The following is a 58,490-nucleotide window of genomic DNA, read 5'->3' as shown; positions in this document are numbered from 1 at the left end:
GGAACAAGAGAAAAAGGATTAAAAAAAAAAAAGGTTAAAATGAATCTCCTTGCGGTTTGGCGAAACCGCGAGGAAGCTCCCCTCCCGCCCCCAGGAGCGTCTTCACAGACAGGAGGGCACCGGCCAGCAGGAAGCCCGCTGTCCTGCATGGATCCCAGCAGGCTCTGCAGCGGGAGGGTCGCCCCTGCTGACACAGGGCCGGGCTTCCTTCTCAGCGTGCAAAGAGAGACGGCTGGAGGCTGGCGGGGGACCCCACCTGTAAGCAGGCCGGTGGGGACGGCACCGCGGCCAAGGTCTGAGCAGCCCCTCACGAGAAGGCCCTCAGGAGTGGACCCTGGCGCTTCCTGCCCTCAAAGAAATGTACAGAATGTCCGTGTCCTCAAGCAGACGCAGGAGCTAAGGACGGTGGAGCCTGCCAGACACAGCTTCACGGGGACAGGGTCCCGGCTCCAGCTGTGACGGCAGTGCCCTGCCACTGTCCCCAGGGGCTCCCCCTTTCTGCCTGTCAATAGTGCCCAAGGAAGGCTCCCTCAGGACCAGCGCTGGCACCTGGTCCAGGCCTGGTGAGACTCCTTGGCACCCTTGGAGGAGTAGAGTTTTAGCCATTTTGCAGGGCAGGCAGCTGAGGCTGAGGGAAGGAAGTTGTTCTCCCAGGCAGGAGGCCGAGGCAGGGAGGCCCGAGCTGTGCTGAGGCTGGAGGATAGCTCACGGAGGAGTCAGGCTTTGGGGACCCCCACCTCCTCATCCTGGAGCACCCAGCAAGAAGCCACCCAGAGCCTCCTGCTGGGCACCCACCCCAGGGTCTGGCCCGCCTGGCGTCTAGGCGCGGCCCAGCCTGTCGTCTGCAGCTGCCAAAACATCCCCGGAGGCAACGGTTTGTTATCCTTGAACCCAGGAGAGAAGTGACGGCATCCAAATTCCTGCCCAGGTGTCGCCGGGGCTTGCCTTGCTCAGCCTGCCGCCCGGCCAGGCTCTAGACTTGCCACCCTGCCTGCTGCCTCCTTCCCCGCCCTATGCTCAGGGCCCTGAGTGTCCTGCAGGCCTGGAGGACAAGCTGAAGGACAGGGCCCAGCCAGAGGGCACCTGGGCCTCCCCTGTTGGCCCTCCTGCAGGCGCCTACTGTGGGGTCAGAGCTACCCTGGGCTTTGGCACAGTGCACTGAGTGAGGACCACGTGTCCCCTGCCAGCACCTGTGCCAGGGTCTACCAGGGGCCAGACTGGACAGCAGGGGAGGGAAAGCAGGGACCCTGGAGGAGACAGGGCTGTACCCAGGGCCAAGCCACTGCCATGCCACCTGGCAGTGCTGCCGGGGACCCAGGGGCCACACCAAGTCCACAAGGATGTCCACCCTGCCCTCACACCTCCACTGCAGGTGCCCCTGGCGCCAGGGTTTCCTGTGATACTTTGCCTACCCCTATGGGGGCCTCAGTGGCTATGCAGCCAGCGGGCACCAAGGTTCCCTCTTGATGGCTGACACCCCAAGACTTCCCCAGGCCTATCCAGGAAGGGCCTGAGCTGAGCCTGGGTTCCTGCCCTTCACCTGCCTGGTCAGGACCCTGTGCAGCCCCTGCTGCCTGGCCACTGTCCCCAGCTCCAGAGAGGACTTCACCAGGGTTGGAACCCCTCTGGACGTTCACAAGTGCTGCCTGAGCACCTACTGTGTCTAGGCCCTGGGTGGGCGCGGGTGCCCTGCGGCTGTAGGACCGACAGCATCTCCGGGGGCCCTCGAGTGGGATCTCATGGGGCCAGTTGTGCTTGGCATAGCAAGGGGCAAGTGCTACTGACCTCCGGCCAGTGGAGGTCAGGGTGCGGGTCAGCCGGCTCCAGGCTTGTCTGGCTGAGATGGCCAGCAGTGCCCACTGGAAGTTTCTAGTTTGTGTTCTTATGCAGTCCTGGGATCTAACCCAGAGCCTCATGCGACTGAGGCAAGCGCTCTGCCACTGAGTTGCACCCAGCCCGGGTGGAGGCTTTGAAGGTTGACGGCCACCTGAAGGGACTATGTGGGCGAGTGGTCAGGGAAGGCCTTTCTGAGGAGGTACTAAGTGAGAGAACTGAGATGGCCCCATCGCTCCCCACAGGTCACCCAAGAGAGACCGGGACCTGAGCCGACTGGCCACGTGATGGCACAGGCAGCGGAGCCTGGCACCAGGTCTGGGGATTCCAGGACAGAGGCCTCCCCCACCTGGGTGGGCAAGCGTGCTCAGCACCCTGGCAGAGATGGAGACCAGAGGACCCAGATAGCCTCCCTCCAGGGCCTTCCTGGGCTCGATTTCATGGAAGTGGAGTTGGGACCTTGCTGAGGACACCCAGGTCAGCCTTGCTGGAGACTCGGGCATGTGCCCCTCCTGGAGGACGTGGATTGGGATTGTTGGCCAGCCAGGTCAAGGACTTCTCAGCCCCATGAGGAGGCAGGCAGGGCCCTCCTGGCCAGGGGTGTTACCTGGTGGGGACGGAGCCGTGCCACCCAGTGCAGCTGGCCTCTCTGACCCTCAGCCTCTGGTCCATGAGGCCGGGGTGGTTCAGAGCCCTCCTCCAAGGGTGCTGACCGTCACATCAGGAAGTGCATGCAGAGGGCTCTGGAGTCCGCTCTCACATCACACAGCAGACCCAGGTGGAACTAGGAGCAGGGGCCAGGAGGCAGCTAGGTATCCCAGCCCTGACCTTGCTGCTGGGGGACACCTGACCGCCTGTGAGGAGAAGCCTGGGCTCCTAATGGACCCCATCACCCTGCGCAGCTGGCAGGAACCTTCCCTGTCTACATGTGTTTACATTCCCTGGAAATATTTCCCCAGAAGAGCCATAGGACAAATATTTTGTTAATGTTGAAACTTGGGGCAAACAGAGGCCTGGAGCTGAGCCCTCCCTGCACCCGGGCGGGGTCCAGCTGAGCTACAGGGAGACCACCTCAGCGACGACCCTTTTATTCCCAGCCTGCCACAGCTGAGCTGGAGCAAGCACTCAGGCCTGAGGCCAGGGGCCTGGCACATTCCCCAAGCTGATCTCCCTGCCTCTGGCTCCTTGAGCATCCCTTCATGAGGCTGGGTCAGGGAAGGGACTGGGGTGTCTCTGGGAGGTCTGCACACTGGGACCCTCGGCGAGCCCGTCAGGCCCTCTGTGGCGTGGGATGAGGGAGGGGTGTTCACAGGCAGGCCCGGGCCCACAGGGCAACAGGGCCTGCGGGCCAGCTGAAGACGGGCAGGAGGGACCGGACACACGTTCCTCCTGACCCTGTGGCCTGCTCCAGGCTGAGTCAGCCTTCTGCTTGGGGTTGGGTGTCCTGGGTTCACTGTGACCCTGAACACGGGCGCATGTCTCTCCGTGTACAGGGACAGGGTCCAGCTGGTCTCAGCAGGCTGTGTGGGTGGCCCACGGGCGCCAGGAGGTTGCCCTGCTTCTACTGACCGCCTGATGGCCTCTTGGGCACCCACACCCCTAGGGCAGCTTCCATGCCCCTCGCTTGGCGCCAAGACCCAGCCTGGGCACTGCTGCAGGCCCAGCCGAATCTCCCTGACACCTGAGAGGGCCGGTGGTCACAGTGCCCTGAGCTGCTCACCCTCAGTCCCAGCAGCCAGCACATAGCGCTGGCCTGCCGCTCTTCCGCTGGGCAGGCGTGGCGCACTGGCAGCTGCCCTGACCCCTGCCTGGGTGCTTTGCTGCGGTAAGCATCATCTCTCAGGCAGCCCACAGGATGGGCCGGGGGCCTGCAGGACGGCTCGCTGCTGGAGCAGCTTACCCACCAGCTGTGCCCAGGCCCTGGTCCTCCACGTCCCCGCCACGCTGGCTCCAGTCTGACTCTGATTCTGCTCGGTGGTCCCCGAGGGCTGGCCTCCTGTGGGCCTCAGGCAGCCAAAAGGGAGGCTGGAGCTGGGCACCCAGTCCTCGCCCACAGGCCCACCCCATCTCGGGCCTCCAGAACTGGACTTCAGGTCAGTGTAAAGGAGTGAGGACAGGTGTTGGGTCACTTGGCCCCTAGGACCCAGCAGCTGCTCAGCACTGGGCTAGGGATGCTCAGACCCATTCCTGCCTCATGGTGCTAATGTGAGTCAGGGCATCTCACCCTGACCCCCAAGGCCAGGCCATGGAGCTGGGCGCAGTGGCAGGCCCTTACTGGTCAGGGATGAAGGTAGGAGGGCCGTGGTGCAGCACAAGGACTCAGAGTGTGGGGAACTCAGTCAGGAGCCCTGATCCAGTGGTCATTGTACCTCGAGGGCAGGGAGTTTGGTATCCCTGCCATGGTACCAGCCCTGGGGTAGGCCTCCTGCCACCAGCAATAAAATGACATTACATTGCTGAATAAAGGAACATGTGGGGGCACTGGAGACCCTGGAGCAGGACCCAAAGCAGGGGTGGAACATTCTTGCTAGAGAGTGCAGCAGGTACAAAGGCCCTGTGGTACTGGGGTTGTGAGGCAGGTGAGACTCCCGGGAAGCAGATGTGGGCTTTGGGCAAGGGCAGGCCACATGGGCCTGGAGGTCCCACGGAGCACTTGAACACTGGGGCAAAGGAGCAAGCTATGCCAGCCAGGCAACAGCACAACTTGCCTCAAAACACTAGCTATGCCAGACGTGGGCACTTGGGCAGAGACAAGCCAGAGGGACCCCAGCTGGGGGCCCAGAGCAGGACTCTCGCCTGCCCGCCATCAGTCACTGAAATGGCGGGTAGGCCCCTGCCGCTGCCTCCTGTCTCCTGCTGCCTTGACTGGGGGCATCTGGCCACGTCCAGGGCCAGGGCAGGGCACAGAGGGCTGGCAGGGGGAGGTCAGCAGGCCCCTGCCAGCTCAGGGGACCTGCCGGTCTGAAGCACAGAGCCAGGGCAGGGCCTGAGGGCCAGGGCAGGGCCTGAGGGCCCGGCCAGCCTGCAGCCACCCTTCCCTCCCGCCAACCAGAGCTCTCCCGTGAGCGCACTCTCCAGCCCCTTCCTGGCCTGCTTCCTCCCTGTAAAACGGGACAGATTCCCTGCTGTCACCTGAGGCCACAGCCCCCACCCTCAGCCTCCTCTGCTGAGGGAGGGAAGGGAGCTCCCTGCTCAGGCCCACTGGTAGCAGCACAGCAGGCGGCACGTGGACACACTCCTTCACCTCCTGGTTGTGTCCCAGGGCCATGTGGCAGCAGCAGAGCTGGGGCCTGTCACTTTGGGGGCCCAGGCAAGCCCTGCAGGGGCCATCCAGGACCCAGGACCCTGTCACTAAGCTTGGCAGCTCTGGGGCAGTGGGCAGAGGAACAGAGAAGGATAGAGACCGAAAGGGAGACAGACGGGACAGAGGAGCCCCAGTGAGGACCCCAGAGAACGAGCAGTGGAGAGCGCAGTGGGGGCACAGGCGGGGGCCACTGGGCCCGGGCAGAGGGTGAAGCCCCTGTGGGGCGTTGGCGTGGCGCAGAGCCATCTGGTACGGGGAGGAGAGGCTGACCTAGGAGGCTGCTCTTGCTGCTGTGGGGGTGTCTGCTCCCCACTGTGACGAGGGCCCTGGGGAGCGGCTGGTGTCCCCCAACCTTCCTTCCTAAATTTGGCGAGGGGAACTGCTAGGCCAGCTATCGTCCAGTGACTGTTGGTCCAGGAGGCCAGGGTTTGTGGGACGTTGGAAGCCATCAGTTCTCAAGCCCTGGCCCTGCGTGGCTGGGCTCAGGCTCTGCCCGCTGGGCCTGGCTGGGGGGTGACATTCCTCTGGGCTTGGGGCCTCCTGGCCATATAAGGCTGCCTATGGGCACCTCTTGGAGACGCAGAGTCCTCCCCGCCAACCCCTGTGGGAACCAGATTTGGCCAGGCCCCCAGGATGGGGGAGGGGCCTGCTGCAGCCTGGGTCCTGTGGGAGGAATGCACCGGCCAATGGCCCCCTGGGGCTGGACACAGGTCCCTGGGTGCCACTGGTCTCCCACTGTGCTGGGAGCCCCCTCCCTATCCCTGTCCCCTACAGGTCCACCTAAGCTGGAGCAGGCAGGTGGTGGGGGGTGGGGACCAAAGGTTAAACAGGATTAAAAACCAAGCAGAACTGTGGGTGAGGGGCACGGAGGGGCCGCTGCAGTGTGCTGGGAGGGCTAAACAGGGTGTTGCCCTTTCTGGGGGGCTGGAGGGAAGAGATCCGCCCCAACCTGGAGCTGGGTCCTAGGAGCAGCCTCCTCCTGGGAGGAACAGTGTCTTCTGTGCTGGAGCTCAGGGTTCCCAGGCCCTCTCACGGCTGACGGGTGTGTCCCTCAGGCCCAGGGCTGGTCCAGGGAGGGGCAGGTCAGAAGTGGGGGTGTAGGGCTCCCTGGTGAGGGCCCTGCTGGGAATCTGAGGCTCGCTCTCAGCCCTCCCGAGAACAGGCCCTGTGCAGCCTGCCTGGCTGGAGCAGATGTGCCCAGGGGCCAGGCCTCCATTCCCAGGATCCCTGGGCAGAGAGCCCACTGCCTGCCACCACACAGGGGCCTGAGCTAGGAGCCCCGGGTCCCTCCACTGTAAGCACTGAAATGGTAGCCAAGCTGTGTACAGGGGTCTCGGTACAGTGTCTGTTCCAAAGGTTCTGAAGGGTCACATGCCCTGTGAGCTGGACACAGCCTGCAGGCAGAGGCAGGAGGACAGCTCGAGGCCCCAAGAGGGTAGCCCCAGGTCAGGTGGCTGGCGGGTCAAATCCTCCATTCCCCGTGAGCTCCTAGATTGGGCCAGCTGGGAGAGACGGCACACTCCTCAGGGCCCAGGAAGGGTGTAGACCCCTGATGAGACCCCCCAGCTGAGAGTCCTCCTCTCAGAGGACAATGCTGGACCCACACCTGCCTGCTGCCCTCTCCTGGCTTCTCGGCCCCATGGACGGGGACAGAAGTCCTCACCAGTGGCTCCCTGGACGGGCATCAGGGAGCCCTGAGAAAGGGGATGTGGCCTCTAACATCCCAAGGTTCCTGCTGGCCTGCTCCCAAGCCCTCTTCCCACGGAAGCAAACAGTCCCAGTCCTGCAGCCAGTCTGCACCTCCCGGGAAGCCCGGCTGGAGAGGTTTGCCACAGGGTCTGCAATCTTCCTTTGCGCTCCGCACCTGGCCATGCTGTCGCACACCTGGTGTGTGTGGGGAGGATGCCCCCTGTCCCCAGAGGTTAAGGGTTGAGCCAGATGGCCTGTGCCCTGACTGATCCCCACAGCTGCCCCAGGTGGGGCCACAGGGGGTTGGGGGGTGCTTCCAGGAGCACCCTTGGAGTGGGAGGGGGGCTCAGGGGAGGATCTGCCCAGGAAGGTTCACCTGGCCCAGGGGCCCCAATCCCAGGGCTCAGGGAGGATCTGCCAGATCCCTTTCCCTCCAGGCTGCCACTGACCTCTGCCTCCCCCCAGGTCCCTTGCCACCCTGGGGTTGGTAGGACAGGGGTGAGCTGCCTCCACACCCTTTCCAAGCCCCCTCTCCTTGCCCTAACTCAAATGGCACGATATCTCCTGTGGAGCTGGAGCTGAGACAGAGCACAGGGCCCTGGGCACTGACTGAGTTGCAGGGAGGAAGGGCACTACACTGGGCACGGGTGGAGGGACAGGTGGCTGACCCACTCCCTCTTTAGTAACTCTGTGCTTCTGACCCAGCTGGTCCTTCTGGCCAGGTTCATTTGTTAGGAGGAAGCTGGCAGGTGCCCATGAGCAGGAAGGAGACAGGAGCGTCAGGATCCTGACCAGGTCAATGGAGGGGACAAGACCCCGCCCCTCCCCCCAGCCTGGGCCTGCCCCTGCCCCTCCGAGCCCAGGGACACCGGCGGGCACAGGGTGGGGACAGAGCATGCTGCCTCACCGGCCCTCGGATCACACTGCCCTCTGCCCACTCACTCACCCCTGCCTGCCACCAGCTGCTTGGGGCAGCTGTCTGCCGGGAAGCAGGGCTGGGGCTAACCCTCCAGGTGCCGGCGGGGCAGGCTGACTCAGCGCATTCCCAGGCAGCCCGCCTCCCTCCTGTTGGCCAGTGCCCTGGGATGGCAGAGGCCTGGCTCAGAGGGCTCTGGGCCAATCTCTGCCCGTCCATATCTCTGGAGATGGTTGGAAAGAATGCAGGTTCTCAGGAGCCTAGTCAGATCTTGGTCTGTGGGGGAGGGGGACCCTCAGTCTGTAGAGCCCAAGGCTGTCAGAGCCCCAGCTGTCAAGAGGGGCAGGCAGGGCCAGAGAACACTGGCAGTGTGTGTGATAGGGAGGACCGCAGGGCAGTACTGAGGGTGGGGCCAGCCAACCTCCCATCTGGGGACCAGCTACTGCCCCAGCTGTCCCTTGCTGGGGATCAGAAATCAGTTCCTCAGTCAGACTGCCAGGACTCCAGATTCCTGCCGGGCTCTGCCCCCTCCGGCTGGCCCCTCCTCCACTCCCAGCTTGGCAAAGAGGATCCGCCTCCCCCCAATCCCCCAGGTGGAGAACTAGCAGGTTAGGGAGGAGCCCAGGAAGGGAAAGTGGAAGGCTCCCTGCCGCCCATTTTGCAGAGAAGAGAAGGGGCCACCCAGCTCCTTGGGATTTGAGATTTGCAGGTGGCCAGGATAATGTGGACGGTGGTAAAACCTTCCAATAACAGCTACCAGCTCAGGATCCTCACCAGGGCCTGCTGGCCAGCACCCCACATACTCGCCAGTGTCCCGGGATCGTCCAGGGAACCCTAACGCCCATGAGGGGCCAGGGCCAGCTGGCCTGGCTCAGAGACTTGGGAGCTGCCAGCTCAGCAGCTGCATCCCCACCCCCATCCCCTAGGGGCTTCCCTCAAGGCCATTTTGGCCCAGGAACCCAAGGGGAGGAGACCCAGTAGCCACAGCCACCCAAAGGCAGAAATCAGGGGTGCAGCCCTGAGCCGTTGGCCTGGTGTCCTTCAGTTGCTTGTGTGAGCAGGGTAATGGCCCAGAGTGTGGGTTCAGGGCTCCCAGAGCTGAGTCCACAGGGCCCTGAAGCACAGGTGCTCCCCGGCACACAGCCACACTCAAGCGAGCCACGGCCTAAGCACCCCCTGGGCCCTCCCCTCCATCGCCGATCCCCTATTTGAGTATTAAGCTCAGCAGGGCGGACAGAAGCCAGGGACTTAACCTGAACTGGCTGCCCCTGGCGCAAGGAGGTTTCCAACTGGACTCTCACTGTCCCTCCGCAGATGAGGACACTACCAGGAGGCAACTCACAGGTAGCAGAATGCACCTTCCCCACACTCCAGCAGAATGGGGTGACTCGGCAGGGCCGGGTCCCTGGCGGCTGAGGTGACTGAAGTTAGGGAAACAAAGGGGAGATGCCGGGCCGGAGAGGCAGGCCCCGCGCGCAGGGGGCTGGGGCACCCCGGAGGGTCCCATCTGGGATCCGGAACCAGGACCTAGGGGAGCAGGGAGGCGCTGCGGCACCAGCTCCTAGGGCCTGGCCCCGGGCCAGCAGGTGCCCCTTCCGGTAGGCGGGCAGGGCCGGGGTCTGAAGGGTTAAGGCCGCCCGGCCGCCCCTCCCCCTGCCCTCTCTCCCCCCTGCCCTCTCCCGGGGCTCGGGGCTCGGGCTCCCGGGCGGGCCGGGGCGGGGCCTGACGTCTGCGGGCGGAGCGAGCCGGGCGGGCCACCGCGCTCCAGACCCGCCGGGCTCCCGCCGGGTGCGCTGTCCGTGGAGCACCGAGGCGCTGCCCGGGGCCGGAAGATGGCTCCGCGGGACGCACCGCTCCGCACCGGGAGCGCACTGCGCGCTGGCGGCCGCCCGGGTCCCGCGCCTCTGCTGCTGGCGGGATTGGCGCTGCTGGGTGCGGCGCGCGCACGGGCCCCGGCGGACGGCGACTTCAGCCTGCACCCGCCCTACTTCAACCTGGCCGAGGGCGCCCGCATCGCCGCGTCCGCGACCTGCGGCGAGGAGGCCCCGGCGCGCGGGCCCCCGCGCCCCACCGAGGACCTCTACTGCAAGCTCGTGGGCGGACCCGTGGCCGGCGGGGACCCCAACCAGACCATCCAAGTGAGCGCGGGGCGGGGGCGTGGGACACCTCCCGAGGCATTCGGGACCGGGACGCGCCGGGCTCGGATCCGGAACTCAGCCCGCGTCCTCGGGGAGCGCCATGGGCGGGGGAGAGTCCAGGTACAGACTCTCCTGCCCGGACTCCCTGGTTTAGCATCTCGGGCGACCAAGAGAGACCCCAACCCAGCCACTCAGGCTCGGCCGGGAAACGGCGCGTCCCTCCGGAAAGACCAATGAAGAGTCCCTGTGAACTCAGGGCAGCGGGCGACGGTTCAGTTCGGTGGCGGTGACCCGGGAGGGAGGGTGCTGGTGCCCAGACCCTGGCGGCCCTAAGTCCGGAATCCCGGCGAGGGCGGGACTTGGCCTCAGCGCTGGCTGCCTGTGGGGAGGGGGCGGGCGGCTCCGCCTTCCCCCGGGACAGGCTGGAACCTGCTGGCCTCCGGATGGGGACGGATGAGGGCGGGAGGCACCCGCCGCCTGGCGCCCTGCTCTTCGTGTTGGGGCCCTCGCTGCCATCAGCCAAGGGTTGAAGCCTCCCCCGCCGTGGGTCCGAGGACCTGGGTGGGACATCCAGGTGGGGGAAGGCAAGTAGCCCAAGCTTTCACTGGGAGGGGAACAGTGTGGCCAGTGCCAGCAGCCTCTCTGCCCAGCAGGTGGTGGGTCAGTCCCTGAAGAGTTCTGGAGTTGCCTCTAGGCCATGAGCCTTTGGTGTCTTCAGTGGTTCAGTTTCTGGCCCTGCCGTTGAACCCCAACCAGGACAGTAGGGTTGCATGGGTCTTCTGGATTGGGGTTGGAACTGGGGTCGGTCCCCAGGGTGGGCAAAATCTACTCCAGGAACTCTTTGACAGCCCACCCTGAATCAGATTCCTGAAGAAACCTTAGCCTCATCCTTTCTGGAAGGAGAGGCTGGGAAGGGGAGAGTAGCTGGGAGTGGATTAGCTGAGGTGGGGAAGAGGGCCCAGGAGCTAGGTAGTCGGGAGAGCGAGGGACCCCACCCTTGAGGAGGAAGGAGCTGAGAGGTAGCCAGCCTCCCCTGGGCTCCTGGGAGCACATGCATTCTCCTCAAGGCTAGCACAGCCCTGCGTTAGCAGGTGGTGAGCCCACCTTTCAGGTGGGGAGAGTGAGGCCTGGAAGGGTGTAGTCGCTTCCTGAAGCTCCAAGGCCAGACCTGGTCCAGCTGGAGAGAGCTGTAGTCGGCCTCCTGCCTCCTGCCTGGGGACCCAGACTGCATCTGGTTGACATCAAGGGGGTCAAGATGGAGATCCTGTGGGTCCCTCCGGACCTGCCCCAGTGCCTGCCAAGCTCCCAGGGACCCCCTTCTGCTCAGCTGAGAGTTTGCTACTCTACTAGGGAGGACCCAGTCACTTCCAGGTGCCAGACCACCTGCGTTGCTGCCACCAGTGCTGTCGGGCTGGGGACCACCTGCTTGTATCTGTCCCCTTGCAGCTGCTGTTACCTCTGTAGAGTGCTTACAAACCTATTTGTCTGGGGTCAAAGCCCTCCCCTTGCCTCTCAGCTGTGTCTCCTCCCTGAGCTTCAAGTCCCTGTATGTGGGAGATGACACCTCACCTGAGACTGTGAGCCTGGCCTAGGATCCTGGAAAACAGGCACACGGTGACCACCCAACAAACTTGGGTCTGCGTCTGTGCTGGGGAGCGGGCTGTGCCTCACCCAGTCTGTGGCAAGCAGAGGTGGAAGCTCCCTTTGGAAGTCTGCAGCTCTGAGTGACTAGCGACCCTGTTCCAAGCTGCGTGGCTGACAGGACTCCTATGACCTCAGACACCTTCTCTGAGCACAGAGGTCTCTGAGGTTCACTGCCTCTGACTGGTCAGTGATGGGGCTTTGCCCACAGGACCTGCCTGGGCTTTCGAGGCAGGTGGGCATAGTAGGTGTGGAGGACGTGAAGCCATAGCTGCTCTCCATCCTAAGAGGCCACCCTGCCCCAGTGTGGGTGGGGTCCCGGGACCAGGCAGCACAGTGCCATGGTGGCAGGGGTGGTGGGACCTGAGGCCTGGGCGTTCCAGGTGGGAGTCTCTGAACACGGCCGTGTGGGCGTGGGGACTCCCACCCTCATCTCAGGTCGAGGGCCTGGCCTGGGCCAGGCTGCGGTGACTCCAGGACGGGGAAGTCTTTAGCAGCCCCTTACTGCTTCCTAGTGCTGTTCCCAGCAGGGCCCTCTGAGGCACAGGGACTGAGGGAGCCTGGTTTCCCAGCCCTGTCCCCTGTGAGCCAGCCTAGCAGAGGCCATTAGGGAGGGAGGCCCTGGCTACCCAGAGCGACTGCTGTGGATTGATGCTAAGTGGACCAGGCCTAGTCCCTAGTCCTTCCTAGTCTCCCTAGTCCTCCAGACCATCTCTGTTGCCTGGCAGGGGCTGATCTTGTGCTTCCTGGGCTCCTGGAAGACCCTCAACCTTCAACCTTTGACCCTGGATCCAGCCTCCCTGGGCTGGCCTAGCAGGCAGGCTTGGCCAGCTGTGTCGCATGGTACTATCAGTGAGGACCTGGGCCCCTCTCTGCTTAGCCCCGAGCTCAGCAGGCCAGGGAGCCCTGGCTTCAGTTTGGGGGTCACCGGTAAGGTGGGCCGGCCCATGCAGGCCCTCCACTGCCCTAGCTCCTCTGTGTGGCAGCTCCAGGGGTGGACTGGGACATAGCTAGGAGTGAGGTCCAGGACTCTGGACCTCAAGGGAGTGGGTAGAAAGCCCTACAGTAGGGACTAACCAGAGAAGCCACAGGGTGGAGTAAAGCAGGGTGATGCCCGGCAGGGGGTGGGTCAGCACCTTGGGTGGTCCAGAATTCAGGCCAGGCTTCCAACAGGGTCAGTCTGCCTCCTCCCCCGGCCCCAACCTGAAGCTTGGGAGGAGCGAGGGGTCCAGTTTCCCCACTAGGCCTCAATCAGGGCAGGATCTCAGGGCTGCCTTTGTGTGCAGAGGGACAGCAGGTCTGGTTCCTTGTGGGGGTGGGTTCCACTGGCCTGCAGCCAGGGCCCTCCCCCCCACCAGGGACAGCAGACCAGGCTCCTGCTGGAGCTTCCTCTGTCCCTACAGAGAACAGGCACCCAGTGGGTGGTGCGACTGTGACCGGAGCAGTGGCCAGCCCTGTATGTGAGCTGTGGATCCTCGCTGCAGCCAGGGGCAGCCTCACTGCGGATGGGGACACAGGCCCCGCGGTGTGGCAGCTTCACCTGCTGCAGCCCACACCTGCACTCTGAGGCCTGTCTCCTTGGGCCACCCTGCAGCTGGAGGGTCCCGAGTCCAGAGTGCTCTGCGAGCTGGGGCAGGGGTGTGGGGACAGGTTGCTGGAGTCGGGAGGTGCCTCTTCATCCTTCTGGCCACCAGACTCCCTGCTGGGTGATCTTTCTGTCTGTGGCTCTCTTCTTCACTCCCGGGGCTCCATCCACCCTGCCCAAGCCCTTCCCAAGCTTTCAAGGTGGGAGATGGGCTGCAATGGGCTGCCCCTCGCTCCTCCGCCCCTGGGCTCCAGGGCCTTTGCACTGGCAGGCCACCTGCCTGGAGCACATTCCCCTTACCCTTGAGGTCTTTCGTGATGCTGCCTCTTCAGTCTCAACCTCCATGCTCCCTGAGCGCTGCCCCTCCCTCCCTGGCCTTCCTGGCGTGCTGTGACCGTCATACGGGAACTGCACCCCTGAATCAGGAGTATCGGGCACCCCCGCCCAACGGACATGGGGGAGGCTCTCGTGATGGGACCAGGGGTTGTACCACAGCAGGAGGGGACACAGGTGCCGGCCGTCTGACCATCCCCTCTCCCTGTAGGGCCAGTACTGCGACATCTGCACAGCTGCCCACAGCAACAAGGCGCACCCTGTGAGCAATGCCATCGATGGAACAGAGCGCTGGTGGCAGAGCCCACCACTGTCCCGTGGTCTGGAGTACAACGAGGTCAACGTCACCCTGGACTTGGGCCAGGTAGGTCACTTCTGTGCCTGTGCAGCTCCCACCCTGCACCTCTGGCCGCAGGCTTACCTTGGAAACAGGACTTGACAGTGAGGTCATCACCCCAGGGGCTGGTGGCTAGGCCCAGACAGGCCAACTGGGGAGGCCAGCCCTTTGAAGGCCGGTAGTGCACCTTTTGGCTCTTCAGTGTCCCTGGGCATGGGGAGGAAGGGCGGTGGGGGAGGTGTGCTGCGGGAGGCGGGCAGAAGTACTAGAGCCTGCTGCCAGCTCAGGGCACCCTGGTGTTTACTCTGAGGAATTCCTGGCGACTGGGAGGGGCTGCAGGAAGGCCAGGAGGCCTGGCTGAGGTGGACATTCCTGGAATACCTGCGCCCTGGCTGGTGGTGCTGGGGTGAGGGGTGAGCACACAGCCTCTAGCTCTAGAGCTGATCCATCCTCGGCCCCAGGCCCCTGTGCAGGCAGGTGGGTGGGGCCTGGTACTTCCTGGAGGTGAGCCAGCCCCACAGGGGGACAGGGCCTGGGGGCCATGATTTGCTCCTGGGTTGAGTCGGACGCACGTGGTTGTGTCCTACTCTGTGGCTTTTTCCGGCGCTTGCCCTGGGGTCCTGGCCCGTGAAATGGGCCAGCAGCACTGTTGTTCCCTAGGCGTAGGAGTGGGAGGTGGTGATGGAGCCCCCAGATCCCACCCTGCACCACAGAGTCTTGCTCTTTTCTGAGCCTGTGTTGGGGAGGTGACAGACGTCTCTTGCATGCTAGCTGAAAGAACATGCCCCGGGGCAGGCGCCCGCTGCCTGCTCCTGGCAGCCCTGGGGCCCAGCCCAACAGGGCAAGTGCCCAGACTCCTAGCAAGTGGCTCGGAGTTTCCAGAGGGACGTGGTTTTGCTGTTGTGTCAAGCTACCAGCATGGGGAAGGAGGACGGGGAGGGGGCTCGCCATCAGGTCCTGGCCTGGTCCGGTTTCCCTCATCCCGCTGGTTTTCACTGTCTGGTGTCCCTGTCCCCTTGAGCTCAGGGGGCTTCTGGAGCTTCCTGCACCTCACAGGCCAGGGGAGGTGGGACCCTGGGGTTCCCTAGTCTCTGGCACAATACTTAGGCAGTCCAGTATGTGAACTCTCACCTGCAGGGGCTGAGGGTTCTTCCTTCCCTTCCTCCCAGGGACCAGCCTGGCTAGGCTGGGGGAGGGGAGAGGACCCGTCTCCATGGCAACCTGGGTGGGGCAGCTGGGCCCCTTTCTGAAGAGCTTGGGTGGAACTGATGCCTGCTGGCCTGAGGCCCACTCTGAGCCTCAGTCTTCCGTTCTGTGACTTGAGCCTAGAGATCTGCCTTCAGAATTTTCCTGGCAGGGAGAGGGTTTCACTGCATGGATATCTTCCTTTCTGGGCCTCGGTTTCCCCAAGCGTAGGGTGGTAGGGTAGGAGCTACCATCGTCCTCCCTCCCACTTCCTTCCCCCATCCAGCCTTCTGTCCCCGCTTCTCTGTCTGGGTAGATGTATTCACCAAGGCCTCTGTCCTGTCTGGCCTGGGGGCTATGAGTCTTGGTGGGGACATGGAGCCCTGGCCTGTCCCCAGCCATCTCCGAGGTTGGTGTGGCTGTAGACTCGAGTCCAGCTCTGTCACAGGGAATGTTCTTCCTGGGGTTTGGCGCCGTGGGTTGGGCCAGTCCTTGGAGATGCTGCTGGCCCTGGGCTAGGGCTCGGGCTGCATCAGGAAGCTGGGCTCGGCCAGCTGCCTTTGTTCTGGGATTGGAGCGGATGCCCTGGGAAGGGGTGGGGGCAGCTGGCACTGGCACCGGAGAGCTTCCTGCACCTCACAGGCCTGTGGAGGGTGGGCTGGGCTGCCTGGTCACTCACAGTGACCAGTCTCACACCCTGGTGGGTGGGGCAATAGGGTGGTCCCTGCAGCCTCTGGGAGCAGCCTGGGTCTCCGGAAAGGACTCCTGGAGGGCCTGGGGCTTTGGTGACTCAGGAGCAGTTTCCTGAGACCGGCCTGGTCTGCCTGGGGCACCACGGGCTTCTTGTTCTGGGAGCTTCTAGGGCTGAGTGGTCAGATGACTGGCCCAGAGCCTCCTGCAGCCCTGTACCCAAGGAATGGCAAGCTTGCTCTTGACTGCTGGAGCTCAGGCCAGGAGGCAAAGGGTCCTGGCTTGAGGGTCCCTACCACAGACAGTCCTTGTCCTCCACCTGCCCAGCTCAGTAGGCCCAGTTCCTGTAGAGTGGGCAGAGGTGAGCTGGGCTGGCTCTGGACTGTGCCCCCGCCCTCTCCAGATACCCTCCTGGGCGACCAGGCCAGCAGGGGCTCTCCCTGGCAGTCCCTCCCTTTCCTCGGGTGGGGTCAGATAAAGAATGGAAAGAGTGCTGGGCCCCTTCCTGGCAGGCAGCCCTGGCTTTATTCCCCACAGAACAGACTGGGGGGCTGGGGGCCAGTAAAGAGGGGTCAGCATACAGAGGGGCCTGAAGGCTGGCCCTTGGGATATGGGCTGGGGTGGTTGGATGTGAGGCCCAGGTGCCAGCTTTGCCCCAGAATGGTGGGACCTGCTGGAAGAGGAGGAGGAGGCCAGGAGGTGGAGGGTCAGCTGTGCCCCAACCAAACAGGGTTGCTGAGGAGAAAAGCTCTGGCAAAACCCCCAACCATGGAGCACGAGCCTCCTCCCTAGGTACTGGGGGAAACTGAGGCACGGCACCAGTGTGGAGGGACTCAGACCCCAGGGCTGTTGCCTGAAGGAGACCTTGGGCTTGGCAGTGGCTGGTCCATCTGGGTCCATACCTCCCAGGCTGTTTTCTCTTCCAGAGACCAGGCAGTGAGAACGTGGGGGCTTAGTGGCAGGGGCTGCCCTGGCTGTAGGGATGTGCCCAGCCTGTCCTGCCCATTTTCAGGACGAGTGGCTTGGGCTCCTGGTCCCAGGTGCTGCTGGCCTGGTGGCCAGGTGGAGGCCACTGACATGGCTTCCCAAACTCGGCAGGGTGCTTGGCCATGTGGCCAGTGTCCTGAGACCATTAGTTGGCTTGTCGGGGCAATGACAGAAGCGTAACTGTGACTGGACTTCAGTTTCAGAGCCCAGCAGTCTGGACAGTGCCCAGCTGGGCTGACCCTGGCCCTTTCTGCTGGGTTCCCTGTGGGGGATCCCTGGCTAGCCTGAGGCAACAGCCCGCCCTCTGCCTGTTCCCTCAGGAGTCTTTCTTCCCCCTTCCTGACCCATCCCTCTGCCTGTCACCCAAAGGGACCCTTGTGGCCTTTCTCTCCAGCCTGTGTTTCCTGCTGCTACCTCAGTGACCCTCAGTAGCCCATGCCGCTATTCCCCGTCCAGCCATCCCGCACGCGGGTGCTTTGCTGGTTCTGTGCAGGCTTCCTGTTTTCTGCATTTTTAAACAAACCCCAGGGTGCTGGCCTCACCATACCTCTCAGTGCAGACTAAACTGTTTGGTCTCAGCCACAGGGACCCTTGGGGTAAACTCCACTTCCTGTGGCCCTGGGCTCACCATCTGGCCTGACCTGCCCAGGCTATGGAGCAGGGCAGGAACCTTGCCTTGGCTGGGTTGGTGGGTTGCTGGTCCACCCCAGGTCCAGCCCTGCTGAGGTACAAGTGCCACGTGGACCATTTGCCTGTCTGGGACCCCACACGTTTCCTTGTCTCCTGCCAGGCCTGTAGGTTGACTTTCTGCCCTGTGACTAAGTACCCAAAATGGCCAAATTGAGAGGATGAGAAGTTTACGTGGGCTTGTGGTTCCAGAGTCTGTGCAGTGGCTTGGCTCCGGCGTGGCTTGGCTCTGTGGCAGCACGGGGCTTCACGGCAGGAGCACGTGGCAGAGGAGGCTACTCCCACGGCAGTGGGGCACAGAGAGGGACTACTGGGCCGTGCTGGACCCCTCGAGGGCACGCCCCCAAGGACTTACCTCCTCCTTATGGCCCATCCCAAAGGTCCCCCCACCTCCTGATAACCAGCTGGGGATCTTCACCACCTAAGCCGTTGGGCAACATTCCCGATCCAAACTCCAGCAGGCCCTTACAGCCCTGCCGGTTCCCTGACAGTCTGTCCAGCCTGCTCTGGACACCAGTAGATTTGGGGCTCCTGGGCCTGCGTCTGCCCTCAGTGTGCTCCATGTCTTCATCTTTTTCCTTGGCGGTGGGCTTGCTGGGCAGCACCCCTGACTGTTCCATTCCACTTTCTCTCTCAGGGTGGTATCCACATGTGGCCTGTTTTGAGGGTCCCTGAAAAGGGCAGGGGATGACCATGCTTCTTCACCTGGTTGGGGACCTGGCCTAGCAGTCTGGCCCTGTCTCTGCCTTTTCCAGGTTTTTAGACAGCTCTCTGCTGAGGGGGTGGCCAGGGCGTTAACCTGGAGGCTTGGGGCTAGGAGGGGCTTCCTGCCTCCACCCAGCACTGCCTGGGACCTGGGACTGTCCCTGGGAATCGGTCGGGGCCTTCTTCCTTCAGGGTTGAGTCACAGACTGCCTGCTGAGTCACACCACAGTGGGTGGGACCAGGCCCCCTCAGTTCAGGACCTGTTGCAGCCAGCTCCTGTGCCCTGCCTTGGTCTCCACAGCCCCACATGGGCCAGGGAAGATATGGACTGGAGGCCGGATGGAGTCCCATCCCCTTCCCCAGGGGTTCTAGCCACAGCCTACCTCTTGGTGACATGGTGTCTGAGCCCTGGAGACTGCTAGCCAGCATGATCATCACCCTCCACCCTCCTGTGTCCCCAAGGCCTGTGGAGACCCCATTCACTCTCACTGTGTGACATCCAGACCCATCCCTCTGTGTCCCTGCCCTGTGGCTGCTGGCTGCTGCCCACCCACCCAGGAGCAGGCGTCACCTCCCTCCTGAGGCCCTGGGAACCTTCACACCATCACTAAGACTCACCCTGATCCCTCCTCTCTGCACCTCCTCCCACTGCCTGTGCCCTGGGAGGGGCAGCACCTCCCCCAGGGCCACTAGGCCCTGGACTCCTGCCTGGTTCTAACCCTGGGCTCTCACAGACCCTGCCAGGTGGGGGTCACCAGGACAAGTCCTCCTTCAGGAGCCTTGCCCCTCTGAGGTCTGGATGGGTGCAGGGCCGGGGGCGCAGTGGCCAAGAGGCTGTGCTGCTGCCTGGAGATGTGCCTGCCCCAAAATAGCAAAATTTTTAAAAATAACCGGCAGCCTTTGTTTGGCTTTTGCTTTAAAAGACATTTTTTCCCTTCTGCACAGAACTGTGCAACAGCAGAAAGGTCAGCCGGCGTTGGCAGCAGAGTGGAGCCCGCGAGGAGGGGAGGGCTGTGTCCCGGGAGGCCAGGGGTCGGCACTCCTCCCAGGGTCACACCAAGGGTGCTGCCACGGCCCTGGGAGCAGGGACCAGGTTGGGGACAGACGGCCGCACTTAGGCACAGCCTTTCCTGCCTTCCGCCGGCAGGGAAGGAGGACAGCTGTCCAGGCCCCCATCTGACAGCCTGGATGGGTGGATCTTTAGGCACATCCCAGCATGGGGCAGGAGTTTCCATGCCCCCGCCTGCTTATCTGGCGTCTTGGAGCCCAGTTTGTGAAAGTGCGCTCAGCTGGGAAAGTGCGGGCCAGCTGACAGTGCTGGGGCCAGCCAGGTGCCCGGGAGCGGTGGGGTGGACCCTTCCTGGGGCTGGCTGTGGCTCCCCAGAGCAGCTCGTTTCTGTTGCTGACATGCCCGCGTGTGCACCCTCCCCTTCTTCCTGCAGACCCCTCCCTGCCCTGGCACACCTCAGTCTCTCTGGACCCAGGGAGCACGAGGTTGAGCCCACGGGTGCTGAGGTGGAGGTGTGGGACTGGGGGTGGGGTTCCCGACAGGCTAGAGCCTCCCCTCAAGGAAGGGAAGGACGACCTCGGAACTTGGCAGGGGTCTGTCCCTGCCACACTAGGCCTCCTGGCAGGGCGGCACCCAACCCCCTCCTGGGGTCCTGGGGGCTTGCCCCACCTGGAGTCGGTGCTGCCTGAAGGCTGGCTGCGGGCCCCCCTCCCTCAAGGTTACCTGCTGCAGTAAGAGGCGGGTGCCGGGGTGCTGCCCCATGTTGCGGGGTCTCCATGGCCCCCCTCTCTGCTCCAGCTTCCCAGGCTGGGGTGCTAAGGAGGGAGAAGATGGATAGCTCAGCTGCAGCCATGGAGGGCTTCCCTGAGGCACGGAGAGCTCTATGAGGGCCGTTGCCAGGTGGGGCTGAGGCCCAGGACCTGCCAGGGTGCTGAGGAGGGGCCCCGCCAAGTCCTGAGTGCATGCACACACGGGGATGCTCTGTGATGCTGTGCCCTGGCCAGGAAGAGCAAGCCAAGGCTGTGGGCACCTCCCTCCCACCACTGAGAGAGAGCAGGGAGCAACCGGGCTCGCTGGGCATGACTCGGGATTCCTGTGCCTCTGGAGAGGCAGCCCTCTTGCTCTTGGCTGGCATCTACCCTGATGTGCCCAGGGCCACCGATTCGCTATAGCCCCTGCCTCCTGGCTGGTGGGGTTTCCTGTTTTGCTCGGCTATGCTCTGGGAGGGTTCTTTTTCCTGTCTGTCTCCAGGGAGGACCCCCCAAATGGCACAACTGGGCCCCAGCTTGCTGCATGGCCCCTTCTCCCTGGGCCTCAGTGGGCTGATCAGGGAGTAGAGGGGTAGGCACTGGGGTGGTCCGGGTAAGGCTGGGACCAGGCTGTGTGGGGAGGAGGGCTACTCTCAGTGTGCTAGAGAGCAGGCCCATTCGGGAACTGGGGGCACTGTCCAGGCAGATACCCTGGCTGGATAGCAGGGCTTTGGGGGACCTTGGGTCTGCTGCTTCCTCTACCTCGGCTAGCCCCACCTGAAGGCGGGCTGCCCCGCAGTGTGCCCTGTCCACAGCTCCTGCGCTCCGGGGGAGGGGGTGCTGAGGCCTGGGCCACCCCAGGATTAGGAGGGGAGCCCTTCAGAAAGAGCCAGTGCCCACCTGTTCTCCACCCCTGTGGGCCCGGCAGGCCCTCCCCCTGGGTCCCTCTACACCCCACAGCAAGCCCGCTGACACTCGCACCATCCCTCCTGCAGGTTTTCCACGTGGCCTACGTGCTCATCAAGTTCGCCAACTCCCCTCGGCCAGACCTCTGGGTGCTGGAGCGGTCCACAGACTTTGGCCACACCTACCAGCCATGGCAGTTCTTCGCCTGTGAGCGTCCCTGAGCTGTGGGGCCTGGGGACCCTGGGTGGGGCTGCCCTTGCTATGCCTTCTCTGAGTCCTGGGCTCTGTGTGGCTGTCAGCACAAGCCACCCGGAGGCAAGCGAAGCTAGGTGGCGCACATCCCTGACGCTGGGCACGGCTGGTACGGGGCCCGATGGCGCCAGGAGGCTCCGGGCATCTCTTGGCTCCTCTGGACTGGCCTTACGCTCAGACAGCTCCCTGGTGACAAAGTGGCCCTGGCATCTCCGGGCTCACTTCCTGCCAGCTTGGCTGCCTGTGTCAGGAGAGTGCTGGAGTTGCTGGCTGTCCTGGCCATGTGCCACCCTAACCAGTCATGTTGGCAAGATGGGGAACGCTGTAGTTGGACAGGCCTGATCACATGTGTCCCCAGCTCCCTGGCCTGTGAGTGGGGGAAGGGAAGCTGGGTAGTCTTCACAAAGGGGCCAAGGCGCTCGTCCCAGAGGGCACTGTTCTCCAGTGTGTCCCAGGGAGAGGGCTGGGCACCCAGGAGTGAACTAGTGTGGTCCGTGCACGTCCAGCCTTACCAGGCAGGGCGAGGGTTCCACCTACCAGCCGGAGTTCTCTCTTCAACAAATCCTGCTGACCAATGGAGCGCGGGCAGGTGACCCATCCAGGGATAGCACCCATCTCAGAGAAGTCAGGAGGGTGCCGCAGGGTCTGCAGGCACTGTGGCTACTTCTGCCCTCACCTTCTGGTTCACTCACCGCAGCCTCCAAGAGGGATTGCCTGGAGCGATTTGGGCCCCAGACGCTAGAGCGCATCCTGCAGGACGACCACGTCATCTGTACCACAGAGTATTCGCGCATAGTGCCCCTGGAGAACGGCGAGGTGAGCTTGAGGGTGGGGTGGCTGCCACGGGCCCCTGGGGCCTCGCTGGTCAGCTGGTAGTGTCAGGGGCCTGTGGCCATGTGGGACTCACAGCCCACGCCCGCTGTAGATTGTGGTGTCCCTGGTCAACGGGCGTCCGGGCGCCAGGAACTTCTCCTACTCACCCCTGCTGCGTGATTTCACCAAAGCCACCAACATCAGGCTGCGCTTCCTGCGCACCAACACCCTGCTGGGCCACCTCATGGGCAAGGCCCTGCGGGACCCCACTGTCACCCGCCGGGTGAGTATGTGAGCTGGCTCTGCGGGAGGGTTGGCCGGGGCTCCCTGCCTTGGGGAGTGGGTGGCCGGGGCACCGCACTCACAGGCTGGTGCAGTACTACTACAGCATCAAGGACATCAGCATCGGCGGCCGCTGCGTCTGCCACGGCCATGCGGACGTCTGTGATGCCCAAGACCCCTCCGACCCTTTCAGGTGAGGCCTGCTCCCTGCCTGTCCTCATCAGCCCTGCCGACCTGGGGAGGAGCCCTGGTTCTACTGCCCACCCTGGCTCCCCACAGGACCTGCAGGCTGCTGCCCTGTGAGCCCTGGCACCCCTGTCTGCCCAGAGAGGTGGAGGGCCTGAGCCGGGTGAACCTCCCTGGTTGCTGTCTTGGGCAGGGGCCGGCTCTCCTCCTAGATTTGCCTGTCCACACGTGTCCCCCAGAGGGACAGGTTCCTTCCCTCACTTTGGGAGAGTCTACCCCCACTCCCTTGTTCTTCCAGGACACAGACACACTCCCTGCTTCCCCCACCCCTGAACTCTACCTCAACCAAGGGCGGGGCCAAGGCCATGGGTGGGGAGCGCCATCTGACGTCCCCGTGGTCATGTAGCTGAGGACAGCTGAGGCTCTGATTTCCCGCCTTGGGGCTCTACTTGGGAGCCCTTCACAGCTCCTGCTGGCTTTGGCCCTGCTGGGCACCGGCATGTTTCTGGGACACACCCAGAGTCAGCTGCATCTTCAGCTCGCTGCCGGCAGATTGGTACCTGAGAGCAGATGCCTGTGGCCCAAATGGCCAACTGGGTCCTGGTGCTGGGATGGGGGCAGCCTGGGGCCATCCGTTCCTCTTCCTGCCTCCTTCATGCACTCTGGCACCCCTGAGAGCCTGTCCTGGCCCAGGCACACCTATGCTGGGAGGCAGCCGGGTCACATGCAAGCCAGCATGGCCTTTCCACAGGCTGAGCACGGCAGGATGGGCTAGGCAGGGCTGCAGGAGCCTGTGATGGGCACCATGGCAGGGCCCCGCGTCCCCACCCAGTGCCAGGCAGCCCAGCAGGCGCGGGAGGCTGAGTGCTCTTCCTCAGAGTCCTTTGGCCCCCTCTTGGCCCTCAGCCTGGTTCTACAGGCGCTGTCCACTCTGCCAGCTTACAGAGGAGGCAGGTGAAGCCCAGGTAGGATGGAAGCTCACCCCCACACTTGTGGCCAAAGCTGAGCCCCTCTTAGAGGTGGCCAGTTGGTCTGCAGAGGAGTGGCATGGTCACCCCAGCCAGGGGACTCAGGCAGGCTGCTTTCCTGATACCGTGGACTGTGGGGACACCCAGGGAGCAGGTCCCTGCCAGTGCAGCTTCAGGGCTGCTAAATTGCTCTGAGAAATTAATTGCCAAGAGGAAGCAGCTCCTGACAGCTGGGAGTGGGGCCTGCTGGGCAGCTAAACTGGCCTCTGAGGATGGAGGGCCCCAGTGCCTCAGGAGCGGGGGCCTGCCCTCACCTGCTGGGACCTGCTGAGGCATTGCATGGCCCTGACTCACCTGCTTAGCCAACACTGAGCTCAGTCCAAGCCATGTACATGGGGTGGTGCAGATGGAGCGTCTGTCCCAGAACCCCCTGCCCCCTCTCCACAGCCCCTTGCCCAGCAGTGTCCCAAACCAGCTCCCACCTCATCCTCTCCTCCAGAAACACAGCCCTGTCCCCCCAGGTGCCTCCCTGCCCCTCTCCACGCCCGCACCATCCTGCCACCTGCTCCAGGTTTGGCCTGGGCTTCACACTGCCTGTGTCCTGCTGTCTGGGGCACAGCTCTGCCTGCCCCTCCCTGGACTGGAAGCCATGTGTCTTTCTGTTGGAGGCATCTTATGCTTCTGCTCTGGTCCGGTGTGTCACTGAGGCAGACTGCACTTTTTCACAGGCATGGTGACTCGGTGAGCTGTTCGGTTCCTAAGGGGGCACCTCAGGAGACCTCTTACTGCAGCAGCTCCTTATTCCTGCCCTCTGCTTCCAGTTCTTTGTTCTGCATGGCCCTGGCCTGGCCTTGGTCTCCTGGGACTCCTTTTCTTCTTGAAGTGCTATCCTTAGGTGCTTCTACTTGGTGACCACCTGTCACTTGTCTGAAAATGGCTGTTTGCCCTCACTCGAATGACCATGTGGTGTGGAATTCAGGGTTGGTGAGTGCGTCTCACACAGAGGAGGGACCCTTTCACTGACTGGGCACTTCCCAGTGCCTGGGAGAGTCCACTGTCTCTCGAGTTGGTGGTCTGCCTCGGGATGTTTGTGTGGGCCCTGCTGCCCGCTGTCTTGCAGACCCTGAAGTCGAGGCCTAGGCGTCCTTTGTCAGTTGGACTCTCCTAGAGGATGCACTTTCACTGTCAGCAGTCTCTGTTGATGGAGATCGTTCACAGCCTTGCTCTCTGATGGCTCTGCCCCCTTCCTCTCCTGGGCACAGACAGGGGCTCTCAGTTCCCTCTGCCTCACACCGTGGCTGCCCACCCGTCTACCAGACGTCCTTAGCGCCTCCTCCACATCCCCAGGCCTCTCCTCCGCTGGGCCTGCTCAGCGCCTTCGTGGTACCTGGCCTCTCTTCATTGTTGTCCCGTCTCTCCTTTCTTCTCTTCCTCCTCCAGTGCTTGGGATGGAGCCCCGGGGCCTTGCGCCTGCCCTGCCCTCACCCCCGCCCCTGCTTCCTTCGGCTCAGGTCCCTTTGTTTACCCCGCTTCACAGTTCCTGCCAGTGGCTGCACTGAGGGTGCTCTTGGGGTCTAGTCTGTTCTGGGTGCTGCATGGCCTGTTGCCTTGGTCCTCCCAGCATGTCCTGCAGGATGTCACCTGTATGCATGCCATGTGCCCGGATCAAGGAGAAGCCCTCGGGGTGGCTCTGCAAGGGTTTTCACCAGCCAGATGAGGACCCTGTAATGCTGTAGGGTGCCCTGGTCCATGGGTGTTGACCGCCAGCACACCAGCAGCAGGCTGTCGCCTCTGCCCTCGGGGCTGGGGCACATGGACAACTGCTTGTTGATCACCCATACTGATGAGCACTTTACCTCAATCCCTCTTCCATTGAGGATGTGGTCTTTCTAGACGTTTCTGGACTCTGAGTGGGGGGCACTCAGATGCTCTGGGGACCCTGTGATGGGACTAGAGCTGGATGATTTGAGGTTCTGGGTCTCTAATCTGCAAGGATGGGCTTCTGGGGTTCTGCTCAAGAATTGTGCAGCCTGAGCCTGGGAACAGAGTCAGGATGGGCTGCGGCCCCTGCGCCTCTCTGACTGAGGGGTGCGGTGTAAGCCGGGCCAGCATTCAGTGTGGATGTTCCCTCCAAGCAGGCGGTGGCTCCGATCTCAGTCCTCATCTCTGACCAGCTGTCCCCCTGCCCACTGGGACAGCAGGCAGGACTCCAGCCTTCTGACCTGGTGTCCACCCCTGGCTTCAAGAGGAAGCAGTTCTTGGCCTCTTGCCCTGGGGAGGTGTACTTCCTGGACACGCGGGGGTGCCTGGACGACAGGGCTGCCTGCTAAGTGAGGCCTAAGCCTCAGGAGAGCAGAAATGTCCCTTTCCCTTGGAGCTGGCTCAGGGAAGCCTGGGCTGGGGCTGGGCCGGGACTCCAGGCCACCTGCATTGACCCCAGGCCCCACTCCACCTACCAACACCTATCCCAGTGTCCACCCTCCACAAAGAACCCATGGAGCTGCTGCCACTGGGAGATGCTGCCCCCTGCCCCTCTCACCTGTGCCTGTTCCCTGAGTTGGGGTGACTGCAGAGCCACCAGGGCAGGTGGGGTCCGGGCGAGAGTTTGCAGGAGAGCCTTGTCCACACAGTAGGCCAGAGGGGAGTCAAAGATTCCTCAGGGTAGAAACTGGGAAGCTGCCCTCAGCACGTCTGCAGCCCTCTGCCTCTGGGCGGTCAGCTCTGTGCCCCTGTGTCCTGACAGGCTGCAGTGTGCCTGCCAGCACAACACCTGTGGGGGCTCCTGTGACCGCTGCTGCCCCGGCTTCAACCAGCTGCCATGGAAGCCGGCCACCTCCGACAGCGCCAATGAGTGCCAGTGTGAGTCCTCGTACAAGGGTGCACATGTGTGCGCAACGTGCGTGCTGCTGGCGCCATGATTCCAGGGGTGTGTCCCCAGGGCCCATCGCCATGGTGGGCGTGCTGACTGGGGCCCTCTCCTCTCTAGCCTGCAACTGCCACGGCCATGCCCATGACTGCTATTATGACCCTGAGGTGGACAGGCGCAACGCCAGCCAGAACCAGGACAACGTGTACCAGGGCGGGGGTGTCTGCATTGACTGTCAGGTGGGCCAGGGGAGAGGGCTATGCGGGTGGCCCCCAGGGGCCGGGGATGTGCCTGGACTCAGCAGCCCTGTACCCCCAGCACCACACCACCGGCATCAACTGTGAACGCTGCCTGCCCGGCTTCTACCGCTCCCCGGACTACCCTCTCGACTCGCCCCACGTCTGTCACCGTGAGTGGGGTGTCCGGTGCTTGGGGCTGCCCAGGAGGGGTCTCAGCTCCCTGCGTCCCTGGGCCCTCACGCCCCAGGCCTGGCCACAGCGCCCCAATCAGGGCGGTGGAGCCTGGCCTGGAGCCTGGGCTGGGGCCTCTCAAGCTCGCCCTGCCCCCCAGGCTGCCACTGTGAGTCGGCCTTCACAGACGGGACCTGTGAGGACCTGACTGGCCGCTGCTACTGCCGGCCAAACTTCACAGGGGAGCGGTGTGACGCCTGTGCCGAGGGCTTCGCCGGCTTCCCGCACTGCCACCGTGAGCTGGGGACAGGCCGCACTGCTTCCCGCTGGATCGGGTGGGCGCGGGTGGAGCCTCCTGGCTGCTGGGCTGGAGGGAGGCCCCAGCCCTAGCTGACCTGGGCCTCTTCCCCACAGCCGTGCCCGCCTCCCCCAGTGACACCAGGGAACAGGTGCTGCCAGCTGGGCAGATCGTGAGTAAGTGTCCCGAGGGGGCCACAGGCCAACTGTCCCACAGGCCCTGCAGGAAGGAGCAATGTCCGTCTCAGTCACCTTTGTTTTATTTCTTTTCATGCAAATAATGTGAAGTAATAGTAATAATAACAGGAAACCTGTCAAAGTGGGTGAAGTCGGGGGACCGCCACTGCGGGGGGCGCCCCCCGCCGCGCGTCTTCGGCCCCCGAGGTCTGGGCCAAGGGCGTCCTTTCCCACCTGCAGATGCTCCTCTCGCGGTCCATGCTGTGTGGGCAGCAGCCTTGGTTCGACCAGTCCCTGTTGCGCGAAGCTGGGGTGCTTGCCTTACCTTTTAATGTTGGGGACGAGCATCAGGTGCCGGAGCTTGGTGCCAAGTCTTGATGCTACAGGGTGGGTCCTGGGAGGGCTGGCCAGGCCTGTCCGCCGTCCACGAGGGGTGCTGGCCGCAGCCCTGCATGCCACTGGCAGCCCCACTGGCGAAGCGCCTTCCTGTGCAGAGGTGCTTGCTCCTCTGCGGTCTCTGGAGTCTTGGGGTTTCGTGGTCCAGTTTCCCTCTTGTGAGGGGCCATGAGGCGATGGCGTTCGGTGGTGGGCAGGTCTCAGGCTTGCTCGAGGTGTCCCAGGGCTTGTTTCCACGTCCCTGGGGATTGATCCCAGGGCCTCCAGCACTGAGCCGTGTCCCCAGCCCTTCTGTGTCTTTATCTTGAGACGGGTCTGGCTGAGGTGCCAGGCTGGCCTGGAACTCACCCCTCAGGCCTGCTTCGCCTCCCAGCAGCAGGGCCACAGGTGTGGGTGCAAGCGCACCCCAGTACCTGGGCTGGTGCGTGACCACTGGCCCTGGCTGATCTGTTACCGTTTTGATTGCTTCTTGGCTGTGTATCATTTTCAGTATCTTAATTACCCTCAAGATAGTAAAGCAGAGGTTCTCAGCCGAGGGCGGCTTTGCCCCCCAGGAAGCCTTGGTGGGGCCCGGAACCTCCTTTGGTGGTTATGATTGCAGAGCCTGTCGGGGGCCCGGGACGCCCTGGCCCACTATCAAGCTGTCCGGCCAGGACTGTTGGGAGAGTGGGCTGAGAGGCTCTTGCTGAAGGACACGTTTCTCCGAGTGCAGCTTTGGCTCAGTGGAGGCCGTAGGGCTTGCTGTGTTCTCATTACAAACCTTTTCCAAAGAGTCCATACTTCCCATTTTTGCCTTCTTTTTTTTAGACTTTTTTTTTCCTTTTTTCTTTTCCAGGGCCGAGGACCGAACTCAGGGCCTTGCGCGTGCAAGGCAAGCGCTCTGCCACTGAGCTAAATCCCCGACCCCCTTTTTTTTTTTTTTTTTAGACTCCCCCCCTCCAGGGTGCCTTCTTTTTTAAAAAAATTCATTTATTTATATGCGGTGCTGAAAATCGAACCCAGGGGCTGGGGATACAGCTCAGTTGGTAGAGTACTTGCTTGTCAAGCACAAGGCCCTGGGTTCAGTCCCCAGCACCACCAAAAAAAAAAATTGAAACCAGTGCCTCACATGTCAGGCTCTGAGCCACAGCCCAGCCCCTGTGCCTTCTCCTTGACCAGAGTGTGTAGAAGTGCCATTCCAGGTGGCGAGATGTCCTCCTTTCTTGCTGTAGCTTGATTCTCGTTTCTTTCTTTTTTGCACAGTGGTCAGAGACGGCGTACTGACATACCTTTAGCATTAGAAATTTCCGGGGCTGGGGAGATAGCTCAGTTGGTAGAGTGCTTGCCTTGCAAGCAAAAGGCCCTGGGTTCGATCCCCAGCACCCAAAAAAAAATAATAATAATAATTTCTTCGGGGGCTGGGGAGATAGCTCAGTCGGTAGAGTGCTTGCCTCGCAAGCACAAGGCCCTGGGTTCGATTCCCCAGCACCGCAAAAAAAAAAAAAAAAAAAAAAAAAGAAATTTCCTTGTGGCCCATCTGAACTACGGCCCCTCTGGGCTGTTCTGCGGACCTTGGTGGAGGCGAGCTCCCTTCTGGGTGCTGACGTTGTGTGTGGAGCAGGCTTGTTAATCTCACATGAATCCTCTCCAGCCTGGCCTCCTGCTGGTCTCCTTGAGCTGGCTCATTCTGACAGTGAGCTCAGACCTTCTGTGGCTACAACTCTCCTGACAGTTAACAGTCTTGGCTTTATTTGCCATTTTATCTCACTCCTAGGAGCTCCTCGCTCGCCTCCTGGCTGCTGTGTGTGTTCTCAACACGTGCCCACCTTCTCTGTCCCTGCCAGTCCTGTGGCCTTGTGTCCTGCTGAGGCTGAGGCTTGCCTCCTGGCCTCACCTCCTCTATATCAGCATCAGCCTCGGCCTGTCCCCTTATGGCCTGGCCAGGTTTCCCACCTGCCTGAATCCCTGACTCTCCTTGCTGTCCACCCAAGGAAAGGGGACTCAGCTAGTGGGGGTCCCCTTGCTGCGGACACCTCGGGCCTTTCCTGTCCTTATCATTGCATTTCTCCTTTCCTATGTTTTTTTCCTTTCTTGGCTTTTGCTAGTTCAAGTAACTCAACGTGTGTTGGTTGTGGTTTGTGTGATGCTGTTGCTATTGGGGTGTCTGCTCCCCGCCGGTTTGCACGCTCTGCATTCTGGTCTGGGCAGGGGTGTGCCACTGGCTACCTTTACGTTTTTGGTAACTATCGAGTCGTTATTTCTATCGGCAATGCCAGACCTGGTGGCCCACCTGTTATCCTAGCACCTTGGGAGTTCAGGCAGGAGGATCCGAGTTCCAGGCCAATCTCAGCAGCTTAGCCAGACCCTGTCTCGAAACAGAAAGGACCAGGGTGCAGCCCAGGGGAGAGTCGCCCCGGGTTCAGTCTGCAGTCCTGGGGGAAGGCCGAACACCTGCGTTGGACACGCCCCCGCCGCGGCCGCGCTGCCCTGCCTGCCTTCTTCCCAGCTCCCAGACTGGTTCCTGGAGAAGCGCCTCTTTCGTTTGGGCTGGCTCTGGGTCGAGGGCACGAGCCCTGGACCCTGGGCCGCGAGGCCAGGGCGCTGCCTGTGGACTTCCCTCTCCAGGGTTCCCTCCAGGCCTTTAATTCTTGTGGGGAGACTGGCCTTCTGGGGGGCCGGGCTCTGAGCACACCCCCTCCTCTAGACTGTGACTGCAGTGCTGCCGGGACCCAGGGCAACGCCTGCCGGAAGGACCCGCGGCTGGGACGCTGCGTGTGCAAGCCCAACTTCCAGGGAGCCCACTGCGAGCTCTGCGCCCCTGGGTTCTACGGCCCAGGCTGCCAGCGTGAGTGCAGCCCCTGCCTGGCCCTGCCATCCACCAGGAGGCCCGCTTCCCTGAGTGGTCCACATGGCCGCCCTTCTCTGCAGCTTGCCAGTGCTCTAGTCCCGGAGTGGCCGGTGGCTTCTGTGACCCCGATTCAGGCCAGTGCAGGTGCCGTGCAGGCTTCGAGGGGGCCGCGTGTGACCGCTGTGCCCCCGGCTACTCTCACTTCCCTCTGTGCCAGTGTGAGTGATCTCTCCAGGGCGGGGGTGGGCACCCCTGCCCAGCACGGGGTCCCCTGTGATGCACCCCACTCCGCAGTGTGTGGCTGCAGCGTCGTAGGGACCCTGCCTGAAGGCTGCGACGAGTCTGGTCACTGCCCATGCCGGCCTGGGTTCGATGGTCCTCATTGTGACCGCTGTCAACTGGGCCACCACAGTTACCCTGACTGCCAAGGTGAGCAGAGTCCAGGACAGGAGGGGCCAGGCTGCCACATGGCGCCAGGGCCTGACCCTGCTGTACACCTGCAGCCTGCACCTGTGACCCCCGGGGGGCCCTGGACCAGCACTGTGGAGCAGGCGGTCTATGCCGCTGCCGCCCCGGCTACGCAGGCACCTCCTGCCAGGAGTGCAGCCCTGGCTTCCACAGCTTCCCCGCCTGCACCCGTGAGTGTCCTGGGAGTGGCGGGCGGGGCAGGGCTGTGCCCATGCCCACCTCCTGCTCACGCCTGCCCCGGTCCACAGCCTGCCACTGCTCTCCCGAGGGCTCTCTACACGCCGCCTGTGACCGCCGGAGCGGACAGTGCAGCTGCAGGCCGCGTGTGGCAGGGCTGCGTTGCGACATGTGTGAGCCTGGTGCCTACAACTTCCCCTCCTGTGAAGGTGACGGTGGGGGTCAGAGCCCAAGCGTCTTTCTGTGTGTCCTGATCCCATCCCTTCACCTCCCTGTGCTGCTGGCCGGGTTCCCTGGCCATGTGCGCCATGCACTGCGGGGGTGTTCACGCCTGTACTGTGCATGTGTGTCCTCTTGTGAGCTTAGCGTGTGCACACGTTCTGAGCTGCATGTCTCACACATGTGCACGTGTTCTGAGCTGCATGTCCACACATGTGCGTGGGTCCTGAACTGCACATCCACATGCATGCCATCATGTGTTGCAGGTGAGTTCACGCGTGTGCATGTGCCAGGCAGGCTTTTACACATGATCACATGCATGTGCTGTGGGTGGATGCACACCTTCCCTGCTGACCCAGAGGAGGGCATGTGTCTTCACACCCACGTTGCCACAGAGGTGCATCTGACGGTTCCTGTGGGGACGTGGGCCCTGGCTGGGCCTGGCAGCCTGTGGCCTGTGGGGTTCTCACTGAGCATTGACCAGGCGTTGGTTATTTCTTCATAGCTGGCTCCTGTCACCCTGCTGGCCTGGCCCCTGCTGACCCCACCCTTCCAGAGGTGAGCCCAGGTCCGCCCAGGCTGGGAAAAGGTGGGGCCAGGCCAGGTTGAAAGTCCCAAACCCAGTGAGATCATGACTCCCTGCTCCGGTCAGTCGATGTGACGACTTCAAAGCCCTTTCGCTTCCATTCCAGGTGCCTGTTAGCATAGGAAACGGTCTGGTGAGGGGCCGCGGTCCCCCGCCCCTGGTCAGGGCTCCAGGACTGCGGGTATGGGCAGGAGGGGGGCCCCTGCTGATCTGAGTCCCCTCTCAGGCCCAGGCCACCTGTCAGTGCCGCGCTCACGTGGAGGGGCCCAACTGTGATCGCTGCAAACCTGGGTTCTGGGGGCTGAGCCCCACCAACCCCGAGGGCTGCACCCGTGAGTCCATCCTGCAGGGAGCAGTGGGGAGCAGGGGTGGGAGTGGGGCCTGGCCCTCCTGCCCCCACAGCCCTCAGGCCTGCTCTGCCCTCCCCAGGCTGTGGCTGTGACCCCAGGGGCACTGTGGGCGGAGCTGTCGAGTGCCAGCTGGTAAGTCTGAGGATCGAAGTGCTGGGGTGCGGCAGGTGGGCCGGCCCCCTCCCAGCCTGGTCCCACTCTCTCTCGTGGCCCAGGGCAGTGGCCAGTGCTCCTGCAAGGCCCACGTGTGCGGCCAGAGCTGCGCAGTCTGCAAGGACGGCTTCTATGGGCTGGATGGGGCCGACTACTTTGGCTGCCGCAGTAAGTGCCCATTTATCGGTCTCTCGACCACATCCCTGTCCTCTCTCAGTTCATACTGGGGGGCTGAGGCCCAAGGAGGGACAAATGGGTCAGGGACTCCAGCTGGGGCCTGAACACAGTGAGGCCCCAATGTTGGACTAGCATCACTGACCAGGCCCATGCAGGGGGCAGAAGCAAAAAGGAGCCATTTCTCCTGGACGCAGGGCCCTGTGCCCCTCCTGCAGCTCCAGACGGCATTCATCTGCCGGGCCCTCCCCTGAGCCTGGACTTAGTCAAAGTGGGCCTCTCAGCCCCGAGAGCAGTGAAGACCAGGGGGTATTGCCCACGATGGCCAGAGCGGGTCCCCAGCCCCCAAGGCTGGGCGAACGTTGGGCCCTCTGACCCCACTTCTTGCTGTCACAGGCTGCCAGTGTGATGTTGGCGGTGCGCTGGGCCAGGGCTGTGAGCTGAGGACGGGCGCCTGCCGGTGCCGCCCCAACACCCAGGGCCGCGCCTGCAGCGAGTGGGTGCCCAGGCCCCCCGGGCGTGGGTGGGAGGTGCGCCCCAGGCTTCTCCAGATCCCTCCCCATGGGCCCGTGGGGCCAGCTGTCCCTGGGATCTGGTCTGCTATGGGAGAGCCTGCGCTCAGACAGCTGTGCTATGGCCAGGCCAGCGAAGGACCACTACCTGCCCGACCTGCTCCACCTGCGTCAGGAGCTGGAAGATGCAGCCACGCCCGAGGGCCATGCTGTGCGCTTTGGCTTCAACCCCCTGGAGTTCGAGGGCTTCAGCTGGAGGGGCTATGCACACATGACACCCATTCAGGTAGCGCCCGGCACGCCTTCCCACAGTGGTCGAGGAGCAGAGCCAGCCACGTGCCAGTGTGGCCAGCAGGGCGGGCAGCCCCAGTCACAGGACGCAGACTGGCGTGGCCAGGGAGGTGACTCTGCTGTTCCACACCCCCGTAGCCCAGGATCATGGCCAGGTTGAATGTGACCTCCCCTGACCTCTTCCGGCTGGTGTTCCGCTATGTCAACCGCGGGCCTGCGAGTGTGAGCGGGCGGGTCTCTGTGCGCGAGGAGGGCAAGTTTGTGACCTGCATCAACTGTGAGTGGAGAGTAGCAGCCCAGCCTGGCCCCAGCCCCTGCCCCAGCCCTCTCCTCCTCCCTCTTCCTCCTCCTTCACCATGTCCTCTCTGTCCACATGGAGGGTGGGCCCAGCCTCCCCTGCACCTTGGCAGGTGCAGCCTGGGCAGCCGGAGGGCTGAGCCCAGGAGCCTCACTCCCCCAGGCACAGAGCAGAGCCAGCCTGTGACCTTCCCGCCCAGCACTGAGCCGTCCTTCGTCACCGTACCCCAGAGGGGTTTCGGGGAGCCCTTTGTGCTGAACCCTGGCCTCTGGGCCTTGCTGGTGGAGGCTGAAGGGGTGCTGCTGGTGAGGTGGGGGCCTGGCAGGGAGTGGGGTGGGCCCCGGCCAAGGAGCCTCTGGCCCACCTCCTGCCTCCCCAGGACTACGTGGCCCTGCTGCCAAGCGCCTACTACGAGGCGGCCCTCCTGCAGCTGCGTGTGACCGAGGCCTGCACCTACCGCCCCTCTGCTCAGCACTCTGGCAAGAAGTGAGGGCTCCATGGGATTGGGTGGGGGCTTCCCAGACTCTCCCTGGGTCCAGGCGGCCTCCTAGGGCTGGCTCCCTGGTGGACCTGAGGCAGACCTCAGCCTATGTCCCTGCAGCTGCCTTCTCCATGCCTACCTTCCCCTGGATGGCTTCCCCTCGGCTGCTGGGCCTGAGGCCCTGTGTCGCCTTGACAACAGCCTGCCACGGCCCTGCCCCAGGGAGCAGCTCAGCCCTGCACACCCGCCACTGGCTGCCTGCCTGGGCAGTGATGTGCGTGTCTGGGGCCCGCGGGGGGTGGGCACCGGAGGACCTTGACCCTGGGGTACAGGTCCTGTTTCAGTGGCAGGATGCAGGTGCAGGGCAGTGGAGCAGGTGCACAGACCCACACCCGGCTGGGGCAGCCATGACTCTCACCGAGCGTGACCTTGCCTGTCAGCCGGGAGCCACCCCAGCCTCCTGCCCCAGCCTCCTGCCCCCACCAAGGGCTCCCCCAGCCTCCCCCCAAAGAGCTTCCCCAGCCTCCTCCACCAGGAGCCTCCCAGACTCCCCCCAAGGAGTTCCCCCAGCCTCGCACCCCCACCAGACTTGGGTCAGCATTACAGCTCTGGTTCTGCTTTGAGCTGCCCCAGCACTGGGCCTTGGACATGATCAGCAGGACCAGGGTGGGCGTCAGGCCCCTGAGGCTGAAGTGGGAAAGACAGGGACTGTGGGCCTCTGGTCATGCTGTTCTCCCCCAGGTGGACGTCCAGCTTCAAGTAGTGGTGCCACGGCCAGGCCGCTACGCCCTGGTAGTGGAGTATGCCAACGAAGATGCCCGCCAGGAGCTGGGCGTGGCTGTGCATAGCCCCCAGCAAGCCCCCCAGCAGGGCACCCTCGCCCTCCACCCCTGCCCATACAGGTGGGCTGGGAATAGTGGCGGCTGGGGCCAGGGCGCAGCCAGGCTGCCCACCACTGACCACCCCTCTCCCCAGCACCCTGTGCCGCGGCCCTGCGGTGGACGCTCAGCACCACCTGGCCACCTTCCACCTGGACTTGGAGGAGGCCAGTGTCCGGCTCACGGCTGAGCAGGCGCGCTTCTTCCTGGTAAGGGCCCCGCTGCCCCAGCCCAGGGCGGCTTCAGGTGCCAGGCACACGAGTCACTGGGGCAGAGCTTCCCACTCCAGGGCTGCTGCTGGCCACACGGGGCAGGGTACCACCTGGGCACTGATGAGTGAGGCCTGCCGTGCCGGGCTGTGAGAGGGGCACTGTCCCTGCCTCGGCACCGAGGGAGCCCAGGACGGGCCGGGTGCCGCCGAGAGCCAGAGGGCCCGGGTGCAGTGCCGGGGGCCTGGCCGTAGCTGGCCGTCCCCGCGCTCTCCCCCTTCACAGCCCAGGGCACAGCCACGCCACCTTCCTCTGCCCGCAGCACAGCGTGACCCTGGTGCCCCTGGAGCAGTTCAGCGTGGAGCTCCTGGAGCCGCGGGTGCGCTGCGTCAGCAGCCACGGCACCTTTGGCCCCAGCAGGTAGTGGGGCTGGCAGGGACGGAGGGGCCAGCGGGGTCCAGCCGACTGGACGCTGGGACTCACCCCCAGTTCCCCCCCAGTGCCGCCTGTTTGCCCTCCCGCTTCCCGAAGCCGCCGCAGCCCATTGTCCTCAGGGACTGCCAGGTGCTGGCACTGCCTCCCGGCCTCCCTCTGACCCACTCCCAACAGCTGGCTCCTGGGGCACCCCCACCTGGACCCCAGCCTCGGCCCCCCACTGCTCTGGACCCCGACACAGAGCCCACCTTGCTGCGTCACCCCCAGGTGAGAGCCTGGGCCGGGCCTGGCCTCTGTGGGGACGGGGGTGAGGTAGGGGCCGCACTCTCCGCCATCTTCACCCACGCAGTCTGTTCAGGCTGCAGGACCCACTGCCCACTCACTGGAGCCTCTCCCACAGGGCACAGTGGTCTTCACCACCCAGGTGCCCGCCCTGGGCCGCTACGCCTTCCTGCTGCACAGCTACCAGCCGGCCCACCCCACCTTCCCTGTGGAGGTCCTCATCAGCGGGGGCCGCGTCTGGCAGGGTGAGTGACAGGGACAGACTTCACTCGGGGCTCAGCCAGACCACGCACACCATGTGGCAGGTGACATGCCCTGTCCTGCTGTCGGTTCTCAAACTAGCTTCAGGGCCACTGTGGGTGGCACCCTGCCTGTCCCCTCTTCCCAAGAAAGTCTTGTCCCCACATCAGGATTCCTGGTAGGATCCCTTCACACCTGGTGGGGAACATGTGCTTGGTCTTGAGGGCTGCAGGGTTGAGCCCGCACAGTGTGTCACATACACTCTCCAGCATTGGCCTCGTCCTGTGTCCCCTGCCCTGGTGTCTTCTTCATGCCCGGGGCCCACAATGGGGCTGTGTAGCCAGGTGGTTGGCACTGACACTGCCCTGCCCTGCTGCAGGCCACGCCAATGCCAGCTTCTGCCCCCATGGCCATGGCTGCCGCACACTGGTGCTGTGTGAAGGCCAGTCTGTGCTGGACGTGACTGACAGTGAGCTCACTGTGACCGTGCGTGTGCCTGAAGGCCGGTGGCTCTGGCTGGTGAGTCCCAGTACTGGGGTCCTACTTGGGGACTGGCCATAGCTCTGCCCAGGAGTGTCCCCTCCTGCTACAGTCCCCAGTCCCAGGTGCCAGGTAGGGTAGCCTCCACTTCTGGGGACCACCACATGAAGCCAGAGGGGCCCTGGAAGTTGAGACGGTGTCCCACGGTCCCCCTGAGCTTATGCTGGTCAGAGTGGTCTTCCCAGAGAAGCCCAGCCTGCTCGGTGGGGAGGGAGGGAGGTGGAAGAACAAGTGAAGAGCAGGCATGAGCAGGTCCTGCGGCCACACATGCTCCTCAAAGCCGTGCAGCCTGGCCACCTCCCTCCAGAGTGGCCAGGACCCTGGGGTGAGCTGCTGCCAGCAGTCTGGGCTGCCTGCGGGACCCTAGCTCCGGCCCTGGCCAGGCTCGGGAGCTGCGCCTTGCCCGCTTCTGCAGCAGGCTGTGGCCATGTTCCCCCAACCAGTGTTGGGCTGGGCCCGTGGGAAGTGACCAGGCCCCCTCCCCTAGGACTACATACTCGTGGTTCCTGAGGACGCCTACAGCCCCAGCTACCTCCAGGAGGAGCCCCTGGACAAATCCTATGACTTCATCAGCCACTGCGCAGCCCACAGCTACCACACCAGGTGGGGCAGGACCAGGGTCCGGGTGGGGTCCAGGGGAGGATCTGGCCTCACCATCTATCCTCCATTTCAGCCCCAGCAGCTCATCCCTGTTCTGCCGAAATGCTGCCACCTCCCTCTCCCTCTTCTACAACAACGGGGCCCAGCCTTGCCGCTGCCATGAGGTGGGAGCCACAGGCCCCACATGTGAACCCTTTGGGGGCCAGTGTCCCTGCCGGGCCCATGTGATTGGCCGTGACTGCTCCCGCTGTGCCACTGGCTACTGGGGCTTCCCCAGCTGCAGACGTGAGTACCGCAGGAAAGCCGGTGACCATGGGCGCTAGACCCAAGGGATACTTCCCAGTGGGAGGTGGGCAGTACTAGGGGACATGGGCTTGGGAGTCAGCAGAACGTCCTGGCGCCTGGCAGATCAGTCCTGCTGCCTTCTGTCTGTGGACCTCCAGCTGATAGTGGCCTGCTCACGGGAGCAGGGGTGTCCAGAAGGTTCCAGGGACTAACAGGTGGTCTGCTGCCTGTGGCCCTGGGCATGGTGGCCTGCTGCCTCTGGCCTCTGTGTCAGAGAAGCTGCCTAGGTGCCTGGGGCAGGGTCCTGGAGGACTGCAGCTGGGCTTGAGTGGGGCAGAGGGGTCAGCTGGCTGTGTCTCCCCTACAGCCTGCGACTGTGGCGCCCGCCTGTGTGATGAACTCACAGGCCAGTGCATCTGCCCTCCTCGCACGGTGCCCCCTGACTGCCTGGTCTGCCAGCCCCAGACTTTCGGCTGTCACCCGCTGATTGGCTGTGAGGAGTGTAACTGCTCAGGGCCTGGCGTCCAGGAGCTCACCGACCCCACCTGTGACATGGACAGTGGCCAGTGCAAGTGAGCCTGGGACAGGGCCCCCGTGGCCTCAGGCAGTCTTGGGTCAGGAATGACATTTGCCCTCACCAGTGGGGCCTGGTGTATACCCTGCCCCCTTCAGCTCCTGGGGACACTGTCTAGGTGGGGACCCTACAGGCTCTCGCACCAGTGTGCAGGGTGAAAGGCTCAACTGTCTTCCGGCCTGCTGGCAGGTGCAGGCCCAACGTGGCAGGGCGCCGCTGTGACTCCTGTGCCCCCGGCTTCCACGGGTACCCCCACTGCCGCCCCTGCCAGTGCCACGAGGCAGGCACGGCGCCCAGCATATGTGACCCCCTCACGGGCCACTGCCACTGCAAGGTAAGCAGCCTGCAGGCCCCTGTCCTGCACACCCCTCAGCTGAGACATGGTCCTCAGCAACCTTTTTGGGTGCTAAGAGCTTCCTGGAAGTTTTGGGGGTGGAGGGGTGACAGTGACACATGGCTGGGACAGCTGACCCTTGCTGCCCCCTGCCCCCAGGAGAATGTGCAGGGCCCACGGTGTGACCAGTGTCGCCTCGGGACCTTCTCCCTGGAGGCTACCAACCCCAAGGGCTGCACCCGCTGCTTCTGCTTTGGGGCCACAGAGCGCTGCAGGAGTTCCGTCCATGCCCGCCACGAGGTATCCACCCGGCTGGGGACACAGGCCAAGGCTGGCACCTCCTGGGGGAGAGCATACCTTCCTCCCCCAGTGGGAATGGAGGGCAGGATGGAGCTGTGGGGCGGGCACTCACCTTTGTGTGACCCACCGCGTGCCCGCAGTTCATGGACATGGAGGGCTGGACGTTGCTGAGCAGTGACCGGCAGGTGGTGCCCCACGAGAGGCGGGCAGAGACGGAGCTGCTCCACGCAGACCTGAGGCGTGTGGACGACACCTCCCCCGAGCTGTATTGGCAGGCCCCCGCTTCCTACCTGGGGGACCGGGTGAGTAGGGACTTTGGGTCAGGGGTGGCAATTCCAGGGTGGCCATTTCCTCTGGAGGACGGGGAGGAGGTGGTGAGGTCAAGTCCAAGGATGCCCCACTTTGTGAGGGGGGCCAGAATGCAGAAGAATCCAGAGCCGGGCCCGGCTCCAGGGCCACTGCCACCAGAGTCTGGGCCTGTGGCCAGGGTCTAGCCAAGTGGTCCCCTGTCCTGCTCCAGGTGTCGTCCTATGGTGGGACCCTCCGCTACGAACTGCACTCAGAAACCCAGCGCGGCGATGTCTTCATCCCCACCGAGAGCAGGCCAGATGTGGTGCTGCAGGTATTGACATGGGGTGGACGTGGCCAGGGAGCAGGATGGTGGGAGTGAGCTGCTGGCTCTCACCCGGCCCATGTGTCTTCCAGGGCAACCAGATGCGCATCACGTTCCTGGAGCCGGCGTACCCTGCCCCCGGCCACATTCATCGGGGGCAGCTGCAGCTGGTAGAGGTGAGTGGAGCAGTCCTGAGCCCCAAGCACACACAGTGGCCCCAGGACCACTGCACCTGCTCTCCATGGAGAAGAGGAGGGCTGGGGGCAAGCAGGCTTCCTCACTGTCCCCGTGTGACACTGTCGTGCTGCTTACTGGTTTTCAAGTCCCTGGTTGTGATGGGTGATGGTTCCCACTGCTCAGCAGCCTTCCAGTGCCCTCCCTCCCTCCCTCCCTCCCTCCTTCCCTTCCTCCCTCCCTCCCTCCCCTCCTTCCCCTCCTCCCTCCCTCCTCCCTTCCTCGCACCCTGTGATGAACAGCCGTCTTCAGTGCACCAAGCTGAACCGTTTTCATGAGCGGCTCATGTTTTTGTGTCCTGTTGAAGAGGATAGAGGTGAGGTCAGGAAGCACTGGCCTTCATCCTGTTCTAGATGTTCATGCTGCTTTCTCTGCACGTTCAGCTCCTGACACAGCTGGGGTGGCCCTGGGGTGTGGCTTGAGGTAGGGCCCAGTGCTGGTTTTACAGACGGTGTCCGAGGCGCCTCCTCCATCCTGTCCCTGACTTGTGTGGTGTCTGTCACCTACCTGAGGGTCTGTCCCAGGCTCCGTCCCAGGCTCCCTTTTGCCCACTGGGTGTGGCCCTCTGAGGTCGTGTCTCTGCCCTGCAGGGAAACTTCCGACACCTGGAGACCCACAACGCCGTCTCCCGCGAGGAGCTCATGATGGTGCTGGCGGGCCTGGAGCAGCTGCAGATCCGGGCCCTCTTCTCACAGACCTCCTCGACCATCTCCCTGGGTCGAGTGGTCTTGGAGGTGGCTAGTGAGGCGGGCAGGGGGCCTCCAGCCAGCAGTGTGGAGCTGTGCATGTGCCCGGCCAACTACCGTGGGGACTCATGCCAGGTGAGGTGGTAGGGGAAGGGGGCCACAGGCCCCTCCCTCGAGCATCCTCCTGCCACACCTGCTCTTGCTTCTTGCCTGTCCATCCCCGCTGCCCTGATGGCCCATGTGCTTGCTCACGGTCAGCTGTGCTCCCCACTATCCACTCGCCGCCCTGCCCACTGCCCAGCTGTCGGTCTGCCCTGCCATTTGTCCTACCCCACATCTTAGCCACCCCTCTCTCACCTGTGTCCACTTTGCTCCCTCTAGTCTTCAGTGGCTCCTGCCACTCCAGGGGTTGGTGGCTGAACACCCCTAGAAAGAGTTATTTGGGGTAGAAAGGCCGCTCTGACCCACATGGAGGGGCTGCTCTCCAGCCTTAGGGCCCAGCTGTCCCAGAACCAGTGCATCTGCCCAGCTTCAGGTGTGTTCTTGGGTCTGGGGGCCAGAAGCTAGACAATTGCCCTGCCTCCAGCTGCCCAGGCCCAGCCTCTGACTCTGTGGTGCCCCTGCTGTGCTCCCAGCGGCTGCCAGCAGCCTCCCTGCCTTCCTGTCCCTCCTGCCCCACTCCTCCCTCTCACCAATGCCCCTGCACTCCCCAGGAATGTGCCCCCGGCTATTACCGGGACATCAAAGGTCTCTTTCTGGGCCGCTGTGTACCCTGTCAGTGCCATGGCCATTCAGACCGCTGCCTTCCTGGCGCTGGCATCTGCGTGGTGAGTAGGGCCCTGGGGGGCTGGGCTTCACCAAGGGCACAGAAAGGAGGCAGGGAAGACCCTGGTCTTTGGGACTGTGGCTCTAGACAGCCAGTCTGGGGAGAAGGGCCTAGGCAGGGTGGGCTGGGCCCCACCACCAGCGCCAACTGTCCGCTCTGCCCCAGGGCTGCCAGCACAACACGGAGGGGGACCACTGCGAGCGCTGCCAGGCCGGCTTCGTGAGCAGCAGCCCTGGGGACCCCACGGCCCCCTGCATCAGCTGTCCCTGCCCCCTGGCAGTACCTTCCAACAAGTAAGTGCCCCGTGCTCCCTGCTGAGTCCCCAGCCTGGCTCCTGCAGTCCCGCCCAGAGCCACACTGTCCCCACTGAGAGGCTCAACTGCCCCGGGAGGCCCAGGCAGCGGGGGCACCTGAGGTGGGGACTGCTGCCCAGGCGCAGGACTGCCCATGCTGAGCAGTGCTTGTCCCTGCAGCTTCGCAGAGGGCTGCATCTTGCGAGGTGGCCGCACCCAATGCCTGTGCCGACCTGGTTACGCGGGAGCCTCCTGCGAGCGGTGAGCTGGCGGGGTGGCGTGGGGACCAGGCTGCGCTGTGGGGCCGTGGCCACTGACCAGCCTCCACCTCTAGATGCGCACCTGGCTTCTTCGGGAACCCTCTGGTGCTGGGCAGCACGTGCCAGCCTTGTGACTGCAGCGGCAACGGCGACCCCAACGTGATCGTCAGCGACTGCGACCCCCTGACGGGGGCCTGCCGCAGCTGCCTGCACCACACCTCAGGGCCCCGCTGCCAGCACTGCGCCCCTGGCTTCTACGGCAACGCCCTCCTGCCTGGCAACTGCACCCGTAGGCACGGGGCGGGGCGCTGGGGGCCCGGAGCCACCTGCATGCTGGTCCTGACCCGGCTGGGCGGGCAGGGTCCCCTCCCACCTGCCGGTCAGGCCCCTCTCCTGGTCAGCTTCGTGGTCAGATCCCACCCCTGCTGTTCCCATGTCTGGTCGGGGCTGCCTGGGCAGCACTGCCGGCGGGAGGCCAGACTAGACAGCAAGCTGGTGGTCGTGGGGTCTGGGCACCTGGACCAGTCAGCAGGGCCACGATGAGCCGGGGCTGGGGCCTGGGCCCAGGGCAGCTGCCACAGCCACCCCCTTCTGCAGGGTGTGACTGCTCCCCATGTGGGACAGAGGCCTGTGATCCCCAGAGTGGCCACTGCCTCTGCAAGACAGGCGTGGCTGGGCAGCATTGTGACCGCTGTCAGGTACTGCCGCTGGGAGCCAGGCTCTCAGGGATGGAGGAAGGGGTCTGGAGGGCCATGCAGGGCTCTGACCACAGCCTGTGCCCACAGGAGGGACACTTTGGCTTTGAGGGCTGTGGGGGCTGCCAGCCTTGTGCCTGTGGACCAGCTGCAGAGAGCCCCAAGTGTCACCCCCAGACTGGACAGTGCCAGTGCCCACCCGGGGCTGGGGGGCGCCAGTGCCGCGCATGTGCCCCTGGTCACTGGGGGCGCCCAGAGCAGGGCTGCAGGCGTAAGTATGGCGGGACCACGGGAGGGCACGTGAGTGGTCAACACCCTGAGGCCTGAGGGGTCCTGTTCACCCTGACCCTATCCACAGGCTGCCAGTGCCCAGAGGGCCACTGTGACCTGCACACAGGCCGCTGTACCTGTCCCCCCGGGCTCAGTGGGGAACGCTGTGACACCTGCAACCAGCAACACCAGGTGCCCGTGCCTGGCGGGCCCGGAGGCCATGGCGTCCACTGTGAAGGTGGGCCTGCCGTGTGCCTCTCCTTGCCCCGTCCCACCTTCCAGCTTCACCCAGCAGGTGGGGGTCCTGACCCACACGGACCTGGGTCCGTGGGTGGGCCTTGTGCCCACCGCACCACGAGTGGACCAGCTGTCCATCTCGGTCTCCCAAGGGGCCCCTGCCTACTTCAGGTCTGCTGAGCCCTGCAACCACACAGGTCCCTCCCGACCCCTGTGATGGCCTTTAGTTGACCCTGGGGCCCCCGTGCTGACCCGGATCCCTGTTACCCTGACTCCTCAGCCCGGCCAACACTCCTGCTCCTCTGTGGCTCTTGTGCTGCACCAGGAACTCACGCCTCACACCCCTGCTCTGGCAGCCCTGACTCCACCTTGAACCCTGACCCCGTGCTGACTCCTCTGACCCTGGTCCCTAACTCATGTTGACCCCTTGACCCTGCTCTTTGCTGCAGTGTGTGACCACTGTGTGGTCCTGCTCCTGGACGACCTGGAGCGGGCTGGCGCCCTCCTGCCCACCCTACGAGAGCAGCTCCACGGTGTCAACGCCAGCTCCGTGGCCTGGGCCCAGCTGCACAGGCTAAGTGCCTCCCTGGCCGCCCTGCAGGTACTCCCTGGACACCCCCTCCAAGCCCCGCCCTCTGCAGAGCGGGCGCCCACTTCCTGCTCCCCACAGAGCCAGCTCCGGAGCCCGCTCAGCGCCCGCCATGAGACGACGCAGCAGCTGCAGACCCTGGAGCAGCAGAGCACAAGCCTGGGGCAGGATGTGCAGCAGCTGGGCGGCCAGGCATGACCCTGGGTGACCCTGGGCGGTCAGGCATGACCCTGGGAGACCCTGGGCGGCCCTCTTCCTGAGAGACCCTGGGCAGCCAGGCAGGACCCTGGGAGACCCTGGGCGGCCCTCTTCCTGGGAGACCCTGGGACCCCCCTGACACTGCCACCCAACCCCTGTCCAGACCCAGCCCCTCTCCACAGCAGGGCAATGGGCTGACTTGCTTCATCCACAGGCTACAGGTGCCCGAGACCGGGCAGGCCAGCTGCTGGGCAGCGCTGAGACCACCCTCGGCCGGGCACAGATGCTGCTGGGGACCATCCAGGCTGTGGACCACACCCTGAGTGGTAGGCTAGAACCCAGTCTGGCTGGCTCGGGGCTGAGTGGGGAGGGCTGCACAGGGCGTGTGCCTAGGTCTCCAACTGAGCCTGGCCTTGGAAGTGCTGTGGGCCACGTGTAGATGGGGACATGGCACCTCTGGGGGACAGCAGGGCATCGGGAGATACATGAGGGGCTGACCCCACTCGGCCTCCTTGGGAAAACCTGGGTCAGATATTCCCACTTACAAACCCGGGCACACATGAGACCATCTCTGCACTCCTGTGACAGGACCTGGCCCAGCCAGAGGTTGGGAAGGAGTGGATTTCAGCCGCACACTGGTCACCAAGCAGGACTGGGCTTGGAGGAGGGGCAGGGAGGGCAGCTCAGGAGGCAGGCTGAGTGGCCACGGGGGTGGTCCTGCAGGAGGGCAGGGCATGGAGGAAGGGAGCTGTCAGGCAGCTCTGGAGTTACCACTGGTGGCCAGCCAGGGAGCCTCGGGCCTGGAAGCCTATGGCAGAGATCTAGTGGACAGTAGGCCAGCCCCAGGACCTGACGGCCTCCTCCCCTGTAGAGTTGGCATCCCAGATGGGCCACCTGTCACCAGCCAATGCCTCAGCCCCGTCGGGTGAGCAGCTGCGCCAGACACTGGCAGAGGTGGAATGGCTACTCCGGGACATGCGGGCACGTGACCTGGAGGCCCCCCGGGCAGTGGCAGACGCTGAGCTGGCCAAGGCCCAGAGGCGTGAGTGGTGCTGGCCCCTGTCAGGCTGGGAAGGAACAGGGACATGGCCTGGGAGCCCTGGGACTGAGGTCGGTGTGGACTGGCACTAGGCAGGGACCAGGTGGGGACCGAGGGTCACGAAGGAGACTGGCTGCCAGGGTGACCACCCTCGCCCTGGTGTTGGGCAGTGCTGGCCCGCGTGCAAGATCAGCTGACCAGCCGCTGGGAGGAGAACCAGGCACTGGCCACACGCACCCGTGATCAGCTGGCCCAGCACCAGGCCAGCCTCATGGACCTGCGTGAGGCACTGAACCGGGCGGTGGATACCACACGGGAAGCCGAAGAGCTCAACAGCCACAACCAGGCGCAGCTGGAGGAGGCCTTGGTGAGTACCTGCCCTCGTCCCCCATCCAGGACCCCTCTGCTCCCCTCACAGCTAAATCCCATCCTCCCCCAGCAAAGGAAGCAGGAGCTGTCCCGGGACAACGCCACCCTGCAGGCCACTCTGCAGGCCGCTGGCCGGACCCTGGCCCATGTCTCTGAACTTCTGCATGGCATGGACCAGGCCGAGGAGGTGAGCACAGCCATGCCCTTTGTGGCCGCTTCCTGGCCAGCTCCCACCAGGCTGCAGCCTGTGGCTAGTTCTGGGCTCACTTGTACAAGTGTGTGACCCTTGGGCAGGTGGGCATAGGTCTCAGGAGGGTCCCACTGAACCCACCCACCCCCAGGACCTAGAGCACCTGGCTGCCAGCCTGGACGGGGCCCGGACGCCACTGTTGCAGAAGATACAGACCTTCTCCCCAGCCGGCAGCAAGGTGGATTTGGTGGAGGCCGCTGAGGCCCATGCACAGCAGCTGGACCAGCTGGCCCATAACCTGTCCAGGTGCGTGGCCCAATGGGGAGAGCCCCAGGCCCACCTGGGGATGCAGCCAAATCTCACTGGAGGCAGACAGGTCTGTATGGGGCAGCTGGCTTGGGAGGGCTCCTAAAGAGGGAAGCCACCTTCCTCAGCCCACAGGAAATCAGGGCCCAGACTGGCAGGAAGCAGTAGGAGAGGCATGCCTGGTGGGCAGAGGTTCACCTGGATGCTGGTCCAGTAGGCGGGCCAGCCCAGCTGCTGTGATGGCAAGGGCCAGGGAGCCCCGCGAGCGTACCTGGCACCCTGCAACCTACACAGCCCTTTGACCCCACCCCCAGCATCATCATCGGTGTCAACCAGGACCGCTTCATCCAGAGGGCCGTGGAGGCCAGTAACGCCTACAGCAGCATCCTGGAGGCTGTGCAGGCCGCAGAGGAGGCTGCTGGCCAGGCTCGGCAGCAGGCGAGCCATACATGGAAGGTGAGTCTCCGCCCTCCCCCCAGCTCAAGAGGAGCCCCTGAGCCACTCCCACCTCCCCAGCAGTGTGACCTGCACCCTGTTCTGTGTCTGCAGATGGTGGTGCAGCAGGGCCTGGCGGCTCGAGCCCAGCAGCTGCTGACCAACAGCAGTGCCCTGGAGGAGGCTGTCCTTGGGCAGCAACAGAGGATGGGCCTGGGTGAGTGCTGGCACCTGACGTGGGAGTCCCGGCTCTTCGGGGGCCTCGGCTTCTGGGCCGCGTTTGCATGGGGTTGCAGGGTACTACAGTGTGATTCAGGGCTAGGAATGGTGGCCCTGCATGTGGACCCTGCTCCATCTGCTCCGTGTCCACCTGAGGGACCCACAAAGCCTGCCCTCCTCCTGGGTGTGTGTGGGCCAGGGAGCCACAGCCAGAGATGGTCGAAGCCAGGGCCCCACATCCGCTGGCTCTCCACCTGTGTACATGTGGCTTGGTCTGGGGGTCTTGGGGGAGTGCTCCTCAGGGCTAAGCTCCCTGTCCCACAGCACGGGTCACCCTGCAAGGTGCCAGGACCCAGCTCCATGATGTCCAGACCAGGAAGGACCAGCTTGCAGCCCGAATCCAGGCAGCACAGGCCATGGTGGCCATGGACACAGGTACTTGGTAGCTTGTCCCTGCCCCTGCTCACACTCCTTTGTCCCCACGGTACACAGGCAGGCTCAGGCAGGGGTGCTAGAGCATCATCGAAGGGCGTCCAGTGAGCAGGGAAGAGATGGTCTGTGAGCAGAGACCCACCTGGGGCCAGTAGGGCTGGAGTACAGGCCAGGTGAGGGACTGCGGCTGCTGCTGCAGAGGCAAGGAGTCATCTGTTCTGAGCCAGGTTTGGAGAGGCCCCGGTGCTGCCGTGTTGCAGCTGTGGCCAGGCTGGGGGGCTGGTAGAGGGCAGGCCCCTGGGGTCCAGGCACAGTGCTGAGTCCGTTGAAGACTGAGCTGCAGGGTGGAGGGCACACCTGCTCCCTGGTCCATCAGAGGGACTTGGGAAAGCAGAGCCCAAAAGGAGCCCTCAGCTGGCTCCTGCCAAGCGTACCCTCTGCAGATGGCACGACTGAGAAGATCGCCCACGCTAAGACTGTGGCCAGAGAAGCCCAGGACACAGCTGCCCGTGTGCAGGCTCAGCTCCAGGATATGCAGAGGAGCGTGGAGCAGTGGCAGGGGCAGTTTGGGGGCCTGCAGGGCCAGGACCTGGGCCAGGTGGTGCGGGACGCAGGCCGCTCAGGTGAGCAGTCCTCCTTCGTGCTCCTGGGGGAGGGAGGAGAGCAGGCTCTCAGCCCTGCCCACCCTGCCCACAGTGTCCACCCTGGAGAAGACACTGCCACAGCTGCTGGCCAAGCTGGGTGACCTGGAGAACCGCGGAGTGCACAATGCCAGCCTGGCTCTGTCTGCCAACATCGGCCGCGTGCGGGAGCTCATTGCCCAGGCCCGGGGAGCCGCCAGCAAGGTGGGTGGGAGTCCCAGGAGATGGCGGGTGTCCAGGAGACCAGGTGCTGAGCGCCGGCGTTCCCTCTCCCCCAGGTCAAGGTGCCCATGAAGTTCAACGGGCGCTCGTGGGTGCAGCTGCGTGCCCCGCGAGACCTTGCTGACCTCGCCGCCTACACTGCCCTTAAGTTCTACCTGCAGAACTCAGAGCCAACACCGCCCCCGGGGCAGGATGCTGGGGACCACTTTGTGTTGTACATGGGCAGCCGCCAGGTACTGGGCAGGACCAGAGGCGGGAGACTGAGCTGGCGGGCATCGGCTTGGCAGCAGGGAGAGGTTGGTCCCTGCCCCAGCGGCCCTCCCACTGCCCTCACAGGCCACTGGAGACTACATGGGTGTGTCTCTGCGCAACCAGAAGGTGCACTGGGTGTATCGGCTGGGGGAGGCTGGGCCTGCAACCCTCAGCGTGGACGAGAGCATTGGTGAGCAGTTCGCAGCCGTCAGCGTGGACAGGTAGGAGCCCCTCGGAGACAGGCCAAAGCCAAGGCCTGCAGCAGCCGTGCCAGGGCCACTCCTCACACCTCACCTCTGTCTTCAGGACCCTCCAGTTTGGCCATATGTCTGTCACAGTGGAGAACCAGATGGTCCACGAGACCAAGGGGGACACAGTGGCCCCTGGGATGGAAGGTCTGCTCAGCCTGCAGCCCGATGACTTTGTCTTCTATGTGGGGGGGTACCCCAGCAACTTCACGGTAAGCCTGGCCCAGTCTCAGGGAGCAAGCCAGGAGCTCTTGCCTTTCTTGTCCTGGGAAGTACTTCTCAGTGTCTAGCTTTAACTCTTCATACTGTAGTCTGAATTCCCATCAGTCTCTGCTGGGTAGGGAGGTTCACTGACTATGTGCTGCCATGCCCACAGCCCCCTGCACCCCTCCATTTCCCTGGTTACCGGGGCTGCATTGAGATGGACACTCTGAACGAGGAGGTGGTCAGTCTCTATAACTTCGAGAGGACCTTTTTGCTCAACACAGCTGTGGACAAGCCGTGTGCCCGGTATGTGTGGCCTGGTCCCACCTGCCCCCATCCGCCAACCTTCTGCTAACCCGACACCTCTGACCTGCAGCTCCAAGTCAACTGGGGACCCGTGGCTCACAGATGGCTCCTACCTGGATGGCACTGGCTTTGCCCGCATCAGCTTTGAGAGGCAGCCAAGCAGCACGAAGCGCTTTGACCAGGAGCTACGGCTGGTGTCCTACAGCGGGATCATCTTCCTCCTGGAGCACCAGGCACGCCCACCCCCGGCCCCACCCCAGCCCCAGGCCACCCCTGCCCCGTGCTGACCCTCCCTGCCCCCCAGGGCCAGTTCCTGTGCCTGGCCATGCGGGAGGGCAGCCTCGTGCTCCTCTACGACTTCGGCGCCGGGCTGAAGGAGGCCGCGCCGCTGCAGACCCCGCCTCCTCTGACTGCCGCCAGCAAGGCGGTAAGGCAGGCCCCTGGGAACGGGCGGTCGGGGCCCCAGGTCCAGCAGGCGAGGAACGCTCACGCTGCCCCCTCCAGATCCAGGTGTTCCTGCTGGCCGGCAGCCGCAAGCGAGTGCTGGTGCGCGTGGAGAGGGCCACGGTCTTCAGCGTGGAGCAGGACAACGCGCTGGAGCTGGCCGATGCCTACTACCTGGGGGGGGTGCCGCCCGAGCAGCTGCCCCCAAGGTGAGCGTGGCACTCGGGGCTGGTGGACAGAGCGGGCCGGGCAGGCGCCCAGGAGACCCCTGACCCTGCTGCCCCGCAGCCTGCTCCAGCTCTTCCCCTCCGGGGGCTCCATCCGCGGCTGCGTCAAGGGGATCAAGGCCCTGGGCAAGTACGTGGACCTCAAGAGGCTCAACACCTCCGGCATCAGCTTCGGCTGCACCGCAGACCTGCTGGTGAGCGCCTTCCCCGAGGTGGGCAGCCTGGCTCCAGGCCCCGCGGGCACTCAGCAAACCCTCCACAGGTGGGACGCAAGGTGACGCTGCACGGCCACGGCTTCCTGCCCCTGGCTCTCCCGGCCGTGGCTCCTCTCACCGGCGAGGTCTACTCGGGCTTTGGCTTCCGCAGCACCCAGGACAACGGCCTGCTGTACTACCGCGCGTCCCTGGTGAGCCGCCTGGGTCCCGCTGCGGGGACGGTTGTGGACATGGTTAGCTGGAGGGAGGAGTCTGAGCACACTGCCAGCTGGCTCACCTGGCCACTGTCTGCAGGACGGGCTGTGCCAGGTGTCCCTGCAGCAGGGCCACGTGATGCTTCAGTTTCTGAGAACAGAGATGAAAACGCGAGGAGCCTTTGCTGACGGAGCCAGCCACTACGTGGTCTTGCGCGGCAACGCTTCGGGGTGAGCCAGCTGCTGCCCCTGCTGGGTGTGGGCGTGGCTGCAGGAGGGGTAGCTCACTGCCCCTGCTCCGTGTGGGCGTGGCCATAGGGGGGGTGAACCCACTGCCCTCCTTCCTCCCCCCTCCCGCTGTGTGGGCGTGGCCGCAGGAGGGGTGAGCCCACTGCCCCTGTTCCATGTGGGCGGGGCCGCAGGAGGGGTGAGCCCACTGCCCTTGCTCCCTGTGGGCCAGACCCAGTGGCAAGAGGGCTACACAGGGCTGGGGAAACGCCGTTTCCTGTCTCCCAGGGTCTCGCTCTATGTGGACGACCAGCTGCAGCTGACAAAGCCCCGGGTACTGCCCTCCGGGCTGCAGCCCCCGCCCGAGGGCCCCCCGCGGCTCCTGCTGGGTGGCCTGCCCGAGTCTGGGGCCTTCCGCAACTTCAGCGGCTGCATCAGCAATGTCTTTGTTAAGCGGTGAGCAGGCGGGCGTCGGGCGGGTGCCCGCTGCGCCACCTCCAGCTGCTGACGGTGCCTGCCCCACAGGCTCCAGGGACCACAGCGCGTGCTGGACCTGCAGAACGTGGGCGGCGTCAACGTGAGCTCGGGCTGCGCGCCCACCCCGCATACCCAGACCCCGGGACAGGGACTGCGAGGACTGCGGGCGGCAGCGCGGAAGGTGGGGCGCCCGGGATGTGCGGGCAGAACTGGGTGAGTGGGTGGGAGGGCGGCTCCTACTGGGAGGCTCCCAGCGGGAGGCCCTGCATCCCTGTCCTCGTCCTCAGGCCTCCCGCCCCAGCCACCCGCCCATCCAGGGCTCTGCTTGCACGTCATCCCTGCGTCTCAGAACCATCCAAGATGCCTATCAGTTTGGGGGTCCCCTGCCCAGCCATCTGGAGTTCGCAGGCGTCCTGGTCTCCCAGAGGTAAGGGCCGGCCAGGCTGGGGTGGGCTCGGAGGGGCTGCCAAGGGAAGGCTGACGCCACCCTGGGCTTTCAGGTCCCACATCTCGATGCTCGTCCGCCCTGATGCCCCCCAGGGCCTTCTGCTCTTCGCTGCCCCCTCGACAGCCAGCAGCCCCTCGCTGGCGCTCTTCCTGAGCCGCGGATACTTTGTTGCACAAACAGAAGGCCCTGGGCTCCAGCTCCGGGTCCAAAGCCGCCAGCGTTCACAAGCAGGCCACTGGCACACGGTGAGGGAGCCCGAGAGGGGACTCGGGAGGGCCCAGGAGCACCTCTGACTGCTCTGCACCCCCAGGTATCTGTGCGCTGGGAGGAGAGTCGGATCCGGCTGCTGGTGGATGGGACCCGGGCCAGAAGCCAGAAGGGACGCCCCCGGAGGGTGACCAGCCCCTGGCCCCACACCTTCTTTGTGGGAGGCCTCCCGGCTGGCAGCCACAGCTCCAAGCCCCCGGTGAGCCCTTGTACCCCTGCCCCTCCATGGGCTCACTGGCTGCTGCCCCTGCCTCAGCAGCCTGGGCCTGACCGCAACCACTGCCTCCTCACAGGTGGCCGTGGGGTTCAGCGGCTGTGTGAAAGGACTGCGGCTGAATGGGTGGCCCTTAGGGGCCCCCACACAGACAGTCGGGGTCACACCCTGCACCTCTGGGCCCCTGGAGGACGGCCTGTTCTTCCCAGGTGGCGGAGTCCTCACTCTAGGTCCGTGGGGACCAAAGGCCCCTGGGAGTCCTGGGGGATTCTGGGGGCCTTGGGGTGGGGCCTCCTCTCCCACTGTGGCCCTCCCCCTAGAACTCCTAGAGGCCACGCTGCCGGACGTGGGTCTGGAGCTGCAGGTGCGGCCCCTGGCAGCCAGCGGCCTCATCCTCCACCTGGGCCGAGCCCAGGGTGCCCCGTTCCTGCAGTTGCTGGTGTCCCAGGAACGGGTGAGCAGGGCGCTTCAGAGCTGGGGGCACTGGGGCACTGAGGCACTGGGACGCAGCCTGACCCGCACCCCACCACAGGTCCTGCTGCGTGCAGACGATGGGGCAGGCGAGTTTGCCACGTGGGTGACACAACCCACAGGGCTGTGTGATGGGAAGTGGCACCGGCTGGCAGGTGAGTGGGCCCCTCCCATGGCCAGGGAGCTGGGTGGACTCAGAAGGGGCAGCTGGAGAGCCCGTACCATGGCTGGCATTGAGGGGCGGGGCAGGGCGGGACACCCACAAGCTGGCCCTGCAGCCACCAAGGGCGGGAACATGCTCCGGCTGGAGGTGGACACACAGAGCAACCACACCATGGGCCCCTCACTGGCCGCCCTGGCCAATGCCCCAGCACCTCTGCATCTTGGCGGCCTGCCTGGTGAGTGTGGCCTCAACCAAGTGGGGGGACCTGCCCGCTGGGGGCGGGTGACTGTGGACCTCCTGCCACCCCAACCAGCCTTTCTGGCCCTTATGCACCCACAGAGCCCACAGCAGCGGAGTCCAGGTCCCCCGCCTACCGTGGCTGCATGAGGAGACTGAGGGTGAACCAGTTCCCCATTGCTGTGACTCACTCCACGGGAGTTCAGGGGGCAGTGGGGGCCAGAGGCTGCCCAGCGTGGTAGAGAAGCCGCCCCCGAGCCACAGGACAGGCTCGCCCTCTAGCCCCCCTGGACCTTGGCCACCCTCCCTGCCTGTCCACGACTCTGGACTCCAGCCTCCCTCCTGGAGGCAGCTTTGGTTGGGTCGAGAGGGAAGACAGGCTTATGCTGCTAGCCACTCTGCCTCCTCCCAGGGGTGTGGGTCTAAGACCACTGTTCCTTCGTAAAAGCAAAAATTAAATCTGTTTGTTGGCTCTAAACCAAAACTGAAGCAATGATGGTCTGGGAGAGGCCTGGCTTCCAACAGAAAGGAAGAGAATGGCAAGGGGCTCCCAGGGACAGAGACCAGAGGTGGCAGGTAAAAGAAAGGACCTTTATTTATCAGGAGGTCTGAAGAGAGGAGCGGGTGGGAGCGCCACCACAGAGCAGGCGACCTGGCGGCCACGCCCACCTCAGTCCAAACTCATGTCCTCCTCGTCGTCCTTCTTGTCTTTCGCGTCACCCTCCTGCTCGGGTCTGGCGCTGTTCTGCATGGCTTTGGCAAACGCTTCCACATCTGAAAAGCATTCCCAACACAGGTGACTGAGCACTCGCCAGAGGGGACCCAGCGAGAGCCAGACGGTGGCTGGGTGGCTAGGCATCCGCAGCTCATTGCCAACTGAGGGACTCTCCCCAGGCAGAGGGCAGAGGGCAGAGGCACTTACCGCCCTTGTTGGCGGCCTCCACGGCCTCTGCAGGAAGGCCAAACTGGCACATGAGGGGTCCCAGCTGCCCCGAGGCCAAGGCCGCGCTGAACATGCCTAGGGCCTGCAAGGAAGAGCCTAGCTGAGTGTGGGCCCTTGCCGGGCAAGGCCTCGGGACCACCATAGCGCCTGCCAGCTCAGGGGTGCCAGGGCACAGCACTCTCCCTTCCTCCATGTGCATGGCCAGGGTCTACCTGTTGGAACTGGGGCGAGGTCAGTGTGCTCTGGATCTCCTCTGCAGTCTGGGGCAGTGACTCCCCGGAGGGCAGGTAGGGCAGCAGGCGCTGCTGGACGTCGGCATTGGCGAGGATGGGCGCCATGATCTCTGGCGTCAGCACACTGGCGAGGTCCACTAGGGCACAGATGTACAGCCCTCAGGGGACCAAGCCAAGTTCAGGCACCACCTGGAGGGCAGCTGGGGCCAGAGCTCAACCCCACACCCTCTTAGGCCAGTGCGAAAACATGGAGTGGCAGGTGGCATGCGTGCCTCGAGGCACGTGGTCTTACCTTGTTGGCCGCCTCCCGGCCCGGCCGGCACGTTCATGGTGGCCAGAATGCTCTGGAGGTCGCTCAGCTGGATGGGCTGGGTTGGGCTGGCTGCTGCACTGGTTCCATTACCTGAGCTGGGCGCAGGGCTTGGACTGGTCGCCGAGGTGGCTGCTGGGGCAGAGGGGGCTGGGGTGGCACGGGCAGAAGAGGTGGTGGAGGATGGGGTGGCCGCTGCCGACTGGCTCCGGGAGCTGGGAAGAGTGAGCGCTGTGCTGGAGCAGCCACCCCCGCCCAGCCCTGACCCCGCCACACGGCCCGTGGAGGCTCAGACCACAGCCCTCCCTCATGCCTACCCGTGCACCCCATTTTCTGAAAGGAGTGACCAACGCCAATGACGGCAGCTATGCGGCAGGCAGGGTGCTGCAGGCTCACCTGGACGAAGAGCTGCTAGCAGGAGGCCCGCCGCTGCCCAGCAAGCTGGCCAGACCTGGCCCAGTCAGAGCCCCGAGGCCACCTATGGGGAGCAGAGATGTGTGCTCAGGACTCCCGTGACCCCAGCCCACCTAGAAGGAGGCAGGGCCCAGCAGGGAGGCAAGTCAGGAGCCAGCACTGACCACTCAGACCACTGCTCTTCCACCCGAGCCCTGGCCAGCATAGCTCAGTTCTGGCACACCACCCACACCCAGCAGGTAAGGCTCCCCAGTACCCAGCTGGGGTCCTGCCTGGTGGCCTGGCCCACCCAGCTCCTTACTGCAGGGTGAACAGGCCCTGCCCACACAGGCAGCAGTGCAGCGAGCCCAGCTCACAGGGGAGCTGCGGGACGTTACCCAGTCCTCCGAGGCCGGCTGGTCCGATGAGCTGCATGAGCTGGCTGTGGCTCATGTTCCCCAGCAGGCTCTGCAGGCCACCCTCACCTGGAAGACACGGTGCTCAGACACAGCCGCCTGCCGCTGTCCCAGGCCCACTGCCCACCAGCGGGGCACCAGGAGGAGGGCCGAGCCCAGCTCCTTCCTCCCTGTGGATACAAACAGCACTCTCACCCAGAACCCCCTAGTCCACCAGAACGCCTGCCCTGCGCACCCTGGCCATGGCGACCCTTACCACCCAGCGCTGACAGCTCGTGGCCCCCACTCCCACTCGCCCCCAGGGCCCCAGGCATCGGGGGGTTGTTCAGGTACTCGTTGACTTTCCGGCAGTGCTCCTCATCCTGGTCGGTCTTGGGCTCCTGTGGGGGACACGCGGGGCAGCTGAGCAGCCCAGGAGGAGCTGCCTGGTGGTGGCTTGCCCCTGCTGCCCACATCGCCAGCAGTCCTCTGCTGCAGCTTAAGGACGAGACTGCCCAGGGACGGCAGCACCCCGAGCAGGGAGCGCAGCACTCTGCAGGTGTCGGGGACGACACAGCTGACAGCACGTAGCACCCCAGCAGCCCCACCCAGCTGTGACTCCCAGCCCTGGCACGGCCTCGAGGAGCAGGGAGACGAGGCACAGGACATCTCCCAGCTCCCACTGAGGACGTGCAGGCACAGGAGACAGACACTGCCCCGGGCGACGGGCAATCAAAGCAGAGGGCAGAGGCCTGTGGACTGACGAGGGCCCACACCAGCGCAGCGCAGCCCCTCTTGTGGCCTCCTCAGGTCCTCAGCAGCTTCCTGGCTCCCAGCTGGCCTCCCCCTGCCGCAACCACGGCTGCTGCCCTCTAGACAGTGCGTGGTCAGCAAAGGCAGGCTGGCACCTTTCTGAGCCTGACCCTCAGATCAGCCGCCCAGGCCCAGAAGGCCGGGTCCCAGCTGCTCTGTGCGACTCTGTCTGTGACAGCACAGGAGCAGGATCAAGCCAGGAAGCCACTGGTGGGTGGCAGAGCGAGCAGGGCTTCCCCCACCTGACGGACACTGCAGCTGTGGGCGGGGCAATGCCCCATTCAGGAGCAGCAGCAGGGAGCTGAGGTGGCCTCGCCTTCCACCCCAGCCACGCGCAGGTCCAGCAAAATGATGCCAGCCCCCAGGCCAGCCCAGGCAAGCTGGCGAGACCCCGTCTCAAAATACAGGTCAGGGCAGGGCGCAGCTCTGCAGCTCGCAGGAGCACGCAAGGGGAAAAGGAAGAGCAGGGAAGGCACCCAGGCCCGAGCGGTGGTGAGGGAGTGGAGGGGGCAGTGGGACACCCAGCCTCAGGCCTCAGGGCTTGGAGAGGCCCCTCACCATCCCCACCGCACAACACGCTGAACCAAGCTCCACCCAGGCCAGCAGGCCAGGCCAGACCAGCCCGAGTGCGAACACCACGCCAGAGTAAACCGGCCTCTAGCCCAAGCACCACCACAAGAGAGGACACAAACCCTCCCGAGTACCTGCATCCAGAAGAAGAGCCGCTTGGACCCAGCCTTGAACTTGAGCACATAGACCCTCCCGCTGGGGCACTGAGGCACGCGCTTGAACTCACAGTCATCGGGGAAGATGATCAAGTCCTGGTGACCACAAGGACAGTCAGCCACACACCTGCCCTGCCAAGGCCCAGCCTCTCAGGAATCCCTGGGTCCAAGAGGGTGGGCCTCTCCAAGCCCCTCACCAGCAGGTCTCTGCAGGTGGACAAGCCAGGGTCAGGGTGAAGGGCAGGGTGCTAAGGGCCGGCGGAATCAGGCAGGCCTCCAGATCTCGAAGGACCCTGGGGAGTGCTCCGCGCGAGCAGAGGTGAGCCAGGCCCGCTCTGATTGTAACAGAGCAGCCTGGGGCGAGAACAAAGCACCCCACAGAAGGCCTCTTGGCCCGGTTCTCGCCGACTTCTGCAGTGCCAGGAGCTAGCGCTGAAAGTTCAAAGCCAGGCACAAGGTCTCAGGATGTGTCACCAGCTGTCACGGCTAGGTGCTGAAATGCGTGGACCGGTCACTGTGCGGCACTGACCCTGCGTGGTGTGGCTGGAGGGAGCCTCAGAGAGCAGCCCCACGTACCCCAGCAGACCCCCCGACCCCAAACCCGTGTGCGCTCAGGGCACTCGCATCGCTATCCACCTGCCTGGGCCCGAGGCGCTCAGGCTGGCGGCACTTACGTCTTCCACGGTCCCTGATGTCCTGTCCTTCCAGCAGAAGTGAATGAGCGAGTCGTCGGTCTGCTGGATGTACACGAGCCCTTTCCGTTTATCTGGAGTGACGGTAGTGCCTTTCAGTGACATTTTCCCTGCCCGAAACTCCACCAAATACTTGTTGGAGGACCCCCGAGAGCCTGGCACCAGGCTTGGGAACAGAGCGCCTGAAGTCGTCATCCTGAAAGAGCAGAGACGGGCACCAGGCCCAGCGAGATGCGGGCGGGCACGGTCCGGGAAAGCTCAACCCGAGTGTCGGCCCGCCCCACCGCGCCGGGCCAACGGGCCAAGCCCCAGGCCCGGCCTGCGGCTTCTCCGCCCCTCAAGTGCACCCAAGCCGCGCCGCCGCCTCCGGCCCGCGAGCCCCGCGACGTCACCGCCCGCACACGCGGGCCTCGGCGCGTCGGGCCGGCGGGGAGACCCGCTGGCCGTCTCCGCGGGGCACCGCCTCGGGGTGCCGCGCGGCTGCCCGCGTCCTGCCCTCTCGCCGGGCCGGAGCGCCCTCGCGGCGGCAGGCCCGTCCGGCCGCCCTCGCCCGGCTTCGTGGCGGCCCACAGAGGACTCGCCTCCCGGAGCCGAGCCGAGCGGGGCCGCGCGGAGAGCCCGCCGCCCGCCGCCTGCCGCCCGCTCCCGGCAGGCCCGCACCTGGCTGCGCCCAACCTCGGCTGAGAGGCGCCGTCCGGGTTCGCTCTTCCTCCTCGGCGCCTGCCGGGCCCCGCCGGAAGCCCGCGCTCGGCCCGCCCCGCCCGCGCTCTGGTCGCCGATTGGGCCCCGTCAGCCCCGCGGCCGGCCATACCCCGGCCGCGATTGGCCCCCATGGCTGTCCGTTTTCCCGGTCCGCCCCGGCCCGCCCCCGCGCCGGCGGCTCCCTTCCGGCGGAAGCGCGGGCCCTGGGCGCGCGGGCCAGAGAGGCCCCTATTGTTGCTGTGTCATAGGGGAGCGGGGGCGGCCCCTGGCGGCGGCGCCGGGAACAGCGGGCCACCAACGGTGGGCGCCGCGTCCTCACCCCGGGAGAGCCGCCCCCCCAGGAGAGGGCCGGCACTTCGCCGGTGCGCCCAGCCGTGCTGGCCTCGGGCAGGTGTCCCCCAGCGGGCCCTGTGGAGACCACGCGGAAACCAGCTCGACCCTCGTGCGTCCCCGAGCGACGTTCCGGAGCCTTGGGCGTGAAGATCGCAGGTGTCACCACGCCTGGACGCCGCGCCGCGGAGAGCGCGGGGCGCCCCGGCCGGCCTCCGGCTCCCCGGGTCCCTGAAGGGGCGGTGCGCCTTCCGGTGCTCCAGAGACGACCCGGGAACGTTATGCCGGACTGGGTGTTTGGGGAAAAAAAAGGCCCTGCGCGCCTCTCATTTTTACTCATTTTACGTTTCTTTACCAGCTCTTTGACAGTTGTAGGCAAGTAAAAAGCAGTACCCCGGGGTAGGCGGCGCGCAACGAGATCCCAGCGACTTTAGGCACACCCTGTGTCGAGAAGAAAAGCAACTGGACTGGCCCAGCGGTACAGCACCCCTGGTTCGGTCCCAAGCACCAAAACCCACAGAACCACGCTTCCCAGCCCCCTCCGCCTGGCCCTCTAGGACTGTCTGTCCTGAGTCTGGCTTCCCGTGCAGTCTTCATCGTTTTCTGTATGTGCGTGCGTGAAAATTGTATGTTTTTCAGCTTTTCCTGAAAAGGACTTTTCCATTCGACATTGCTTCTGAGCCGGGTCCACCTCTCAACCGCAGCTGTTCTGCGGCATCAACCTGCACCTCCTGCGCTCACCTTGGCCAGCACTGTCATCTGTCCTTCACTACTCCAGTGCTTCAATTTTAGATCAAAACTTAATTGATCTAGAGATTCACTCTTTTTTCTGTCTGAAAAAAACAGCTATTTTAATTATTATGATTATTATTATTGTACTGGGGATTGAACCCAGGGGTGCTTTACCACTGAGCCACATCCCCAGCCCTTATTTTTTTGAGACAGGATCTCCCTAAGTTGCTTAGGGCCTTGCTAAATTGCTGAGGCTGGCTTCAAATTTGCAATCCTCTTGCCTCAGCCTCCTGAGTCCCTGGGATTACAGCATGTGCCA

General features: G+C 64.3%; 2 protein-coding genes across 2 annotated transcripts; one reads left to right on the top strand and one right to left on the bottom strand.

Annotated features, from left to right (window-relative positions):
- The first annotated feature begins 9,487 nt into the window (after positions 1 to 9,487).
- Positions 9,488 to 52,370, top strand: LAMA5 (laminin subunit alpha 5). Its single transcript, XM_079129650.1, has 80 exons — positions 9,488 to 9,880; positions 13,651 to 13,803; positions 20,784 to 20,901; positions 21,644 to 21,762; positions 21,872 to 22,042; positions 22,137 to 22,234; positions 25,939 to 26,054; positions 26,182 to 26,300; positions 26,380 to 26,470; positions 26,632 to 26,766; positions 26,886 to 26,945; positions 30,025 to 30,165; positions 30,249 to 30,386; positions 30,463 to 30,597; positions 30,672 to 30,806; positions 30,885 to 31,022; positions 31,538 to 31,590; positions 31,845 to 31,950; positions 32,048 to 32,100; positions 32,184 to 32,289; positions 32,692 to 32,791; positions 32,937 to 33,093; positions 33,237 to 33,375; positions 33,559 to 33,701; positions 33,776 to 33,882; positions 33,998 to 34,151; positions 34,619 to 34,779; positions 34,853 to 34,964; positions 35,287 to 35,384; positions 35,465 to 35,666; positions 35,800 to 35,926; positions 36,301 to 36,440; positions 36,949 to 37,064; positions 37,135 to 37,346; positions 37,714 to 37,918; positions 38,110 to 38,254; positions 38,414 to 38,554; positions 38,695 to 38,856; positions 39,075 to 39,176; positions 39,260 to 39,343; positions 39,992 to 40,222; positions 40,801 to 40,914; positions 41,079 to 41,206; positions 41,387 to 41,467; positions 41,541 to 41,755; positions 42,064 to 42,164; positions 42,252 to 42,432; positions 42,520 to 42,669; positions 43,118 to 43,269; positions 43,339 to 43,449; positions 43,670 to 43,781; positions 44,327 to 44,497; positions 44,665 to 44,861; positions 44,934 to 45,050; positions 45,205 to 45,359; positions 45,674 to 45,815; positions 45,909 to 46,011; positions 46,338 to 46,448; positions 46,889 to 47,068; positions 47,142 to 47,290; positions 47,365 to 47,541; positions 47,645 to 47,781; positions 47,867 to 48,020; positions 48,185 to 48,318; positions 48,389 to 48,551; positions 48,623 to 48,745; positions 48,823 to 48,971; positions 49,051 to 49,183; positions 49,252 to 49,395; positions 49,499 to 49,629; positions 49,915 to 50,082; positions 50,152 to 50,284; positions 50,391 to 50,530; positions 50,604 to 50,796; positions 50,862 to 51,017; positions 51,112 to 51,262; positions 51,353 to 51,486; positions 51,565 to 51,658; positions 51,782 to 51,901; positions 52,006 to 52,370. The coding sequence occupies exons 1-80, from the start codon at positions 9,575 to 9,577 to the stop codon at positions 52,143 to 52,145; spliced, it is 11,073 nt and encodes a 3,690-aa protein (XP_078985776.1). The 5' UTR covers positions 9,488 to 9,574; the 3' UTR covers positions 52,146 to 52,370.
- Positions 52,371 to 52,475: 105 nt separating this feature from the next.
- On the bottom strand, positions 52,476 to 57,203 carry ADRM1 (ADRM1 26S proteasome ubiquitin receptor). Its single transcript, XM_079129651.1, has 10 exons — positions 57,068 to 57,203; positions 56,390 to 56,603; positions 55,695 to 55,811; positions 54,455 to 54,578; positions 54,181 to 54,267; positions 53,786 to 53,867; positions 53,372 to 53,604; positions 53,059 to 53,216; positions 52,826 to 52,928; positions 52,476 to 52,677 (listed from the first exon to the last, which is right to left on the bottom strand). Exons 2-10 carry the CDS (start codon positions 56,600 to 56,602, stop codon positions 52,574 to 52,576), a joined length of 1,221 nt encoding a protein of 406 aa, XP_078985777.1. The 5' UTR covers position 56,603; positions 57,068 to 57,203; the 3' UTR covers positions 52,476 to 52,573.
- Between the last annotated feature and the right edge of the window lie 1,287 nt (positions 57,204 to 58,490).

The sequence above is a fragment of the Sciurus vulgaris genome, assembly GCF_902686455.1.
Source record: "Sciurus vulgaris genome assembly, chromosome: 2".
Taxonomy (NCBI): domain Eukaryota; kingdom Metazoa; phylum Chordata; class Mammalia; order Rodentia; family Sciuridae; genus Sciurus; species Sciurus vulgaris.
This window is presented reverse-complemented; position numbering and strand designations above follow the sequence as displayed.

Bases quoted from the DNA above. Each gene is read 5' to 3' on its own strand.
- LAMA5 (XM_079129650.1), top strand. From the start codon at position 9,575: ATGGCTCCGCGGGACGCACCGCTCCGCACCGGGAGCGCACTGCGCGCT. The intron at 49,184-49,251 runs GTGAGCGCCTTC...AACCCTCCACAG, and splicing joins GCTGCACCGCAGACCTGCTG to GTGGGACGCAAGGTGACGCT. The intron at 51,487-51,564 runs GTGAGCAGGGCG...ACCCCACCACAG, and splicing joins TGCTGGTGTCCCAGGAACGG to GTCCTGCTGCGTGCAGACGA.
- ADRM1 (XM_079129651.1), bottom strand. From the start codon at position 56,602: ATGACGACTTCAGGCGCTCTGTTCCCAAGCCTGGTGCCAGGCTCTCGG. The intron at 55,812-56,389 runs GTAAGTGCCGCC...TGTGGTCACCAG, and splicing joins CATCAGGGACCGTGGAAGAC to GACTTGATCATCTTCCCCGA. The intron at 54,579-55,694 runs GTACTCGGGAGG...TGTCCCCCACAG, and splicing joins GGCTCTTCTTCTGGATGCAG to GAGCCCAAGACCGACCAGGA.